The sequence below is a fragment of the Vigna unguiculata genome, chromosome 9 (assembly GCF_004118075.2).
Source record: "Vigna unguiculata cultivar IT97K-499-35 chromosome 9, ASM411807v1, whole genome shotgun sequence".
Taxonomy (NCBI): domain Eukaryota; kingdom Viridiplantae; phylum Streptophyta; class Magnoliopsida; order Fabales; family Fabaceae; genus Vigna; species Vigna unguiculata.
The window spans coordinates 5,739,513-5,811,601 of record NC_040287.1 but is presented as its reverse complement, the minus strand read 5'-3'; the positions used below and the strand labels follow the sequence as shown (position 1 = coordinate 5,811,601).

The following is a 72,089-nucleotide window of genomic DNA, read 5'->3' as shown; positions in this document are numbered from 1 at the left end:
GTGTTGATTCTAATTTCTAATGTACATTTAGTTCATTTTCGATTTTCATTCCCTAAGGTATACTATTGCAGACAAGAACACTTTATACTGTAAATCGTTATCAAGATGGTTTGATAGACTTTTCTTCCTTTCCACTATGTAAAATCTACAAAACTTGTGGGGTCACAATACGATGCTTTCTGGTTTTCTGATCTTTCTATCCATTTAGCCAACCCCTGTTAAACTATGAAAGTTCGTCCTTATTTCCCTTGCAGTTTACAATAGGCATACAAACAAGACCCCAAGAAGCCAAGAACTTGTCCAAGAATATTGAACTGTGAACAAATAAAGCATAAGAAGAAAAAGTTTAGTGAAATGGGACACCGATAAAGAAATTCAAGAATCCAAAGGAATTTGTTCTTACCAAATCATATGGAAGTCCTCCGAATAGTAACCAACCAAGGCCACTTGTGAAAACATCCTGGACCAGAGGTACAGATCAGGAAACAACACCAAACTTAGGAATCATGAGAAGCACCGATATGGATTTTTCAAAACTAAATTGGTATATATATACATAGCATCTACAATGCATGCATTACATCAAACATTTTGTGTACCTTGTTATGAACTAATGCTGCTTGTGTAAGCAGAAAAACAAACAGCTCATATGCTTAAACAGTGAATATTTTTAAAAGCAAATTTTCTTATTAATCAACCTCCCATCAGAGATAGAACAAGAGTCCCTGGCTATGAAAAGAAAGAAAAATGATTTTCATGTTTAAACTAACGATTTGTGCTGACAGAAAAATCTTAAGGTAATTTTGATACATAATTTAAGCATGGAAAATGGGTAACGACAAAACTACACATAACTGACCTTTAAATTACCACAAATTGCCTGTGTAAGTGCCGAGTTGATAGTTGTATTCAACACTACGATGTAGTTTATAAAGAAAGTGAAAGCACAAGAAAGAAGCATCACAACCTGCACAGATTCAAATTTCATATAATGCCTCCAAAAACTATCATAGAAAGACATAATGACAGTGACATTAAATAACAGGAAATGCATGACACAAACACAAGCTGTAGTTCTAATAAAAACCTATGAAAATCAGATTACAAAGAAGTTTGTAATGGAAGTATCAGAATTCAATTTGTAGAGGAAGTTGAGAAAAGAAAGAAGCACCTGAAATCCAGGGTAGAAGAAGTATGGGAAATTTAATGTTGTTTGGAGGTCTCCTCTGAGTAAGGACCAGAGAAACAAAATTGGTCCACAAATCACCACTAAATAGAAAATAAGAATCGAGAAAACAGCAATGGTTATGCTAAGAACAAAAAGGCATTGAAGATTAAAGAACAAGATCAATAAATGTTACCGTTGCACCATACAATGCCAAAAATGTTAAGACCGCTGGATTTACCTATGAAAAATTGTGAATTTGTCAATATTCAATGAAGAAATTGGTAAAATAACAAAGAGAATTGGGTAAAAGAAGAAAATGATGAAATCTTACCAAGACGAGAAACAGAAGCAAGGTACACTGCCTTACACATGTTTTCTATGAATACAACTGAATAGGAATAAGAATCAAATGTGAAGTCGCGAGCGCCGGCAACAAAAGCCCCAGCTATGATTATCCCAACGCTGATAAATTCCTTAGTTCGTTAGGCAAAGTAACCCAAAATTCTAAGTATGTTATGTGATTGCAACTAGTCTTATCTTTTCACTTTAGAAAAAGATTAATATTGTTACTGGATATAGAGTGTTGTAGTGTGAAAGAGCATACCACTCTTTCGCGGAGACCAACTTGGTGCATAGGTTCATGGTCTATCGTTATTGTTCTAATAAACAATATTTTTCATAGCGAAAAGTGCATAAGCTAGTTTTGAAGACATGACAACAAAATAGAAAATAGAAAAGTTCAATGTGAAATAATTTATAAGAGTAAAACTAAAGATATTGTTTTCCTTCATGGAGAGCTTGAAGAGGAAATATATATGCTCCAACCGTAAGGCTTTAAACAACAACAAAATTTGGTTTGCATGTTGATCCAACAAAGCTCGAATCCAATAATTGAAGGCACGAGAACTTCTTCTTTTATGTGGATGACATAAAAGGTGGTAGGCCCCGAAAGTTCAAAATTGTTTTATGCTTAACATCAAGGATTTGGGACCAACAAAAAAGATTTTGGGATGTAAATTCATTGAAACAAAAAAGATAGAAATATTTGGCTTTCTCAAAAAGAATTACTTAGTGAAAATCTTACAATGCTTTAACATGAAAGATTAGAAAGCAATTTTTATCCCATTTCGTCCTCAATTATGAACCCTAACCATTGTGACATACCTTCCAACAACAACTCTTGAATGTATATGCCCTGACAGAAAATACTCCATAACCATTGTGAAGGCCACTACAGTTCGCCTCAGGGTCGTGTACATCGGAATGTTTATACCTCGCACTGCTTCCATTGTCACTACCTATTATCACAACACAAACCCTATAAACAATGCTTGAAAAAAACTCCTGCTTCAAAACTTTGAAAAACTTCTTACCATAAAAAGCAAATAAGTTAAAGCAAGAGGAAGTGTTTGGGCCAATGTCCTAAAGGAAACAAATACTGCTGAATTGCTACAACCGCTCAGCGACTCACTGGTTGTGAAAGAAATCATCTTCAAGGATTTCATCACATACAGAATCATAAATGCGAAAACCATCTGAAACCAACAAGTACCATAACTTTTCAACAGGGTTAACAGTAACAAGATAATAAAAAAAAAAGCTCAAAGAAATTGTTAAAAATCGTCTTGAAAAAAGAGCAACCTGAGAAAGTGTGATGACATTTGCGAATGGGAAATTGTAAGAGGAGAGGGCTGCTTTGTTGAACATGACCAAGAGAACTGTTGAAGAATCAATCGTTACAATTGCACATTATATCTATGCAGCAAAATTCTAATTTTATTCCAGGGTTAAATTTCTTTTCCTACAACTAATTTTACTTTACTCACTTTATTCTAAAAATATAAATACCAAAAATCATTAATAATGGATAGTGATATCTGCAAGTTAAATATATGCATTCCACTAACAAGTACATGAACTTTTAATATTGTCATGTATTGTGTTTGAATAATATAATTCATCACAATAAAAACATTAAATTAACTTATAAATAATAGCACTGGCCAAAATACAACATTCTTATCAGTTATCAGTTATTTTTAAATCATGTAAAATGTCTTTGTCATTTAAGTCGATTATTCACTAAAAAAAAATAGATTAGTTTAGTTATCTCTAAGTCTGTGCTAACATAATAAATAAAAGTTAAGTAATCGTGTTAGTATTAGATCAAGGAAAATGATTTGTTAACAACTTTTTCTTTATAACCAGAAGTAGTATTTATTAATTAACTTTTCATTTTTTATTTTTTATTTCTTTATTTTTTTTATTTTAAAATTATTTAAAAGATGTTACTTTATATTATAAAAAAAATCAAAATATATTCTTTATTAAATTAATATTCAATTGTTGATGTTAATATTTGAGCTCACTTATTAGTCGATTATGTGTTAGTGACATTATATTAATATCGACTTACCTTATATTAACGTAAAGCAATATTAAAAATGAATAAAATTAATATTAGGAAAGTCAACAATAATATTATTTATTTTAATAATTAATTTTATTTAAGTTAATGTTTACAAAACTAACACTTACTTTATTTATTATATTATTTATTTAAGTTAATATTTATATCTTTAATATTTGTTTAAGTTATCATATGTTCAGTTGACATTAATTTATACACGAGAATGATAAGGAATCAGTAGTCGTAATTTTATGATTTGTTAACTAGTTAACTTGTTAAAATTCGCTTTTAACCAACGCCAAATATATATTATATTTTTAGTAATTATCGTGGGAATTAGTTTTTAATTGAAGTTACATATTTTTGGAAGTACTTTTTCATAAGTCATAATTTGTGTAAGAGGACATGTTTAAAAAGAGTTTCTATACTACGCTTTTAGAAAAAGATAAAAAAAAGGAAATAAGAAAAATAAATATAATGAATGGAAAAACTTGGTCAAAAGAGACAACAAAGAAACACCTGAACCTGCAATTGGGTCACTTAACAACCAACACAGCGTAGCACTGCCTCAGAATCATTTCATCCTTACAAAAGCCAAAACTATATATATTCCAAGTAATAGGTCCCACGTCGTCCGAAAATTTCCATAAAATATAAAAATGAATCAAACATAAGTTTTACGTAGCCGAAGTAAAATTTGGAATTAGTCTCTCTTCAAAAAATTTTACTAATTTAGTTCTTTATTTTTAAGAATACGTAAATTTAGTCATTTTTATTAAATTTTGTTAAGTTTATTTAACATTTCAAGTGCATTTCATGATAGTATTTGAATTGTTTATACTATTTGACACATTTTCACTTTAATGTTAACTCAAATATTATCATAAAATGCGTTTAAAATGTCAAATAAACTTAACAAAATTTGGTAAGAAGGACTAAATCTACACATTTCTAAAGATGAATGACTAAATTAGTATAAAGTTTTGAAAAGAGACTAATTCCAAAATTTACTAAAACTTAAAAGACAAAAAACATATTTAATCATATAAAAATTAATTACAGTAGGTTTGAATTTTACTAAGAAAATTCAGATGAAATGAATTTAACTGAAGTGAAAAGAAAATTAACTTATTAGTTCTAAAAATTTATGTTAAAAATATTAATGAAAACTGAAAATTGATTTGAATATTCTAATTAAAATTCAATCACACAAATAAATTTGATCAGAGTAGAACAAATTATTCTGGGGTTGAGAGACAGAGCAGTGAGATGATATTAAAAATATATAAATTTGAGCTCAGTGGGAACATTTGGCTTCGAAACAAATTTATCTCTAATAATGTGAAGTGTGTATTCAATAATGGCTTCAATTTTACGTTCCTGAAGTTGACACATGTAAGTTTTATTTAATGGAGCACTGATACCATGATATGGACCTCATTCCTCTCACTCATAACAACAACTACCACCATTGCTTCATTTGTCAATCCTACAATGTTTCACATGAAATATGTCCCCACCCACCACCTTAATTTCAATGAGTTAATATTTGGAAAATAATATTTTAATAATTAAATTTTGATAATTTTACAATTTGACATGACATTTTTTAAATAATTTTTCATCTTCTCATTTTATTATTTTTTTATATTCTAAAATTACTTAAAGAATATTATCTCAGGTTCATGTTATAAAAAAAAATGTCAAAATTTAGTTGTGAATATATATTTTTTTAATATTTACTTGATCCTCAGAAAATAACAACTTATTATTTGCTTCTTAAAAATATACATGTTAATTTTGAAATTTAGATTTTTATTTTAATAAATTTTACTATGGTGATTATCTGTTGTATTTTTAAGATGACCAATGATTTTTTAAAAATTTAAAACATATTAAAAAAATCAAAATATAGATATAATATATTTTTAATGTTAAATATAGGGTTAAATATATTTTTGTTTCCTTCTCGGTGGAAATTAGTAATAGTCCCTCCTAAAAATTTTAGACTAATTTAATTCCTCAACTTTGAAATGAGTGTATTTAATCTTTTTAGCCAATTTTTTTTAAGTTTTTTTTTATGTTTTAAACGCATTTGATGATAATATTTGAGTTGTTTACATCATTTAACTCATTTTCGTTTCGATGTTTACTTAGAAATACATTTTAAACGTCAAATAAATTTAATAAAATTTAGTTAAAATGACTAAATTCACCCATTTATTAAATATGAGAGACTAAATTAGTCTAAAATTTTAAAAAATGGACTAATTTTAATTTTTATTAAAAATTAAAGAAAAAAACATATTTAACCCTGAATATAAACTACCCTACAAAATCTAATAAAAAATTTGAACTTGTATTAGTTGAACAGAGAAATCGAAAAGATTAAACACCATCTCAATGTGAATAAAGTGTATAAAAAACGTTGAGTTTTAGAGTCAGTCAAAATTATCTGGCTATCACATTAAATAAAAATAAAAAGATTAAACCCTTATAAGATTGTCCTCCACAAGTTCAACTGATAGAATTTATCAAATTTAACTCAAGATAAAAACCTATGAAATTTGAATTCTGAGTCACTTGAAACTGAAACTATTTTGAATAACTTATATTTTTCACGTTCAAAACATGAAAAGATTACAAAGTCTAAAACAAACATGAACATGATCATTATCTTCATTCTCTGTCATCTCATCTCGCATGTTCAGCTATTTTAGAAACAAAGAACATGCCCAGACGATGAGAACGCAGTTAAAAAAGTAAAAGATTTGTGCAATATACGCTGAAAAATAGTAGATAGTAATGTAAATAATGAAGAATATATAGTTAGTTTAAAAGTGGTAAGAAAAAGAAACACAAACCAGAAGAGGCCATATAAGATAGAGCAACGAAGACTCCTTTTTTTGTCATGGCTGAAACTTTTCGCTGTCTCTCTTCATTTTGTTTAGAATCTTCATGAGAGAGTGGCAACATCAAATTCTTCTCAGACTCCATTGATGCTGCCACTAATTCCTTTTTATCTGTTTTTGTATGAGAAACTTATTTTGTAAAGAGTGGATATAGAGAGAAAGAAAGAGAGGGGAGAGGGTGATGGAGCGAAGTGAGGGGAGATGAATTTATATACAATGACATGATCTTCGGTTCAGATTTTTTACTGCTTTTTTAATATTATTTTTTACTTAACATAAAAAGTATACTGTCATTTTAAATATATTTTAAAATGTCAAAATTAAAAATTAATAATAAACGGTATATTATAAGGAGGTATAATAAAAAAAATAGTACAAAAAAACTTCAGCAAAAATTTAAAAATCTCTATTTTTTTATCCTTATTCTGTGACAAACAAAATTTTTCTCATAAATGGCTTCTTGGTCAAGGTTGGGTCCAAAACGTTAATTTTTAAATTACATTACATAAGATTTTCTCCTCTCTTTTCATATTTTCTTTAAGCATCCTCTGGAACAACAAAAGAATCTTGCTTATAAAACAACAGTGAAAATATATTAATTGTTTTGTAGACATTAATTAGCTCTTTTGACGGTGTTTTTTATTTTCGGAAGGGGTCTTGTTTCAACATGATAAAACCTAAAATGTTTTTTTGAAAATTTACAATAACCATATATTTAGTAATATTATAAGGTGTCATCAGCATGAATCTTGGTTAATATTTTTTCGAAAAAAAATAATATATTTAAAATTTATATATTTAATCATCGTTATTAAAATAATAAAATAAACTCATAATTTAACATAATTAATTATGAAAAAAAAATCATGAACATTGTCTTTCGTTTATTCAAATTTTTTAACCTATTATTAGTTAAATTAAAATTAAAATTTTAACTATTTCTTTTTATATGTTTTTTATTAGAAAAAAATAATCTTTGATATGAATTATATTTTAAATAAATTATTTTAATTTCATCTACTTATTTAATATTCCATATTTAAGAATATTTTTTTTCATCACTTTCTAAAAAATTAATATGAAATTTCTCACTTGTAATTCATTAAATATAAAGAAGTGACTCATCTAATTGAACAATCTCATTATGTTCCAAAATAGATGAAAAAGTTAAATTTGTTATGTTTTTATTTTCACATGTAACTTCCTTTTTATTGCTGTTAGAAAATAGGTTTAATTATTCATTTTGTCATTGTTTTTGTTGAAAAGTGTCAAGTTTATCTTCCAAATATTTTTTCCTTTCATTTTGGTACTAACTTTTTTAAAAGTGATTCAATTTGGTATTTTTGGTAGTACAATACAAATAATATTAAAGTTAATATCATATGTCAATTTGTGATTTTTTTTGAATTTTTTTGCCATGTGTCACTCAAAGTTGTGCCATATGATATTGTTAAGGTTACGTGGGAGAGTTCTAAATTAATCTTAATTTTTGTAAAAATTGAACAATGTTGTTACCATTCAAATCGAGGCCAATTTTATTTTTATATAAATATTATATTGATAATTTTATTAAAATTAACATTTTTATTAAATATTTCTAAAAAAAATAACTTTAAAATCTATACTGAAATTGAAAAAAAAAATTTGAATGGGACAAAAATTAAAAAATCATATTATATATATATATATATATATATATAAACATATAAATAAGTATGTGGAGTTAAAATTTGAATTTTAAGAAATTATACTGTTCAACTTATTAATTTATTTTTTTCATATTGGTTACCCAATTTATGTTTCATTTCACATTAAATAAATTTATATAAATTTTAAAGTTAGTTTAAAAATATTTTCAAAAACATTTGACAAAAATTTAGCTTTAATAAAAATAGCAGTATAAGATTTATAAAAAAGAAATTGTCCCTATTTGGAAAGTATAACATTATTTAATTTTTACAAAATTTGTGATTAATAAATTGAATAAAAAAATAAATATATAAACTAAATTTAGACCCTATCACATAACACTATCATGTCACATTAATTCTATCATATCATACTAACAGTGCCATGCGGTACAATTTTGACACATAAAAAAAGTTTTCAAAATATTAATTCAAAACTTTTTTAAAAATCACAAATTAACATGTGATATTGACTTGAACACTTTTTTTCTTTCTCTACTTTTTAATATATTCAAATATCTCATCCAATGAAACAGGTTTTCCCATATTTATGTTAAGCTTAGAAGCAACCTAAAAAAATTCATAGATAAATAATGACCAAGAAATAAATCTTTGACCCTTAAAAAAAATAAAAATATATCGTGAGAATAAATATTAAAATATAGAAAATCAATACACTATTTATACAATAAAATGTTCTCGTGAGAGACAGCAAATAACAAATTTCGTTAAGATAAACTCTTATATAATTCTAGTATCATATTATAAAATAGATTTTTGATATCTTATATAATTCTAGTATCATATTAGCGTTACTTATATACTACAATTTAATATTATCTCTATACATTATGAGATATCTAACATAATACAAAAGTAAGTATGAGAGAGTAAAATGGAAGGAAATTTAGGATAAGTATTTAGGGTTGATAGATTAAAGATATGTTTGTTGTGAGGAAGTGAAGCATGTGATATAGCAGTGCATGTCGACCCATGCCTGTGAAGGAAAAACAAAGGCACAGTGGTGACTTACCCAATTATGCACGCGCGACAACAATAGACCCGTGTGGGGTCATTTCAAAAAGGGAAAGCATGGAAGCAAGCAATATGAAATTTTGCATTCCTGAAGTTGACACTTGTAAATTTTATTCAATGGAGCACTACTTACCATGATATCGACTTCATTCCTTCCACTCTTAACTTTTTCTCCTGTTATCACAACAACACTGTTTCATACCAATGTTTCGAGTTTTTTTTTATTCAGGGTTCTTTTATATTTAAATTTGTAAAAATAGATATGTTGAATTTTTTTTGCAAAATAGAGTTAAGTCATAAGGTGAAGTCGTCTTCCACCATGCCAGTTTCCTTATTTTTTTTCAAAAAGCAAAACCGTGCTTTAAGAAGCCGGTTTCCATTCATTTTAAAAATGAAGTCGTCCTTGACCATGACGACTTGACTTCACTTTTTGTTTTTTTTTTAACGTTCATCTTTATGTACATTTTTTAAATATATATATTATTAGTTTTTTTTAAAATATTTGTCTACAGTAAAAGTTAAAAAAAATAGTTTTAAAAAATTTGAAAATACTTAATCTTTAAATCTTAATACAAAATTAAAAAAATAAAATGATACAAATTAAAAAATATTAAAAAATCCTTCAATAATTATATTTGAATATTTAATTTGTTTAGGTTTATTTTATTTGTGTTTTAGTTAGTCTACTGACTATCAAATAAAAAGTATCATTTAATAAAATACTAAATTTGTAAAATCAAACGGAGAAGCATGGCGTTTTGACCAAATCGGAAGAAACTGGTGGAAAAATCGCCATTAGATGAAAGGAGGATGTCACTTTGTTTCTCTACTATAAACAAATATTTAAAAAAAAACTAAATAATATATATTTAAAAAAAGTTACATAAAGCTGAACGTAAAAAAAAAAAAAAAAAAGTGAAGTTGTCCTGCCCAAGGACGACTTCACTTCTAAAGTGAATGAAAATCGGCTTCCTAGAGCACGATTTTGCTTTTTGAAAAAAAAAAGGAAATCGGCGCGGTGGAGGACAACTTCACCTGTAATGTCGTCCTCCACCATGACGACTTGACCCTATTTTGCAAAAGAAATTTCAAGGGACCCATTTTTACAAATTTGAATTTAAAAGAACCCCTAAATACAAAAAAGCCCAATGTTTCACATGAGATGTGGTCTCCACCCACAATAAGATTTTTCAATATTTAGTATAGATACAATAAGATGGAATAGGTTAACGTGTTTGATATGATTAAAATGATATTTTAACTGATTTTGATTAACTTGGATCGATCTTTAATCAGGATTGACTGATTTTCAGACCTGATCGACTAAGGTCGACGTTTGGTTGGGACTGACAATGGTTGATCGATCAAGATCGACTTGAACCAATCTTTGATTAGGGCCACTCAAGTTAATTTTTGGTCAAGATCGACTCAAACCGATCTTCGATCGGGACTGACTTGATTAACCTTGGATCTGGGACTTGACTCATGGTGACCTTTGACTTGGTTTTTAGTTTGTCTTGACTCGACTTTAACACACCTTAATTTTAAATTTTCAAAATCCAATCCAATTTAAATCAAATCCAAATTTAATAAAATAGATTAAGGTTTGAATTTTCAAAATAAAAAAAAATTCAAATCCAATTAAATAAATTGAATTTTAAATTTAAATATATGAACTTAATTAAAACCAATACGAATTTAAATTATTATAAATTAAATCTCTTAAATTTTTTATCCACCCTTAACCCACCACCTTATTTTCAACCGGTTCATCCTTCAATAGCTGACAATTTTATTTTATCCCATTTCATCTTTTACGATCAAAGTGCTATGTTAATTAGTTCTATTTGAGTCATTGATCAGTTTAAACTGAAACTATTTTGAATAATTTCTAATTTTTACCTTCAAAACAAGAAAAGATTCTCTAAAATAAACATGAACATAATATTTTCATTCTATGCCCAAATGATCAAACATGTTTAGCAAATTTAGAAACAAAGAAAAAATTAGAAAAAAATATGATATAAACATCAAGTTAAATTAAAATAGAGCGGGGAATTATGTTTCAGAGGATGAGGGAGAATACTTACAAAACTAAAAGATTTATGTGATATACGCCAAAAGTACTAAATAGTAATAATGCATATAAACGAAGAAAACTTAGTTAAAGTGGTAAAAAACGAACCTGAAGATGCCATGTAAGATAAAGAGACGAAGACTCCTTTTCTTGTCATGGTAGATATTTTAAGTTAAGAAAATAATATTTTAACCCACTTTTCTTTGACTCACTTTTAACCTATTACTTCAATTACCATTAGATTATTATTTTAATTTTTTTAATGATGTGATGTGATTATCTAATGTTGATTGAAGGTGTAGGTTAAAAGTGGGTAAAATAAAGATTAAAATATCATTCTCTAGTTCGGGTTAAAGGGTTATCTCTCTTTATTTTGTTTGGGTCATCATTATTCATGAGAGAGTGCAACCTCAATTTCTTCTCCAACTCCCTTGTTCTTTCTGTACTTCGTATTAATTATCGTATTTTTGAGAAGTGAATAGAGAGAGATGAATTTATATAATATGATCTTAGCTTAATTGTTACCTTATGCTTTGACAACTAAAATCGCCAACATGTGAATGACTAAAATGACTTTTGGTCAAGGTTGAGTTCAAAATGTTAATTGCTAATTAAAATACATACATTTTTCCTTTTATATATATTGTTGAAAAAAAGACATGACGAGTCCCTTAAAATACATGTATAGAGTAATGCATTTATAATAAAAATCATATAGAAAATATAGGTTAAGCAAATTTCATGATGAATCCCTTAAAATACATGTATAGAGTAATGTATTTATAATAAAAAACATATAGATAATATAGGTTAAGCAAATTTCATGATTAATAGAAATGACATTATATTTAGTATATATCTCATAATCTAATAATATTTAGCATTCTTCCTTATGTTGGTGCATATTAATTGCATGTATCAAGTGTTTAACCCCAAGTTTATTAAGATAACATCCTACCGTCAATCACTACATCTCAGGTATTGTCTATTTTGAAGTCTAAAACTCTTGTCAAGGTTTTGTCCTTAAAAGATATCTTAGAGGGTTGAGGAAGAAATGTGTATTTAAACTGTCCTTGGTCTCGATTCCTAAGTTATGCGGGACTATTTGGCGTATCCAAATAAGCATCATAGTCGAAGGTTACGGAGAATGTGGTTTTGAAACCTCATTTTAATTCCTACAAATAACACCAATGTTCTGATCTCAAGTTTATTGAATTAACATTGTTAGAGTCAATCATCACATCTAAGGTATTGTATGCTTTGGAGACTACAACTTTTGTCATTGTTTTGTCCTTAAAAGATGTCTTATAGGGTTGAAGGAGGAATGCCATTTAAATTGTCCCTAGCCTCGAATTGTAAGCAATGCAAAACTATTGGCAAGAACAACTTCTTTAGTTAAGGGCTAAGAAGAATAAGGATTTTGGAACCTCATTTTCAATTCTATAGACAATATCAATGTTCCAAACTCAATTTTGATGAGATAAAATTAGTAGGGATCAACCAATTGTTGACTTGATGAAAATAATACTAATACATCTTGAAAAGTCTCACATTGCCGAAGATAAGCAATGGAGAGGATGATAATGGCTATATAATGGACTCTAATTTATGGATTTAGAGGCCCTAGTCAAAAGCAATTTAAGCTTGTATTTGATTTTTCTTAATTTTCTTATACTCTTGTAACAGAGTGTTACGTAGGGATGGTAAGGGGACAAGACGTGAACAAGTCTCAATATCCTATACCCATTTCCAATAAAATTTAAAAATATTTTAAAAAACAAAAGAAAAGTAATCGGATTAAAATTAATTTAAATTTCTCTTTACTTCCATTATTTAAATTCTAATGAAATATTTTTTTATGCATTAGTAAGATTTAAAATACACCACTTGAACAAAATCATATAAAAAACAAAGGTTATACTAATAATAATTTAAATTTAAAATATAACTATCATCTTTTGAACATCAATATATGTTAGATAGTGATAAAAAGATTTATGATAATCACATTAAATTATTATATTATAGTAAAACTTTATCTATACAATTACAGTTATAAAGATATATTTATGATAATGAATTAGAAAATAAAAATAATTATATAAAAAATACAAATATAATATTCTACATGATAAAAATAGATAAAAAGTAAAAATATTAAAAATAATCAAATATGTGTCTTATAAACAATTCGATAGAGTATAAATGAAATCGCACAAAGAAAAGTTAATGTATAATTGAAGGTATAATAAAATGAAAAATAAGAAACTTTTCAAATATAAAATTAGTTGAATTATTGAGGGATAATGAATTTTTTTAGTAAAAACAAAAGAGTTACCCATAAAATGAAATGTCTATCAAATATTAGTTATGATATATAATATTTTAATTATATTTTTTAAATTATATTAAATATTTCTAACAATCCTCACATAATTTAAAAAATAAAATAAAACAAAATATATCATCTTTTAAAACAAAATATTATAAATAGTAAGAAACCTTACAAGTTTGAGCATTACACATGGTACTTATAAACTTTCACATGAGAAAATGTAGAGACTTAATTGTATTGAGCTACATTCTCTATGACCGAGTTTTAGTATATTATACAATATCAGTGTTCATTTCAGGTTCTAATCAATGGTTGCACATTAGGCTTTCTGCACGTATCTTGTTTCATGAATGTCATTTAGAGACTTACCCATGTCACAATTTATAGTACACCTTCCCATTGAATGAGACATAACATTTATTGAAATAAGTTGGTATACTTTAGTCAACAACAACTTCTTTATTATCCATTGAACTACTTTCCATGGGACCACCATTCACTTGGACATAGATATCCATTCATCCAACTAATTTATGGGCTTAACTCTCATTCTCTTCGACAACTCAAATACTTGTTGATACATCAACCCTTTGTAAGACACCTCACATTTTTAAATATTTTAGACGTGGTTCTCCTTTTTTTATAACTCGTAAGAATTTACAACCTTTGTAAGTAACTTTATTTGAGAATATAACAAACAAAATATAAAGTTCCACCCTATATAATTTAAGACAAGTTAGAACTTGTAGAATATCATTTACCATATAAAACCATTTTATTTTATTTTTCTTTTGCTACACCACTAGATTAGCACTATATGAAGATATTACTTAATGAATAATACCATGATTTTCACACAAAACACTCATCTATAAAGACATGTATCATCACTTCCCTATTTAATTCATTTTGTACCTCAAAATCTTATAATTTGAGTGGTCTCTAACCAAACTTCTCAACAATTACAATAATAGCATGTCATATACCACAACTTTCAATATTGTAATAATGAAAGAAAAACTACTAAATATTTTATTACAAGATAAAGTACTTAACTCAAACAAACCATCACAAATATATCATTTATTAACCAAAATACATGTCTAGAAATAATAATCTTATTGCACTGAAAAACCACTTCATAACCTTGTTAAGCAGCAAGGAAGTTTATAAATCTATAAACATGAAAAAAATCCTTTTAAAAATAAGATAATTTATAGAAGACAAGTTTAATTTTACTTGACCATCTTCTCAATTTTTGATTTATGATGAGGATTTTTTTTATCAGCACACACATGATCAAAAGCATAATGTTAAATAAAATAATTCATTTTAATTTCATGTCATAAACAATATTTTTAAATTCATAAATATGATAAAAAAATAGATTTATTATTAGTATTTTTTTTCATATAAATATCAAGATAAAACTTTTTCTTGTAAATGCATAGTTTAGTTCAAGTGGTTTTCATAACTCAATAGTAATTTTAGTATGACAAATTATTTTATAATTCTTTTCATATAAAACACTTAAAATATATACATGATATATAACATCTTTATGCTATTAGAATAGAAGATGTTAGAACGTAAATTAATATAATAGAAAAAACATTAGCTTTAGAAATCACACAAAAATATTAAGCGAACCAAAAGTTTCGTTTATCTATAATTTCATTTATTGTTAGTAATAGAAAGAAAAAAACAATTATACTCATAAATTTTTAGGCTTAGGTTTAATAATTATAACCATAACAAACACATTGATTCATGAAAAATGTTTTCAGTCTTCTATTCTTTAATGTTAGAAATGAATAACAGATGAGTAATGTAAAAGCTTTGTCTCTCTAAAAAGTTTAGATTATGATTAATCAAATAATACAACTATTAATAAAAATATAAATAATATAATAATAATTATTAGAGCAATAATAATACTAAGACATAGATGTGAACCAAAAAATATTAATCAGACCTAACAATTCATATAACAATAAGAGATACAAAGTAAATAAGAAAAATAGTAAAAATATCCTAGGTTGAGGCACTGTCCTTATAGAGAAAACACTTGTACTGCATAGACAAAACAAAATCATATGCGCTTCTCTTCTAAGATACAACAACCCGTAATATTAATCGAGTGCAACAAAGTATTTCTGTAACTTTTAAACACCACTTCTTTAAAAGGTAGAGTATAGAAAAGAACACAAAACACTTCTATATGAGCTATAACGTTTGTTGTCTATTCTCACACAGAGAGAAGATATTGATAAAAAATAAAGAGAGATTTAAGAGTTTAATTATACTTTTTTAAAATTATATTAAATATTAGGAAACATTTATATATCACTTTGTTATAATATAATTTTTTTATTTGTTTGTGAAAAAATATAAATCTCCTTAAAATCATTTTCGATTTTATACCTTAGTTTTGTAATATCACCTACTTATTACGATAAATAAGAAGATTTTTGCCTTGAGAAGATTTAGAGTCATAAAGCATATCACTTTGGTAAAAATAATACTTTACACCTAGTAAAAAAAATGTTTTTACATCTTTGAGCAAAAAGTTACTTAACAATTTATTTTAATGATAAATTATATATATTAATACTTTAACTTAAAAGATAAAAGAAATTAACATATTAAAATTAGGTTATCAAATAATTTTTTTGTCAATATCAATCCTCTCATTAAAAATATACAATACCAATACTCTTAAAAAAATATTGCTTCTGTTTAGGGATGACAACGGGGTGGGGCGGGCACGGGTTCCGCTATCACATACCCATCCCCGTAAAAAAAATTCATCTTCATCCCCATACTCAAACCTAACGGGTATTAAACTTTTGACCCATTCCCATCCCCACCGGGTAACAGGTATAATCTCGTACCCATACCCATATCCATTTTCTTACTACTTCAATATTAATTTTAATTAATTTTTATAAAATAATAAATTTTTTATGATAAAGGAAACATAATATTATAAAATATTCAATATTAGAATGATGATTGTTTCTTCCATATTAAATACTTTAAAATAAATTATAATTGTTTACATTTTATATAATAATACCAAATAAAATTTCATGAGAACTAAAACAATTATTAAATTTGCAAATATTAATGAAACATAATTGATAAAATTTAAAAATATTTTTTTAAAAATATAAAAGAAAAACAAATATTCAAATTAAAATATATTTTAAATGTTTGTTTACTTCAATCTTTTAAATTCTAATAAATCTTTTTTATAAACTAATAAAAGTTATAATACATCATTTGATCAAAATGATACAAAGAACATAATTGATATTTTAAATGTTTGTTTACTTCAATATTTTAAATTCTAATAAATATCTTTTTTATACACTAATAAAAGTTATAATACATCATTTGATCAAAATGATACAAAGAACAAATAATAATCATAATAAAAGTTTAAAATAAATTATAATTATTTACATTTTAGATTATAATACCAAATAAAGTTTCATGAGAGCCAACACATTTATTAAATTTACAAACATTAATGAAACCTAGTTGATAATATTTAAAAAGATTTTTTAAAAAGTATAAGCGAAAAACAAATATTCAAATTAAAATATATTTTAAATGTTTGTTGACTTCAATATTTTAAATTCTAATGAATCTTTTTTTTATACACTAATAAAAGTTATAATACATTACTTAATCAAAATGATACAAAGAACAAATAATAATCATAATAATAAAATTTTAACATAGATCTTGTATCTTTTGAACTTCAATTATGTTGGATGGTGATAAAAAAATATTAATGACAATTACATTAAATTTGTATATTGTAGTAAATAAAAGTTATTTATTAATTATAGTGAAAAAATTACAGTATGATTGATAATAAGTTAAAAAGTAAAAAATAATTAAATAAAATATATTGAAATAGTATTATACATAATGAAAATAAACAAGAAATAAAAATATTAAAAAATTAACAAATGTTTACAAACAATTTGAGAGAGACTATTGAAAGAAATCGCATAAAAGAAAACAAATGTATAATTAAGGGTATGATAAGTTGAAAAATATCTTAGAGATCTAAGAAAACTTTTCAAATATTAACATATATACTCAGTAGTTGAAACATAACAAAAAATGTTTTAGTGAAATAAAAAAGTTATTCAAATGAAACAAAAACTAATAATAAGAATAATAAGTAAATGATTTTTTTCATATTACCTAGTAAACGAAATGTTTGTGCTATTAAATACTTAAATTGAGAGTATTAAACATTTTGATGTGAAAGAAAAATATACATTAAATAAAAATATTAAAAAATAATAGAAATATTCAAATGTGAGACATAAATTTTTTTAATTAACATACATATTTTGAACATAATTACATAAAAATTATGATAAGATGAAAAATATAATTGAAATGCAAATGAGTTTCATGACAAACCAAATAATTAGAATAAAAAAAACAATAATATATATATATATATATATGGTTATTTAATTAATTAGGAATATTTTAATAATTTAAATGGAAACGGGTAATATGGCGGGGATATGTACATCTCCATACCCATCCCCATACCCAATTGAAAAAGTCGGAGATTCCCCATACCCATACCCATACCCAGTCAATACGGGGATTCCCCGTCAAAACGGAAACAGATTCGGACAATACCCACGAAGACGGATTTATTTGCCATCTCTACTTCTGTTAGCGTATGAGTATAAAAAAGGAAAACAAGAAACGTATGAATTAATCCTATTATAGGAAAGAGATAAAAAAAAAACTCTTTAATTACAAAATAATCTATTTCCACCAGATTATTTATAATAAAATAAAAATATTTACGATAAATGGAGAGATAAAAAGGAGACTTTCAACATTACGATATATATTTTGAGTGTTAATCTATCGGCCGTAATCTATTCAAAAATTAAGCAATACAATTTGAACGGTTTTAAAAAATTACCTTGAGTTTTAAATAAAAATTACTTTCTCAATAAAACGAAGTAATTAACCATAAGTTTTTACAATTATTGGGCTAGAGAACTAATATTTTTGAGTCTCACGTGTTTGAAAAACGATAATTAAATAATATTTATAATAATTAAAAGAGGTATAATAATAATTATTATTATTTATTATATTTATTATTTAGTAGAGAAAAGCAAATAAGCACGCTATCCACAAATGCAGTGGGCCATCATTAGAACCATTCAGTGGGCTATTTCACGAATGCTGGCCCACTACTTCTAAAGTTCTAAAAATATAATTAAATAAAATAAGGGACAATGACTCTCTCTGGGGTGGGCTAAGACTTAGAAAAAAGGAATCGCAAACATAGACCTAAAAATCAACCTTAATATTTCTTAGAAATAAAATAAATTGAAATAATAAGAAAATAATAAGAATGGACCTGGGAGTCCAAATACCAATCCAAAATTGAAAACCCTACTTTAAAATCTTTCAGAACCCTATTTCGCAAAGCAGTCCCAACCGAACCCTCGTCTCGCTCAAAAATCTTATCCAAGGTCCAATTACCTTCTCGGGTTGGTTCCCAAGCCCAAATCTCTCTCCCTCTCTCTGCAAAACCCAAGATCTCACTCCTTCCAGCCCTGAAGCTCGGTTTCCGGGCTTCCGCTTCCAACGCCGTCCATCGGCGTCATCACCGTTAGTTTCCCACTCTAAAACCTGGTAAATTTCCTTTCTCCGAATCTTTTTCTTTGGATTTACATGGTTCCGTTGTTGCTGTTATACACAGGCTATGAGAATTTTGGGATCATCGCTAGATCGATCCTGGTGTTGCGCTTATTGATATATAATTTATGTTTGTTATATTTTTATTTTTATTTTGAGTTTTGTGCTATCGCTTCAAGTGAATTGTTGGGTGAATAACGTCGCTGGCAATTCGCATTCTTCGTACTTCATTATTCGTTTAATTTGATATTTCAAAAGTAAAAACATAGGGTAGGGAGAAAAGACAAGTGAAAATAGGTTTTAATGTAATAATAGGGAAAAAAAATATTAATTCATTGTTTGTATAGAAATCATATGTGTAAGTGTTTTTTTTTTCTAATTTATAGTAATGTTATTGGATATCTGGAAAATTATGCTTGATTTGTAATTCACCGTGAATTAGTATCTTTATCTTCCAGGTGTTAGGCATGATGGTTGGTACCCTAGAAGAAGACCAAGTGGTGATTCCTCATATTAAAGCTGATCCAGTTGTTGGTGCTGATTCTCTGCCCAACAATGATCTAGCAGAGTCTGAAACACTGCTAGATAGTAGTGTGGAAAAGTCTGATTGTGAGCCGAACAAAGATCTGTCCAATTTGGAAACACAGCCTCACACTGCTTCTGAAACACTGACTGCTAATGATGGAGCAGTGGCATTGCCCAATCAGCATTTGGGTAACTCTGAAGAACCTGTGGTTGACCATTCCAACAATGAGGCCTCACATAACAGTCAGACAGTTAACTCTGAGGTGCCACCAACCAACGCGAACTCCGAAGTTTTATTTGACTGCCAGTTGGTTAGTTCTGAAGAACGAGCAGCGCTTGATAAGAAGGCTTCGCAATGCAGTAACCAGCAGGTGCATTCTGAGGCATTGCTAAACCATAATGTGGGTAATTCTGAAACATATACTAGTAATAGTAATGGTGAGCTTGTATATGAAATACAGCACAGTGATGAGGTGGTTATGTCTGAAACAGTGCAAGCCCACGAGGGGATCATGCCCGAGACTCAGCAAAGCAATGAGGTGATCATGTTTGAGACACAGTTCAACGATGATACCAACATGCCTAAAAGTCAGACAGGCAATGATGTGGTCATGTTGGAAGCTCTGCCTGAAAATGAGTTGGCTTCTGCAGCAGATCCAATCAATCAGCCCTCCCATTCTGAAACTAGTCCTGATAATCAGTTCACGAATCTCCATATGATTCCTGAAGATCAGCTGCCTCAACCTGAATCGCTGCCTCACTCACAACTGCTACCCAATTCTGAACCACTGGTAGATGATCATCTCACAGACATCAAAGTATTATATCACAATCATCTGACCCATTATGAAACACTGCCTAACCATCATTCTAACCATTCTGAGGATTTATCCCACCATCAACTATCTAACAATGATGTATTCTCCCATGATCAGCTGGTCAATTCCCAAATGCTGTCTCATTATGAGCTGGAAAATAGTGAGGCAATGCACCACAATCAGTTAGTCAATTCTCAAGAAAACTATGAAATAGCCATTTCTGATGCCATACCGAGCTATGAGATAATAAGTGCCGAGACACCACTGAACAGTGAGGTTTATATCTCAGAAACCCAGCCTACTAAGCGGAGGAAAAAAAAGTCTATAGTCTGGGAGCACTTCACAATAGAAACAGTAAATCCTGGATGTAGAAGGGCACGGTGCAAGCAATGCGCTCAAACTTTTGCGTATAGTACAGGTTCAAAAGTTGCTGGCACCAGCCATCTCAAACGCCACATTGCCAAGGGGACCTGCTCAGCTCTTCTACGCAACCATGACCATAATCAATTGACCCCATATACTGTACGAAATAGGGGAAGTGGGGCTGGAAATGCTAGCAATACACCTAAAAAACGATATAGATCCCCCAGTACCCCTTATGTCATTTTTGATCAAGATAAATGCCGCCATGAAATTGCTAGAATGATTATTATGCATGATTACCCTCTTCACATGGTTGAGCATCCAGGATTTGTTGCATTTGTTCAAAACCTGCAGCCACAGTTCAACATGGTGACCTTTAACTCTATTCAAGGAGATTGTGTAGCAACTTACCTGATTGAAAAGCATCATCTTTTGAAGTATATTATGGGATTACCTGGACGTGTTTGCTTGACACTGGACGTCTGGACATCAAGTCAATCATTAGGTTATGTATTTATCACAGGGCATTTTGTGGATCATGATTGGAAGTTGCAAAGGCGAATTCTCAATGTTGTATTGGAACCATATCCTTATTCAGATTCTGCACTTACCCATGCTGTTTCTGTTTGCCTTTCTGATTGGGGTTTGGAGGGTAGGCTATTTTCTGTCACTTGTAATCAGGCTCTGAGTAATGTTGCCCTAGAAAATCTCAGACCATTACTCTCTGTGAAGAATCCACACATCCTCAATGGTCAGTTACTAGTTGGTAATTGCATTGCTCAGACTTTAAGTAGTGTTGCGAAGGATTTGTTGGGTTCAGCTCAAGACTTGATCAATAAAATCCGTGATAGTGTTAAGTATGTGAAGACCTCAGAATCACATGAAGAAAAATTCTTGGAGCTGAAACAGCATCTTCAGGTTCCTAGCGAAAGGAGCCTTTTTATTGATGACCAAATTCATTGGAATACATCATATCAAATGCTTGTGGCAGCTTCTGAGCTAAAAGAAGTTTTTTCTTGTTTGGACACTTCTGATCCCGATTACAAGGGAGCCCCATCAATGCTGGACTGGAAGCTGGTTGAAACCCTCTGTAGCTACCTGAAGCCACTTTTTGATGCAGCAAACATTCTTACTTCAACAACTCATCCCACTGTTATCACCTTTTTTCACGAAGTTTGGAAATTGCAATTAGACGCAGCTCGTGCAGTTACGAGTGAAGATCCCTTCATTAGCAGCCTTAATAAAATTATGCATGAAAAGATTGATATTTACTGGAGAGAGTGTAGTCTGGTTTTGGCGCTTGCAGTAGTTTTGGATCCCCGTTTTAAGATGAAGCTTGTTGAGTTCAGTTTCACAAAAATCTATGGCGATGATGCTCATTTATATATCAAGACTGTGGAAGATGGGATTCATGAGATGTTTCATGAGTATGTAGCCCTTCCATTGCCACTAACACCTGCTTATACTGAAGATGGAAGTTCGGGAAACCGTAGTAAGATGGAGGAATGCCCAGGAGATGCTATGTTGTCTGATAATGGTCTGACAGATTTCGATGCCTACATCATGGAAACTACTAGCCAACAGACGAAATCTGAGCTAGATCAGTACCTTGAAGAATCACTGTTACCGCGTGTTCCAGACTTTGATGTATTAGGTTGGTGGAAGCTAAACAAACTCAAGTACCCTACTCTTTCCAAGATGGCCCGGGATATATTATCTGTTCCGGTTTGTACTGTTGCTCCCGATTCTGTGTTCTATTCAAAAAGCAAAGAGATGGATCAGTATCGGAGTTCCTTGAGGCCAGAGACAGTGGAGGCCATTGTATGTTCTAAGGACTGGATGCAGTATGGAACAGCTGAAGCTTCTAATGCGCTTGTGAAAATGGTATTCTAGTATTCTAGAGTTTTTTAGTAGGTTATACCCCGTACTATATGTAGTATCTGGTGAAATTTTTATGAGTTCATAATTCTACATTATTAAATGTTAATTTGGATAATTGGACGCAAATATGCAGTTTCTAGCATAGCTTCAGTTTTAGACTATAACTCTAGTGACTGCCCATTTGGTTAATACATGTATCTATAATTTTAGTCTCTTAAGTTGTAGCAACAATTTCTTCCTTCGTAGATCGTGCCTTTTGGTGCTCAACTTGACATTAAACTGTGAAGATCTATATCAGGTGAATTGATTTGAAATTTTAGTTTAATGAAATCTAATTTGGATGAAACTATTTTTGATTGATTCAGTTATTAGATCTGTAATTTATATATTTTTAATGAACAGAACAGAATTATGTATTGTTTTTTTTTTATAATATTCTTCTAATTATTTAATTTATTTGAATGTTGTTTGGTTAAATATTATTTTTTTCAAATCTTGTACACTTGAGAAGCAGCCATATCCTAATATACTAAATACTAAATATATTACAATTGTAGTCATTTATCCATCTAATTTATCCATAACCATATCTAAATTTATTCATCCTTCGCAATTACTTTTGTTTTCATCCATTGGGGTGTTGAAAAGGTATATAATGTCCATGTTTTAGATTCTTGGATTTTGGAATTTGAAGACATGTTTCTAAAATCTAGAATGTATTTTGCTAGTTCTTAATGTTGGTAATCGAGAATGTAATTTAAGTGATCCGAAATGTATTTTGTATTTGTATATACGGATTGGTAATTTTGAAATGTATTATGAACTGTATACTTTGAAATGTTTCTCGATTTTTTTTAATAAACCAGATTTAAAATGTTACATGGATTATATAATGGATTATATGATTGAGAATGTATTTTTTTATTAAGTAATTTGGAGATTGAGATTATGAAATTTGAAATGTATTTTTAGATTTTACAATCATTTTGGATTATATAACCTACAAATATATTTCCAATTTTACAATTTTAAATATATTTTTAGATTTAAAAAATCTAAATATATATTTCGGATAGTATAATTTAAAATTAACACATTTTTATGTAATTTAGAATAGATTTTAAAATTCATAGATGATTTTGTATTGTATTTTGCAAGTCAAAATATATTTTAAAATTGAATAATCTAAAATGTTTCGATAATTTGAACTTTTTTCAGACATTATGAACATAGAAGATATTTTTGACAAAAGAAAAAGATTGACATATTGTTTTAATAACAAGTTTAGTTGTTGAAGGTTTTGTAATGTGTGTATCTTATTTAAAATAGTTAAATTAGTAAGTTATAAGTTGAAAATGCAAAACCCAAATCGAGAGAGTTTTATTCTTTTGCAAAACTCACTAGAATAGTCGTGAGTACTTAAGAACTCTATGTGTAAAAACTTTGAAAAATTTAGTGTGCATAGAACGATAACTTTCATAAAGTGAGTTTTGTGTTATTGAGTATTGTTGCTCTTGTTAGGATAAATTGTTCGTCATTTGTGTAATTCAAATAAGGTGTTCATTTCTTGTGAATTCAAAAAAGGTGTTCCTTCATCTCTCTTGTATGATTCAAAAGAGGTGTCTTTATCCTTTGTGAGTTTCAAATAAGGTGTTCACCCTTTGTAGATTTCAAGAGAGGTGTCTTCACCTTATAAAGATTGACAATTGAACATAGGGTCTTATAATCTTAATCAGTATAAAATATCTTATGCAATCTTTTCTTTCGTTCCTCTTACTTTATTGTGATTATTAAAATAAAGGAAAATGATTATTAAAAGAAAAAAAATTAAAAACACATTTTTTATTAATAAATCAATTCACTTCACTCTCTTGGATTTTGTTCAAATATTAACATTTCGCTTCACCCTCTGAAATAAAATTTTTAATATAAAATTTTCACTAAAACATTCTAGAACTAATTTTCTAAATTAGGATTTTCATAACAAACTTTTTATAAATATATATATATATATATATATATATATATATATATATATATATATATATATTATACTTTTTAAAACGGGTCTTTCTAGAATTTTTCTAGAACAAGACCTAAATACATATTTTAAAACGAGTTTTCTTCAATATCAAGATATTTTTTTTTGCTCTTCTTCTTTGAAATAGAGATTAGCACCAAGGTATTTTAGTATTTGCATAGTGGTATAGTGAGTAACAATGAAGGGGTAGGAAGAAAAACTCCATAAATATAAAGTATAAACAAACCACTTCTTTTTTATCCAAGCCCAGCTTCCTCTTTTTGCACTCGATCTTACTTTTGAATAAAATATATTAAAATTATAATTTGTTTCCTCTTTCTTCACACAAACGTTCCTCTTACCCTTCAGATTGTCATTTCTATCATCTTTCTCACCCATCACCAATTTCATCTTCACATAACTATTTATGAATTGGCCAATCCGGAATGCTCTCCGAAATCTGGTAATGCATACCGAATTGACAAATCTGATATGTAAATATACATACCACATTGGATAATTCGATATACACTTCCAAATCTGGTAATCCATGCCAGATTGACCAATATGAGAGTGCATGCTTTTTTGCAACGTCACTTCCTTTCCTTCTTCCTTGCAATGTCCTGCTCAACCACCAAATTTAGGAGAAGGGTCTGTGCTACTTCGTGCTTAAGTACCTAATTATTGTGCTGATGGAGACAAACCATTCAAAGTTTCAAACTTTAAATGAATTTGTAACTCCACGCCATCATCCACATGAGTTTGTCAATTTATGTTTTTTTTTGGAGTTTGAAATTATATTCTAAGTTCCCTATCATGCTAAAATGGTTGTATTGTTATTCCATTATATTATGTGCAATGAACAACAATCGCTCGACGATTGAGCGGACACGTTGTAGTGCTAGCAATTGGATTGTCCCCAGGATTCCAACTTGGTGTCCTTTATACAAATTATGAGCGAAGTCGTTTGGATAGTTGTGCCAAACGACGTTTGAATAAACTAACTAATTTTGTAATTAGCGTAAAAAGGTCAGTAACTAGGATTATAAAACAATTGGGCCATGATTAGGTTGATCCTAATCATTGGTCCATGTAAGAAACTATAAATACATGTCAAATGTATGATTGTTGTGAATTTTCTCTAACATTAATTACAATATTTATTACTTTCACCGATCGAACCATCGCTGACTTTAGCATCAGAGTCCCTTTAGCAAATATCCCCGACCAACAGACGAAGAGGAGCATCGAACAGACAACTAGAGTGGAGGTTTCAAAACCTGACTATTTGTTTAAGTGAACATTTGACCCTGCACCGGAAACAAATTTCTTCAAAATTTTTATCCCTTTTGAAAACATATGCTCCTTAGAAAATATTACTTAGAATATTCTTTGTCAATCTTTGGAATCCTTTCATATTTATTTCTATTTTTATCTTTCTTACCATACATTAACTATTTGTTATAATTACACTATTTGACATGATTTGTAGTTCTCATAAATCAACTTTTGATATTTTTTAAAATCATAGATAAAAACAACTCTAATTAAAGAAATATATATTTTATTTAAACAAGTTAAGATATTATATTATGGTATCAATCCCTTATTTTTCACCATATTTGCTGCTTACATAAACTTATACATATATTTAAGATAATAACTCTTTCACCAGACTTCTTTATTGAGTATTGTTCTTTTCTCTCTTGCATTCTTATGCCTTCAAGTTTTTGCTATTAATTGTGTTTGTATTTGTAGGATTCATTACCTACCAATGGCTACTCCTGCCCTCAATAATATTGTTCCCCTCCCTAATTGCTAAGACAAAACTACTGGACTTTGAATGAATTTTTCCCACTCTTAGGCTAGAATTTTTATATCCTAGTCTTGGATTCAAGCTTAGGGAAGAACACTTAAAGTTAATTAGTTGTACTTTTGATTTGTTTGTTTTTGCATTGAAAATGTAACAGAACAGGCTATAAAGTCTAGTTACAAGATTAAAGTTATTTTTGTCTTTTCAAACACTCTATAATATGTACTTAATTGATTAAAGATCATTTCTTGATGATATGATCCGAATAATGAAAATTTAGTGACATTGAAAAGTTTGACAACCCATCAAACTTTGTGATATTTCATCCGAAAGTTTGTTGGTGTAAAAAATATTTATAAAAACATGATATATTGTTGTCTCTTTATGAAAATCTCATGCTTATACTTTAATCTTTTAAACATTATAAAAAAGCGAGAAATTTTTATAGCAAAAAGTCAAACATTACCATGATTTCAATTAAGCGCTTGTTATAACAAAGTGAAAAACATGAAGAATCGTGGTTTAGAAAACATTGAATTATGAAATTGAGCATATCATGTAAGATACAAGTGCTTCTTATGACAAATAATACAATACTTTTCAATTTTGACTTTCTCTTGTAAGTGAAATATTCATAAGATGTAATGAGTGCATGTATATTTTAATTTTACATACCCAACAAAAATAATTTGTAAGCTTATTATCGTATTGCAAGGAATGTCTTCATTTTCTATTTACTAAGATAATCTACACAAAGCAAAAGTTTGTATCAAGATTATTCAGGATACAAGCTAAAGCTATTTTGTTTCAATAGCTTCCTTGAAACAAGCTTATTTTAACTTTGGTCTAACTATGTATTTTGTACCATCTTTGTTTTTACTTCATTTTAAGTAAAAATATATTTATTCTAACATTAATAGATAAATATTGCTTCTCGTCATAATGTTGCTCAGAAGGAGATTGATTTTTAATTATGCATGAAGCATATTTAATTCACCCTTATCCATGCTTCAGAGGCAAAAGTACACAATGTTATTTGAGTTCAAAAACTTCTCACAGTCAAAAAGTGATTTGCAATACCAAACTCTATATAAAGTTATCCTTTAATGAAGAAGATGGAGAAATACTTGATTAAGTGTAAAAACACTATCAAAATCTTTATGTAACCTTATAAATTTTATAAAAGAACATTGTTGTGTTGATATAACAAATTAAGAAAGAATGTATATATTTGTATACTTCTTAAGACGCGACACTTTTTAATGAACAAACTCTTCTAATCTTTGTGGTCACATCTTTATACAATTTTTTTTTTTATTTAGTAAGGAGTTATTATTTTTCGAAAAATACTTAGTTTCTTAGACATGATTGGTTGGTAGCCAAACAATAATCTTTATTGGTTAAGAGTGGATGTAGTTCAATTAATACTCAGTGAGTTAATCAAGAGTGACTGATGTTCAAATAATATTTAATACTTAACTAGAAATGATAGTGTTCGAAACAATATTTTAAGTTTTGAGTAAAATGCTAATATTCAAATAATAATTAAATTTTTAGTCAAAAATATTAAATGTGTTTTAAATAATACTTAATCTACAGTAATATGCTGAATAAAATATAATCGGTTAATTGAGGACCGATGATAATCTATACCATCAACTTAAACAATATAAAAAATAAAAGTAATTTTTTTTCTTATCCTTATTCATTACATACTATTACAATATAAAAATAAAATGTAATTTTTTTCCTTATCCTTATTTATTACATACTATTACACCGAAGTATCCTTGTTATTTAGAAAATACTTTTTGTATAGATCTGTCAAACTAATACTACCATCTTTTTACTTAATATTAGACAATATATTACAAAAAGGAATATTGCACACCACTGTCCATACACAACTGCCACTCATCAATTCAAATGATGGGTTATGTAACATCCCTAAGGAATATTATTTCGAAAAGAACATAAATAATTCAATAAAATAAATTAAAACGCGTTAATATTGATAATACTTCATTTATAATCACATGTTCCCAAAATACGGGAAAATTAAAATCGCAAAGTTGCATACATTATAAATGTTCGCAATCCAAAGTTATTACAACCATAAAAGTCCAAAATAGCTAATGTTCAAAACATAAACATAAAAAAAATATCAAAAACTCAAGTCTTCAAAAGCTCATGTAATCCCGCTCTCCAATCTCAAGCGTCTCCTGGCTCACCTGTCAAAACATCCGCTCCCGGATAATAAATTATCCGATCATCGCCACACACAAATAGATAGGGTGAGCTATGCACACATGAATATAAAATAAGTATGACACCCATCCCAAGATATAAATTTTACTGACATGTGTTATCTGCAAATTTCTCATCCCTGATCTCATATTTCTTCATGAGTCATATGCATGAAACTAGGTCTTGGGACTTTACTGTGCCCCCACGAACTATCCCTTTCGTGGTCCAACCCTACGAGCCAATCCTGCTCATAGTCCAACACCACAGACTCCTCGTCTGTGGTAAAACATCCAAGCCTTCCTAGCTTGGACCCTGGCACACACGCAATCACCATACTATGGACTCCTCGCCCAACAGCAGCCGACGAGAATAAAACTATTCCTTGCCCATCGTGCGTCCGACACATGTAATCACCATACTAAGGACTCCTCACCCAATAGTAGCCGACGGGAACTAACCAGTTCCATGCCCACCATGCGTCCCATTACCAAGCACATCCCAGACCCCTATTGGACTTAGTCCATCAAGCCCAAGCATAAAAGTAAGTGAACTTAGTCCTTCAAGTCCATTAATCAACGGACAACCAATTTCACAGCAACCAAAATCGCTTGATGCTGCCTAGACACCGCTAGGCGAAAACTAGCAGTACACCGCCCGACGACCAACACCCTACCGCCAGGCGCCAGAGGCCAAACGTAAGCCACCCAGCTTCGTCACCGCCTGTCGGACACAACCCTACCGCCAGGCGCCTCCTGCAAACAGTGGCCACTGCCACTGATTTAGAACTCTACCGCCTGGCGGCTCGCCCCGCACCGCCAGGCACCATACCAGTAGCGCACTGCTACTGGTTTTTGGCACTGTTTACAAATCTTAAGGCCTCCCGCTTCCAATACCAATTTCACACATTAATCCTAGTAATTAATATGTATACAATCAATTCATGTCCAACACAAAAATTTATCATGTTCCCATACTTCCCCAAAACCTGTCATGATCATGCAACACTCGGTCATAGTGATATCATCAATGGTAGCATTTTTCACACACTTATAACATCATACATTTGAGCTAACATATATAAGTTTATATATTCATCATGTCTTAGCAAGCACTACCAAAAACATACTCATCAATCACACATCTATATATTTATATATATACATTCACCAATCAAGGCCATACCAGCACTTGAGAACACTTAATCATCCATTAGTAATCATACTATTAGAGAATTCAAACAACTAATCATGCGTCACGTATATCTCTAGCTATTGTCCTCCAAATCAAATCTCCACCGTTCACAGTGAAGAAATACATGTTATAGATCTCCTGTCAAAATTTCATCCAAATCGGACGGTTAACGAACCGGGAAATGCAGTTTTACGAAAACTGCGCAAACTAGAAAAAGTGGTGGCGCCTGGCGCCCAGAAGTGGAAGGTGGCGCTTGGCGGGACTGTACTACCGCCAAGCGGTTCCTGTTGCGCGAAAAGTATGAAAAATAGCATTTTTTCGTGAATCATAGCACCCCTCACATCTCTGGTATGGCGCCTGGCGGTAACCAATGTCCGGCCAGGCGGTTCTTGTTGTTCCAGGAACCCTAACCTTCTTCTTTGCACCCGCGAGCTTTAACCAATCCCCAACTACTCTGTTTTCCATTGATTTTTTGATTCAAAGGCTACACTCACAAGTTTAAGATCATGGTTCGTTCCTATGGCTCCCAATATACGAAAACCCCTTACCTTATTCCGCTTAACTTAGTGTCACAAAAATATTCTCAACCCCAAATAATATTAATTCGATTTTCGTCCAATTTGACCGTCACTCACATGTAATTAAATTATGTATGATGCCCAAACACTTAGAACCAATAAGAACTTCCCATTTCCTCAATCAGACTCACTCCAGAACGCGTAAAAATATCAAAATCAAATGAACAGGTTCACGTCGCCTGGCGGGTGTTCATCACCGCCAGGCACTTCATAAAAAAAACCCAGAGAATGGATTACGAGCTTGCATCGCCTTACGGTCCGCAACATGCCGCCAAGTGATTCCTATCAGGAACCCAAAAACAACCCATAAAAGTATGTGGCGCCTGGCGGCTACGAATAGCCCGCCAGGCGGTTTCTAAAAAATTTCCAGAAACGCGAATTTTAATAGAACAGATGGAGGTTCATGCATAATCATCACATACTTATTATACAATTCGTGCGTAAATATAAAAACTAACGTGTAGAACTCCCCTAACCTGGATTCCTTAGCTTATTTTTGGACTTGTTGTGAGTTCCCTCTTGATCACCAACGATGTTCCTTTGACTTTATCTCAATGCAGCTCCTTGCTTCCCTCACTTCTCACCTTACACTCTCCATTTCATATACCTAAGGCTATGCAACAATAACATTCCCTAAACCACTCTTTCTTTCTCTTAATTGGTCCCTAATAATGGTCTTAATGAGAGGTAAATGGTATAAAATGAAAATACCATTAAACTTGAGTTTAATTGCTAATCATTGGCAATTCTATAACGGTTATTTCATCAAGGTTCAAACCTATACCATGCCAAATGTCAAATTAATGCATAACCATTCAACTAATTCATGTTTCATGATAATTTATATAATTCTATAATTATATTATCACTCATCATGATCTCGCACATATTTAAAATAATAATAAATTAAATAGCACATAAATGGCGTATATAGGACTTAACTCAAGTCCTCTCATACAATCAAGTACTCTTAATTATTTGAACTAATACTTTTTCATATCACAACATTCTGCATTAAATGTTTTAAAGACTCCTACTATCCGCATTTATTAAATAATTATTTAATTAATTATTTAAATTTCTCGGGTGTTATAGGTTATATTGTTCATCACTATCTAACAAATAGTTTTCAAAAGAGTTTTTATGGAAATCGTTATCTACATCTTTCAATTTTTGTACTTCTTTCTAACACCTAATAAAAAAAAATATTTTTATCACTTCTTTAGTCGATTAATTTTAAATTGTTTTAAAGAAAAAAATATTAATTTGTAGGTGTTGAACATATATTGAATAAAAAATAAAATGTGTATGCATCATCATCCTTGTATTATATGAGTCACTATTATGTTATTTTCAACACATTTCACCACCCAGTTATGTCATCGTAAAATAACACCTATAAATGATTTTCATAATATATATATATATATATATATATATATATATATATTATTTGATTCCTAAAAAAGTTCAATCATTTTATTTTTGATAATATAAAATTTTAACATGATATATGAACATATCACATATTTTAACATCAAAATTGATATTTTGATAACTAAATTTTAAAGTAGCATATGAAAAGAAGATAATTAGGGTAAATAATTTTTGATATATTTGACTGTATATTATCTAGAGAGAGAGAGAGAGTTGAAATGGTCATGTAATAATTTATGCACATGTGGAGGGTTGAAGTTGCAATAAAAGAATGCTGTCAACATTGACCAATGAAGCAGAAGGTGAGGTGAAGAGAGGGAACCATTCAACTAACTGCTGAAGGTCCCTTCAAGCTCAAGCCAAAGCCATAGCCACAGAGCACCATCAAATCATTTCTCAACTAACTTTGTGTTTCTTGCGGCACTCACGCAACCAACATTAAACCTCTTTCATGCTGGCCTCAGACTCCGGCTCTGTGCTCCGACCCAAACCCCCCATACCCACTCCCTACCCGACCCGCTCACTCTTCCGCCCTTTCTGCTTCGATCCAGGATCCAGACCCGCCGCCCCCAATCTCACCCTTAAAATGGAACTGCTCCGCCGAATGGGCCGCGGTTGCTTCAAGCCTGACGCCGCCGATGCTGGAGCCCGTGACTTATTCGAAGACACTCGCAGACGTGACTTATTCGATGCCACCGTGGCAGCCTCGCCCAACTCCGCCCCTCATCACCTTGTTATTATGGTTAACGGAATCATTGGGAGGTAACGAACTTTTATCTCTTCCTCTGAAATTTCATAATTTCATTTCCACTATAACATGCTTGCTTACAATTTAGCATGGGAATGTTTTTTTTTTTGAATTATGAAAAAACGTGAGTGAGTGAGTGAGGGACCCAAGTTACTAATTAGGTTCTGTTATAGTCAGTCAGTTCTAAGAGCATAACAGCAGTGGTGGACATTAACCAAGTTTTAAATTTAAGACCTATGTCTTGTTAAGGAAGTGCCAAAAGTCTAAAATTTGGTTCTTGTATAAGAATATTAACTTTAGGAATAAAAGATTTAATTGTGTAATTAAATTAATTTTTTAGTTGGTAAAAAAATTGAAATATAAATAAAATAGTATGAAAGTATAAGTTTTGTGAGGTCTAACAGTTGGGACATGATTTTAAGGAGTGTTCAAATGATATAACATGCTTGTATTTTTTTTTTTTGTTTGGCAAATAGTTTCTAGTATTTCCATTGGAATGAACTCAAAGTCAAACTTGAGGATGACTGAATCTATTTAGCCGGGCTTAGGAAAATATTTCTGAAACTTGTAACAAACCTTTCCAACTTCTTATAGTCAAAGTTTGAAATACATACACCTTATACTTAATTGAATATTTTCATCTGTGTTGCCCTGTGTTTAATTTTTCTACTTTCAGACTTGCTATGTTATGTGTCCCATATTTTTATATGCTAACAAGGCTATAGAGATGAATGGAAAGTAAGTGTAATTAGTCTATAGAGTATGATAGAAGTATAGTTAAAGCTGAAAGGTCAATGCGCTGTTTTCTTTTTCTTTTCCAAAATAGGAATCCATAATAATTGTTGTATTTTTTAGTCTCAAACTTCACTCTTAGATCAGTAATTGATTGATCCAGCAGATTTCTATCTCTCTACTTATTGTGAGTTAATTGGATTCTGTGCCTATTAGATATAATTCAATTCAGTTTCATTGTTTGTTTTCTGTGCATGGACGTTCTTTATCCTTGATATTTCAGTGCCGCTGATTGGAGATATGCAGCAGAGCAGTTCGTGAAGAAGCTTCCAGATAAAGTAATTGTACACCGTAAGCATTCAGTCTCCTGTCAAAATTTAACCCTTCTTTTTTCAGAGAACATCTGAAGATTTAACTTGGAAATTGAAATGCTACTGGATTGCAAATCTTCTAGTTAGGTTTTTGATCAATTTGAAAATCACTGGTTGTTGGACGACAAATGAATGGTTTCCCTTTGATCTAGGTCTAAAACATCTTTCCAAAAAAAGATGCTTGGTTGAGGAAATTTGTCAACTTCTTTTTCTTATTTTCTTAAACTTTAAAACATCATGCTTATTCTTTTGATTCTATCCCCGACGTTGCCAAGCTCCCCAATCGTTTACTTTTATTATGTTTTGCATTGTTTATAAAGAAAAACATTAATCGCATTTACTTAATAATTTGTGGACAGGCAGTGAATGCAATTCTTCAAAATTGACATTTGATGGTGTTGATACAATGGGTGAGAGGCTAGCTGAAGAGGTACTTTGGTAATAATAAAATGATGATTTTTGCTGTCTTTACACAATTTAATCTCACATTTTCATACTTCACTCAATTTTCATCTGCAGTGATGGCTTTGCAATGAATCAGTCATTTATAAACTTTTGGTCTTAATTCATATTTTTGCAGGTATTATCTGTTGTTAGACGTTGGCCAGAGGTGCAGAAAATATCTTTTGTGGCACATTCTCTAGGAGGCTTGGTGGCAAGATATGCTATTGGGAGACTTTATGATTATTCTTCAACATTGACACTTGTTGGTAACAGCAAAGACTGTTTCAGTGAAGAGAAGTCAGAATATTCAAAGCAATGCCTTGAACAGAGTTATGAAGCCAAAATTGCTGGTTTAGAGCCCATGAATTTTATAACATTTGCAACACCACATCTTGGTTCAAGAGGAAACAAACAGGTAGCTTAAGTTTGTTCTGAAACTGTAGCTGTAATGTTCGATGTATCTTGCTTTACGTAGGTACTTAAAATCTTTTGGCATTTCAAAATAGAAATTGTCAAAGTTAAAGGCAGTTCAACTTTCTTACAAAATAGGTGTACGTAGATGGTATTTGAGTACAATTAGTGAAATCACTGCACTAAGTTTCTTCTTATTTCGTGAAAGCCACATAATTTAAACTCCTAAAGTGACTTGGTCCATGTGATTTCAGTGCTTCAAACTGGAGATTAGTATTAATTATCCTAGGTATGCAATTTGCATTTATTGTCAGTTTATAACTGATGTGTGGCAAGAAAAATATTTTTCCACTGAATTTTTATTGGTTGTAATTGGATATATTTTCCATTAGAAATTGATGAGCACTCAAGCATTCATGGACCCTCCCTTAAAAGCCAGCTGTCAAGAAGGGAGAACCATGCAAACCACTTAAATATTCAATTGAACATCCTTTACTACTCTATATGGGATTTAATACCTTGAAGTACCCAAGTTTCTATCATAGCATCGCTACTAAGAGCCAACATCCTGGCGGCTTCACTCTGCAACACTGTACTCAACCTTTGAGTCAACACCTTTGTAGGTAACTCTTTATTAAACACCAGCAACCATTTATGATACCAATTGATGAGCTCCCAAGCACTTAGAGAGCACTCCTTCAAGTGTTCTACTAATGAAGGAGAGCCAAGCCATTTAACTATTTTACTGAGCAACCTCTTATTTTTTTGATGAGGGACCACCCGATAATATCCATTTCCTTATTAACTATCTTCAAATATCTATGTGGAAGGGTGTTGAATATGGATATTTGGACACATACTAAAGGCCAATTACTTGCTTTTGGCAATTGATGTAGAATCTTGTGCAAACCAGTGTGTTTTTTTATTTTGTTTATTGCCTTTTCCATATAGGAGTGTTCAAAATGTAAAAATATTGAACTAGCAATGTAAGAGAAAAAAAGGTTTTCATATTTTTCCATAACGCACTTGCCTTAGATTACTGGTGCTATAAATTGTCCTGAATATTTGTGTGTGAACAATCATAAAACATTGAGTTGCATTGGATCTTTTTAATTTTCTGTGGACTATAGCTTTTGTAAAACACAAATTTTGTTGTTATTGGTTTTGTTAGTTATATTATATCATTGATTCAATGTTGGACATGAAGTGCTTACTGGGCTTGCAATATGGTCTCTTACTGCTTTATCGTTTATTCTTGTAGCTTCCTTTTCTTTGCGGTCTTTCTTTCCTTGAGAGAAGAGCATCCGAAACTGCACATTTAGTTGCTGGGAGATCTGGGAAACATCTCTTCCTAATGGACAATGATGATGGAAAACGACCTCTGCTCCTGCGAATGGTTAATGACTCTGGCGATCTAAAGTTTATGTTAGTATTAAAGTATTGATTAAACTTATCAAAATGCTAATATTTGTTTCTATGTTATTTACAATCTAATTGTTTGTGATGGTGTAGGTCAGCTTTACGTGCCTTTAAGCGTCGAGTGGCATATGCAAATGCAAACTATGACCGTATCCTCTTTAAAATTTAGGTTTTGACTAACAATTCATCTTTGACAATAGATGATTATGCCTAATGGATCTATAGTCAGCCCTTATGAAGAAGTTAGCAGTCTGCATGCTGTTATAAAGAACTTGTAGACAGCGACTCTCCATTAATTAGTAATTTACCTGAAACTGTATATTGGCACAATGTTGCAGATAATTGTCTAGGATAAAGAAATGGTTTTCTTGTTCAGTTATTTCTTGACTTGTCTTTAAGATATGGTAGGATGGCGTACCTCATCAATTCGCCGTCAACATGAACTTCCAAAGGTATAGAAAAACCATTTGATAATAGTTTACTTTAATACTTTAACTGGTGTCAGAGACTAATTCTTGTTCCTTGTGTTGTGCTAGTCTAATCTTCTTGTCATTGATGAGAGATACCCACACATTGTTTATGTTGAAGGAGAGACTGCTGATGACATTGGCAATAAAATATCTTCTAATATTGGAAGCCAAATAATTGACTTAGAAGGTTATTCCTCCATCTTAAAAAGGCTTTATCAATTTCATAATATAGCGTTGATGTTGATTTATGTTGTCTTTCTATATTGCTCCTAATATCATATAGTTAGGAAGATAATGATATTTTTCCTTAAAGTTGATGTTTAGGATGGTATGTGTTGTTCTGATTTATATATAGTAATAGTGTTGATAAAAAACTTTGGAAGAACCACACCACAAAAGCTAGCATTTGTGGTTGGAACTTGGAAAGTGTTACTCGTGACAAATCCCACACTTAAATCCCATACTTCCACATGGGACCCAAGTCTTATACATTTCAATTGAATCCTAACATTCACCCATATGCTCTATTGCCCTAGTGCTCACCCAGGATGGGTGTGCAATTAGCCCTTTCATTAGTCCCGGACAAATACTGCCATGCTAGTGTCACTATCAGAGCTGCTCATTAGCAGTTGAGAAACATTGGGAAAAAGGCTCTAATATCAGTTGATAATAAATAACCTTGGAAAACTACATGATAAAGTTAGCCAATGAAGTTGAGAGCCAAAACACTCAAACCCCACACTAGAATGCCATGACTGAAGTCATGTATCTTGAAATTAATGTTTTCATTCTACATTTGTCTCGGTTGTTACACTCGTTTTAGTTGCACCAATTATGCCATAGTAATAAATGTTGTTGGGCCGTCAACCCACATGAATACGAGGCCCAACCGTGGTCATATTTTCGGCCTAACCGGCACTACCCTTATTGATACTGAAGCTCCCATAACATCCTTCAATTGCCACCCATCTCTACCTTTCCACCATACCCGCTAAATCCTTCTCCGTGATGGTTGGTAAATGGTGCCCGCATTATGTGCTCTGTGTTCTGTCCCAAAGTGCACCCCCAACCTACAACAAAGCTCGCTATCCCTTGTTTCCACTACCTATTGAAGGTGTTGGCAGTGTGTTGGGATTGGAGTGTTGCTCGAAGGGTTGTCCTTATTTCTTATTCTTTAGCTTATCATTGGCGGTGCTTTGTTGTAACTCCCAAGTTCTGAAAGTAGAAAATGTTCTTTCTTAGAGTTTCTTGTCTTGTGAGCTAGGTTACAAGTGGTGATTCTCCATACTTGTTTATCTCATGGGGTTGAGTTCGGTCACAAGGTTCTTCGTATTACAAAGTAATGATGAACGAATAGGCAAGTATATAATCATCTAACTAGAGTTCTTGCATTATTAGTGCACTTTGTTGGAATGCTAACATCTCACCCATATATACAGTACAGAGAACTTGGGGACAAAGAGTTAGTTAGAATAGAAACAAAAGATTAACTAACAAACTAAACAATGATTGTGGCGCTAGGCAATGTACTGGTTTGTCAAACCTTCTACATATAGACACTCCTCCTCCAGATGGTCTACACTGCCCACATAACAGATGCTACAAGGGTGGTCAATCGGATCATGCATGATCGAAGAGACCGCACTTACAAGTTATGAATACTTCTAAAATTTAAGAAAAGTCTATGAAGGGGTTGTTGTTCTAGAAGTATGGAAATTAAATACGGAGATGTATACTGATACAAAATATGTAGGGCTTAAGTGATAGGAGGTCCACCTCCAAATTTGCATGTTCATGAGTGAAAACTTTGTGACTTGAAGAACTAAAACAATATTATTGCAAAGTCCAATACTAAGGCTGAGTTTCGAGCTATGGATCAAGGAATGTGTGAATTGTTATAGACGAAAATTATTTTGAGTGATATTTAAAGTGAGGCTTGAAGAACCTATAACCCTTTATTGTGATGATAAATTAGTTATTAGTATTACTTGCAATATACTTAAGCATGATATGGCTAAACACACTAACACTATATTTGTTCACAAAGGATCTTTCCACATAATGGTTTCACGATACATGCAAGCTAGGAGTGATAGATATTAACTCATTTATCAGTTTGAAGGGGAGTGATGAGTTATGAAAAGATATTATTGACTTACAAGGAGATGTTATCAATCATTGTAATTATGACAATTAAGATACGGTAATCATTTTTCCAGGGCGGTTAGAACTCCATATGTACCCTTTGCTAATTTACTATCAATTCAAATTGAATGAGATCTTTCCTCTTCAAATATCTAAGTATTATTTTTTCAAGTCTTAGATTCAGTGCCTGTTATATTTAATCCTTAGGCTACTGTGTAATTCCTATTGTTCTGACTTTGTTTTATACTTTCCTTATATAGAGGAGATGATAAGGGGGCTCACTCAAGTATCTTGGGAGCGTGTGGATGTTAGCTTTCAAAAAAGTAAACAGCGCTACATTGCTCACAGTACAATTCAGGTAACACTGATGGTTACTCGTTACATCCAAATATACATGCTTACTTAAACTTATTGAAATTATCATGTCTTGAGCATATTTCAATTTTATTTTTGTTTTAAATAATAAACAAAACACATAAAATAGAATATGAAAAACTTGATTGCATAAAACTAAAGCAGAAAACTAGCAACACATCCTCTACTATGAATTGAAACTTATTGAGACTTAAATCATGTAGGTCTAATCCCTATTTAATGAGTCTCGTATGTGATTTATGCGTTATTAATTTCAGCAAGTAGTTAAAAGTGTCTTCTCAATTTCAAATATAAATCATGAGGGCATATGAACTGGGAAAGCAAATGATTTGATCTCTGGACCAAAACTGAATCTTAAATAATAATGGTTTGGTTAAGCCCATGGAATTCTTGTTTGGTAAAGCCTATGAAATATGGAAATAGCACTCTGGTTTTTATGATATCACTGCTTTCCTTGCGAGGGGAGTTTCTCAGTTTCTGGACTCTTGCCTGTGCCACCTGTTCACATGCCAGAGGCATGGGGAACAATTGTTGGTTACGAAAATGTTAACCATTGCATTAATAATCTGATCATAACAAGACTCCAGTTTTATGAGTCTGCACGGTTGTGTATATCATTGATATTTTTCTTCTTGAAACATGTAAATCACTTTTGGCTTTACATATTAGTTTTTCTGTAACAGATTTTAAAATCTTCTGTCACAGCAATTCGTTTTGAGAACAGTCCTTTGGACCTAGAAGTCATTATGTATGACGATTCCTGGAGCTTGATGTTCCTTGTTTCTTTTTCTAACTTTTCTAGTGTTTTTGCCTTGGTCCCAGGTGAAAACATATTGGTTGAATTCTGATGGTGCTGATGTGGTTTACCATATGATAGATAACTTCCTTCTTTAGCCTTTTTGGTGAGTAAATCAATGTTGTGAGCAATAGTTGTAATCTAATCATATATCCCCTATATTATGTCTTGCAACGTAATGGATGAAAATTTTCTGTACATCGTATTGTGGTGTTGGAAGTCGATAGCTTCGTTTGAGAGCACCATTATGTACATGAGGACTCTTCTTATTAAGTAATTTTTGTTTATATATTGAAGTTATTGATAATGTTTTATCAACACGATACTATATTCTGTTCTCTTCATAGTCTATAATTTCTGTTTGATATCTAAACCCATAACTGTGATTTCATTTTAAAAACTCTAACAGCAGGCTTGGAGTTTGTAACTTGAACAAGCTGTTAGATTTCGTAACTGTTGCTTTTAAATTCTGGGATGGTATTTTCAACTCATTAAACTTGTACACATTAATGTACCACATGCCTGTATTTATATATTTTTAAATTTATTTTTATAACGATATGATTAAGATTAAAATTAAAATCACTCACAATATTTCATTTAACTAATAATTAAATATATAAGTTAGTCTTAAATTCATTTTTGGTACCTATTGTTTTGGGAATGTGTACCTTGGTTCCAATAAAAAAAAAAATGGTCCTTTAGCCTTTTTAAATTATGCAGTTCTACTATACTATTGTTACCATTTCCAATTTATATTAAAAAATGCCGAAATTTCTTTAAGTGATGATAAGTGATGACAATATCAATCGTGCTTTTAAATTCCATGTTAATAATGAAGAATTTCAATATTGTTATCACATGTAACATTCTTTTAGCAATTAGATTAATTGTTTAAGAAAATGGTAGATTATGCTTGTTGGAAACATATTGCTTAAAGAGTACCCAAATCTATATCATTAAATGGTTATGGGATGACGAAAGTTACCTAAATTTGAACTTCCTATGTAAGGTATAAATATGATGAGTTTATGGGAGAAAGACATTTCTTAGAATGTTTAAGCTCAATATTAAACTAACAAGGCAAAACATTAAAAGTTTAAAAGATTTTGGAGAGAAACACACACTATTATTTTATGACTGAAAATCAGTTATTTACTTTCAATTGAAACATTTTTTTTTATTACTTTGAAACACTAAGTTATGAACCGTTAGTCACTAGCTAAATTAATCTCTCAGAATTATATATTTAAGAAAAATCGATCTAGAAGTAATTTATGCAATTTAAAATAAAAAATAAATTGTAAAATTTTAATATAACTTTTTAAATTAGTTGGTTTTCTTTTGAAATTTGATGTAAATAGAGTAAAACAATTGCAAATGTCTCTTTGTAAACCTTACTATTCAATGTATCACTTAAAAAAATAATTACATGATTGGTGATGAGCATGGTTTTAAAATCCACCCAAACCATGAGTGTTGAAATCTTCATTTGTTCCATGATTTTGCTCTGAAACCTAAAACACTTATGTGGGTATATTGTTTGTGGTTACTAATGTACAGAAACCTAATTATTATGAAAAAGAAAAAAGAGAGGAAGGTTTAGTCTCCACTAAGCATGAGTGATTGAAAAGGTTCTCTCTTAATTTCTACAAATGTTGAGAAGTCTTTGCTCATAGGTTGTTTCCATGGCTCTCCATCCATTTGCATGAATGCATCTTTCCATTCTCCTCCTCTCACTTCCAACCGAATTGCTGAAGCCTAAAACTCTCAATTTTAAATTTATTGAAATTATAGGTTGAGTTTATGACAAGTTAAGATGATAAAGTAGAAATACCTGTGCTATATGCTTTGCAGAAATCAATTCAACCATCACAAATGATGCATGCCATCCTTGTTTCAGACCAAATATTTCTAGAAGTCCATCATCAACTTTTGCTTCTACGAAACCTCTCTGCAACACACACATTCAAAACTGCTAAATATTTGTAGCTTTAATGTATTTTTTAAGTATATTTATTATAATTCAACCTTATTCTTAGTAAATATAATACTTTCAACAAAGTTATCCAGTAAATAAATTAGCAGGGAATATCAAATGAAATTAAAACTTAAGCATGAGAACAAAGAAGGCAGAGTAGAGTTTGGAGTGCAAAGAGGTGACATGTTTTTAAGAGTTATAATTAACAAATAATTCGTTTGTGAGATAATTATTTCTCATAAAATTTGTAATTATTTTTACAAAATTTTCTTTCAAATTTTTTTTTATACAAAATATTTTGAAAAAAAATTTAGTAACAATTTTTTACAAATTATTTTTAATAATAAAATTTATAAGTATGTTTTACAAAAAAAAAAATTCAAAATAAAATTGACATATTATTAACAATATTAACATCACAGTACAGGAAAAAAAAACGTTTACTTGTTTAGTATCTCTTTGTTAAAATAGGATAAACAATTATTTAGTTATATCTAGGAATAAAAAGATGGTACTTAATTTAATTTCCCTTTTATCCCTCTCTAAGATAAAGCAATTATAGTTTCAACATGAAATTCAACATTATCAAAGGAAAGTGCAGTTCAATACCTTTTCTAAATACTCTGGTGTGAGATTACCCCATGGATTTCTCCCACTTCCATAACTATGGAGATTTAGAGCAACTATTGCCCTTACACTGAAACCAAATGAGATAAATATCCAAAATAAAACAGTAAATAGATTATTATCACACTAAAAATAAACTAGAAGACCTTTGAATTCAAAAAACAGAAAAGAAAATAAGTTTGAAGTCTTGAATGTGGAAAGCTTAAGTGTTTATATATATATATATATATATATATATATATATATATATATATATATATATATATATATATATATTATTCAGGCTCATTTTAATTAAATGAAATCAAACTAACATTTGAAATCTTAACAAAAAACTTTTTTTATACTAATTAATATGCAATAGTAAAATTTATTTAATGAGATATACCTTGTTGGAACTAGAACCTGCTCCCACTCTGAGCTATTGATCTTTTTGACATGCATCCGCAAAATGTTTTTTAGTCCCCTATTGTAAGATATTGTTGAACAATTTATTATTAGGAAATTCATAAATAGTTATTTTTGGTAATTTCACTACTATAAAAAAAAATTTTAGTCACTAAGAAAATCGATCGTTAAATGGGTAAAATCGATGGCAAACATTTTTAGCCACCAAAATTAAATAGTGACGAAAATCCTAGTCACAAAATAATTAACCACCAATTTTTAAATTGGTGACTAAATAACCATCAAAATTGTGGTCGATAATAAATTAGTTAAATGGTCACCTTGAAGTCTTAGCACTAAAAACAATTCAAGACTTTAATACTTTAACCTAAACTTGAAATAAAAAACTATCAAGTAAACATTATAAATACAAATGAACTCTAGGTTAAGCAAGAAAGTGGATGTTAATGATTATATAATGAACTCTAAGTTGATGATTATTAGTTGTCTTAAATCAGAGACACTTTAAATTTATATTTAACTTTTCTTATACTTTTGTAATATAATGTTGTTAGGTTTGAGTTAAATTCTTACTTTGGAGTGTTTGGAGAGAAATAAAAACATAAAAGAGTTGTCTACATATTGTAAAATATTCTTTATGATGATTTTTTTTTTCATATTTTATATATATATATATATATATATATATATATATATATATATATATAATGAAAAAGTAACGACTATTTAACTAAAATAATGTAAATATTAGTATGACTTTTACCTTTTTTACCTTTAGTATAACTTTTACTTTTAGTATTAAACTAATTATTATTAATAGTAAGAACTAAGTAGTGATAACAATAATAAGAAGAAGAAAATGTTGGAAATATATAAGTAACAACAAATTTTGTTGAGAACTAAAGATAGATGAAAACATTGCAAATACTCATTTAAGAAAACTATCCACCTAAATCTTAAAGGACGTATAGACGAAATATTTTAAACTTTCTAATTCTTTTATATGAATACAAAATTGTTGTGAATTTTCTGTTACATATATGTCATATAATGTTTCTCTTATAAAAAAAATGCATTTTAGATAATATTATATATAAAAAGAAGATGATAAGCAACAAAAGCTATAAGTTGTTAATTTTTTCTAACTTACCTAATGAAAAGAGTAAATTAGGTGAGATATATCTGACCTTAATTTTGGATCACTAGTGCATGGTGTGAAGAACCATCCTTGAGTACATGAGTAACCAGAGTATATAATCTACAACCAAAACAAAACAAAACACATTTGTTGTAATCCATATTTATTACTATTATTCAATCCATTTTATCAAAATACAAATTAATGGTGAAAGTTGGACAGGGAAACATGAATGCATCATATAAAAGGATTTTTAAACTGTGTTTATAAAAAAAAAAAAAAACTAAAACACATAGTCCCTAAACAATGGTGCCACAAAATTATGAAAGTTATTGAAAAATAATATAAATAAAAAACTAAATCACATGAGTTCAACATTTTGAATATGTAATATTCTTCGAGTTAATTGCATAAACTTTATATAATAGAGTTTCCTTTGTACTAAGACTCATTTCTTCTCATTTTCCTTTCTCACGACATATGTGCAACATACATATGTACAAAATCTTTATTTGGGTTATATTATAATGCGTAAACTAAAAGTGATTTATTAGTTTATTTATAATCATTAAAATTCCATTAAAAATGTTTAATCCATTCATGATCTATTAATTATATTCATTTACTAAATATTTTTATATGGAGAGACATATGGATGTTCAATCCATCCATAGAGACTATTCTAATATTTTTTTTTTTAAATTTTCCACAAGAATACTTTTAATTCAATATTAGTTAATGTATTTTAAGTAAAACTACAATTAGAGTATTTAAATTTATTTTGGTGAAGATATCTTTAACTCAATCACAATCAAGATATTTATTTTTGGATTAAGATTGAGTCTTTTTCAACAAGTTTTCCACACTCAATCTTAACTAATAGATCTTTACCTAATCTATACTTGATTGAGTCTTTTTCAATATCTTTTGCTTAATAAATTTTGACTAATAGATCTTTCACCCAATCTAAACTAGAGTGTTATGTTTATCTTCCACAAAAATAAATTCAACTACTTTAATATGATAACGGATTTTCGATTTAGTCATAACTTATGTTATCTTAAACTTGATTAATTTCAAAGCTAATACGAAATAACTCAAATCCATTTGGGCACATCAGAAAGACATTATTTCTATGGCAAATGTGATTAATAGGAGGAAGAAGATCCTAATCATGATACCTTATAAAGGGTGTTTGTGACATTTCAAAAGAAAAAGATTTGTGTTGATATACCTAAAGAAATGTTAAGTATGAAGCATGACATTTAGAGGAAATTAAAAAGGGAGATAATTAGTATTGGGAGGATAGGTATGGATCCTATTCTTTATATTGATAATGTTCTTCAACAAGAAAATGAGGATGAGAAGAAGGAACAAAGAAAAAAGAGTCTGTTTAAGAAACAAACAAAATCCACAACACTAAATAAAGTTTTAACAATAAGGAACTTAATATATTTGCAAATTCCTATCATTTTAGATTGGTGTTTCATTATTTTTCCTTTCATTTAGATTTGAAGAATTTTTGGAGAAAATTTGGAATGGAGATTGATCTACCAAAACAAGGAATCAAAGTACCTCATGGCTTCTTGAACTCTCCATGACATAATTGATGCAAGGATTGGAAGAGCTTCATGAAATATATAGTCTTCAAACAAAAGAATAATTCTTTGTCACTTAAGCTTTCCAAAAATTACTTACCATATTTGATAAACCATGTGATTCAATTACTTCTAAGTGTATACTTCATATTTACAATTATTCCATTAGTCATTTTATGCAAATTTTGAAATAAAATTTTATGAAACATAATTTGTAAAATATTTTAAATCTAGAAACTTGAGATTTGAGCATTAATTTCATATATGATAAAGACATCATAAGTAAATTAAGTTTGAATGTGACTATAACTTATTAATGGTTAGAAAATTCATATTTGATCTTTGAAAATGGATAAATAAAATTAATTTAATGCTTCTTTTTATACGTGTGTAGACATGTATGTGAATTTGTGGTCGAATTTTCATCATGAGAGAAAGATGATGAGGACCTCAAAAGAATTCTAGTCGTAATAGAATCTTTGATGACAAAAGAAGAACAAGACAATAAGATTTATCAATAAAGGATGCCAAGAGAAATATTAAAAGAATTAGAGAATGAATTTGGAAAGTAAAGAATATAAAATAAATATATTATTTGTAAAATGGAAACTTTTCTTTGTTTTAAAATATACTAGACTTAATTCTTAAAAACATTCTTAAACATTATAAATAAATTATTTTATAGAAATATTGCTTTCAAGAAGTTCTTGATTCTTCTAGTATATTTTATAATAATGTAACTAAATGTCATTAACTAAGTCCAACTATTTGGTAGCTAGAACTTGTTCTTCTATCTATTTACCTTAGAATTAATATTTATGAAGTAGTTAATTCTCATAAGTTAATTGTTATCTTCTTTTGTATACTTGGCTAATTTCTTCTAATTTGAGTGTGTTGTCTGCACACTTTGTGTAATCAATGTATTTTGTTCTTGTATGTTTTCGCTCTATCTTTAAATCTTTTTTTACATATTTTGTTTAATGTTCACCGGTCCATTTATTGTTCTTACATGTTTTTGTGTGAATTTTTTGATTGGATACTCAAAAAATTGGTATTAGAGCTTAGGTTCTAATATGTTCTATATTTATAGGTGATTGATCCTTGATTAAGCTCAAACCCCTTTGTTTACATTACAACATAAAGAAATATCTTCAAAAAGATGTTCAAGAAGATGGCTAGCTTGGTCAAGATTGAGAAGTTTATTAGAAAGAACTATTTCAATTTGTAGTGCATTAAGATGTGTGATTAAGATGTGTGATGTGTGATAACCCTAAACATTTTGAAATATGAACAAATATGAATGAATGATATAATAATTACACCCCTTACAATAATAAATAAACAATTAAAGTAAAATAAATATGAGGGTTCCAATAAAAGAGTTAAGATACACTACAATACTGTCTTAAAATGTTAGCTTAGAATCTCACATAACTCAAAGAAAAATTGACTTCTACAAGGAGGATTTTTAAATCTTATCAAAACTACATTGATTAAATATTGTTTAAGTAGAATCACAACAATAAGCTAGCTGCACACAATTATACATTTAGATTTCATGATATGTCTCTTTTTTTTTTTAATCTTGTATATTTTTAAAAAGAAACTTTATCCATTAAACATAGTTTTAATAGTCAATACCTTATTTGCAATTGGACCTTGTGCAAGGTAAGGTTTTTCATTTCGTAAATTATGAAAACCATAAGCCACTTGGGCATCCATTCCTAAAAATAGAAAAGACTATAATTAATATTCATAAATACAAATTAGAGATATTAAAAAATTACATAAAAATAGTACTCATTCTCAATCAATATTGAAGTCATGAATAGTTGAATTTGTTTGTAGGAATATAAGAATTTTTTCTTGTAATAGATATTTTCTTGTTTATTATTCACTATTTTATTTATTAGTAACATAAAAATTAATTTGGATGAAGTTTTTTTGTTATAGAATATCTATCTATCTCTCTATCTTTTCTCTCTCTCTATATATAACCTTTTTTTTCATATTGTCGCAGTCACTCTTATCCATTCATTTCATTTCTTGCTTTTATTATCTTTTATTATTAATATGTTTTCATCTCCTTTATTGACCACCACCTAAGCTAGCCAAGTCACACCAAAATCCAAGAGAAACATTAGGCCAAACCTACCCTAGTAACCATCAAGAAAAACCAAAAACTCCCTCTAGAAAACACCAAGAAAAAAAAATTAACCACCATCATATATAACCTTCTAAGATTCTACAAGATCCCTTACCTACCCATCTAGGATAATTTTTCTACTATTTGCGAGCCATAGTTGAACCATACCCTACCTAAAGGCAACCTATATCCACCCAAGAAACCAGGTGTAGGAAGCATAGTTTGTCATTTATCTCTTTTCGCTTATTTTGGATGATCCTTGAAATTCTTATGAACCTCTAAACAACCTCAAAAAAATATTATCCATAAGAAAAGTAATATCATTAAAACAACAACAAATTTGAAAAACACACACATATATATTGAAACACTATTACAAATTCTCATATTACATGGGAATTTTCTTGCAAATTTGTTAAAAAAATTTGTAAAAAAATGTTTTTTCCTGCTATTTTTTCTAAGAATTTTAATTGGCAGGTAATTCCTTCGTGGGTAATTATTTCTTACAAAATTATAAAATTCACAAGTATTTCTTACAAAATTTGTTGCGAAAAGTGTTTTATACAAAATATTTTACAAAAAAAATGGCAGCAATTATTTGCAAATCTTTTTTTCATAACAAAATTTATAAGTATTTCCTACAAAAAATTTTAAAACAAAATTGGTAGGAAATATGAGTTTTTTAAGTAGTGAAAAGTACGCTGAACATGTTTAAAAATATATTGAAATATGTTCGCAAAGAAAAAGTATAGTTTAAACTATCAAATACAAATGGCCATATTGCAATTAGAAGATAGGAAATGTGATCTAAAACATTATACTCCAGATGTAATAGAAAAGATAAAAAAATTAGTCAAACACAATTGTGTGAAACATAACTATTCTTTAATCGTTTAAACTTAGAGAGGGTATTTAAGTATTTATATTTAATTATTTATTCATTCATTGTTACAAATAGAAAAAGGTCATGTGTTGTTATTGAGAGAAAAGAAATCTAGTGATTCATCAAACGAATTGATTTAAAGGTTTTAAAAGGTGATTTTACAACTTAGTTTTGGTTGGAACAACTACTTAGTAGTGTTGCACAGAGGTTTGAGGAACGATATGTTTGTAAATACTTGTGAAAGAAAACTAAGGTAAGAATGGCATGCAACCCACGAATTTAAGGGTGAATTGATGTAAAAAACAAAACTACAATCATGAATGACAATTGTTACATGTACATTTTAGGATCTCATAATGGATTTTCATGACACAAGGGACAGGCTAATAATAGAGTTTCTAAAATCGTCTAGCTTCCATTTTGCATTTGTTGCTATGTCTACTTTTTCTGACAAAATTAACCTACGGTGTATAGGGTAATTGTCATGCCATTTTTGTTAATCAGAGTTGAATTTCTTATCTATTTGAGAGTGTTCTTTCTTTTTTTAAGACTTTTGAGCCATTTAGGTATTCAAAACTTGGTTCTGAATTTTCACGGAGTTTCAGTGAAAAGGGTGTCAAAATTCGGTCTCAATAGAAACTTTTCAAGACGGTCATTGCAACAATCCTCCAAAACTCAACCTAATTCGCTATATTTTTCAGAATTACATATTTACTACAAAATTATGTCTTGACTCCTATATTTTTGAAAATTAATATTTTACGCCGTAAATATTTCAAAATTATGAAAACAATTTAAAAATATTTTCTCAATTTTATTAAGAAATATGTAGGCATATATTCTCGTAGAACATGCACAAGGACTGAAACGATTTAGTTATTTATAAAAGTCCATTTGGGTATAGTCACATACTACAAACATAAAAGGCGAAAGTACCTATACTGAAGTAATTGTAGAACACGCCTTCGTAATATATAATATTTTCGGACAATTCTCCCTCAATTTCTAAATCCTTCAATCAAAAGAAACTTTATATATTAGACAACCAAATTATATCGATATATTATGTTGATAAAATTTGAAATACGAATTTGCTTAGTTGATATAAAAAAATGACATACAAAAATCCAAACCTCATCAAATGTGAACTCTGTTGTATGCTTCAAACAATGTGGTGGTTCTATCACTGTGCCTTCTGGCATTGAAATAGAAAATCGCCAGCTGCACAAAAGAAATTTTATGGCAAAGCTATTCGATCGTGTAAATTATATTCGTTGTTTTAAATTATCATATTTCAACTATAGTTAGGCTGAAATAACAATTTAAAAACACAATTCACGTATGCGATATTTAGAGAAAACAAATTATTAAAATATGCAAAAAATATTGAGGATAATTAAACATTATAAAAGTCACCAATGTTATCATTCGTGATGGAATATGAACTTTTAATTTATTTTCGTCATGCTTACCACAAGCATGAAGGTCAAATACTCATAAACCAGTGATACTAACAAAATTAAGTTGGTATACATAAAACAGGAGAATTTGGAGAATTTTCTAAGAAAACAAGTTTGATCATCTAACATCAAATCACTAAACAATTCAATATTTATAATCAACAAATTAGATTTTGATTTTGAAAAGAACTACTAATTTGCAAAGATCCACTTGAAGGAGTATCAGACACTTGAAAATGAAAAATTGAGAGTTATATATACCTATCCAAAAGACAAAGTGGAGCAACAGTAGCTTTGTTAAGACTTCTCTTAATAGCTGCCTTCCATGAAAAAGGAAAGGAACCACCCTGGTAATCATAATAGATTAAAAGCAAACATTACTCAGCACAGTAATTAATCAAAACTTTTAGCAAACAGTTTGAAGGCATAGGAATTTACCCAACCAAAACTCCTAGACAGGTCATTCCCGGTACCAAGAGGTATGATCCCTACCGGAGGAACCGGCACCCGACCTTGTGCGTGAAGTTCTGAGAGACATCCTAATACCCACCCAACACTACCATCTCCTCCGGCTACCTATCAAATCAAAACACATATTTCAGAGATATAAGGTGGGTTGATGAGTTTAAAAGGGAGAGTAAAAGAAATTGTGGGTTCAACTTTATCGATAACTTACTCATTATTTTTAAATTTTGTGTTGGGAGTGATTTGGATCCATGTAATGTGTTCCTAATGTTTTAATGTTTTAGAGTACTTATGATGAGAATAAAACATACCATAATCCTCAATCTTTCACGAGTTTCGTCAGCACATGAATCTCCAAGGGCAGCCAGCATCTCCAGGCAACCTAACCCATACCGGATAAACTCATGAGGCTTCACTTCTAAGATGTCTAAAACCTGCGGTCAACTTCAATTCACATCAATCATAATAACATCATTGCGTAAAATAAAGCAACACGATAGATATATTGATGCATTGTTTCAACTTGTGATACTGTGATCTTAAATACATCTAATCCAAAATATTATGTTTGTTTAACTTTTGATATTTACTGAAAAATAAAATACGCCCAGAGATATTTTTTGACAACATCTTAACAAGCACCTAATTAGACATTCTCACTTTCATATTCATAAGAATACAAAAAAGATTTCATGAAACTAATATGTATATAAATTTGTTTAAACTTCAATGGCACTTATAAGTGGGTCAATAAAACATTCACGTATTCACTTCTAACATTCCGAACCAAAGTTATATAAATTCCCAATAACTTTTTGCTCTAGAATGCAAAGTTTATATATAAAATATATGATCAAGATAGAGGCTTTTCTAAGTAGATTTTCTAATAACATATATTTACAAAAGAAGAGTATATTTTCAAAGTTAGTCGTAAAGATAGGAGACATTCTTAAGAAGTGAGACTACTATGACTTTAAGGTAGTGCTTACAAATATGATGTTAACTCTAAATTAAAAATAAGAAAAGTGAATTAATTTCTTAGTCTCTATGTCCAAATCATCAAAAACTTATTGCAATTGAAGATTTTTTTGACTAGATATTATATATGTGGGTAGATTAAGTAGGTGCTCTTAAAAAAAGTCTAACTCAATCTTGAGTTAAATAACTCGTTACACAATAAATTTAACAAACTCGACTAAGATAACTCTAGATAGATATGATATTATCTAAAAAAGACACCATATTATTCAAGTATATAAGATCAAAATAACATAATATAAGATAGAATGATCACGAGCATCCCTTAACTAAAATTGTACATTGTTGGGAAAGTAGTTATCAATTATATATATATATATATATATATATATATATATATATATATATATATATATATATATATATATATATATATATATATATATATATATATATATATATATAAAAGCTACCAAAGGATTCGTTCTTCCTGAATTGTTTTGGAATGTATTAACTTTCTCACTTCCAAAATAGTGGAAACTTATCTAGGATTGAAATTTTTAACATAAATAAAAAAAGGCATATATATTACATAATTGTATTAAAATAGTGTAATACTTTTAATAAATATATTAAAAAGTTAAATAATTATAATTATAATGGTTAAAGAATTAACATAACAATTTAGGTGAGAATAGATTAAAAATAATAATATGTTATAAAATAACAATAACAATATTATTAATTTTGACACAAATTTAAAAGATTAAAACTGCAGATAACTAAGAACTATAATTAATAAATAAATAAATAAAAAACACTTAATCCTGCTTGAATTTTATGCAAACAATGTCAGAAATCAATAACCTGCTCTTCACTGATGAGATGTTGGAGTCTCTCCTTGAGTAAGGGGCCGCAGCGACCACCACTGCGAGGGTTGATGAAAACCACGATCGGCACCAACGGTGCCGCTTCGTCGGAGTCATCGTCGCCACCAACGCGACGACTCTCCCCGGCGGCTGCGTCGTTGTACCTGATGGAATCCCGCATCGCCAACCGAAGGTATTGTGGCATCGTAAACTTTTTCCTCAGCTCCTCTTTACCCAAGCGAGCGCTACTCGAAATGCCACAGCCCCGCAAGGACTCCACAATTGCCGATGACGATGACGATAGTGAATCCATCGTTTTCGCTTCGATCCAATGTCAGAAGAAACAAACAAACTATTGGATCTGCTGCATTCGCTAATTTATTTCCTGCATTTGATGAATAATGTTGCATATGATCTTGAGATCTTCTAACGGCAAGAAATGGAAACGTTTCGTGATGGTGTGGTGATCGTCATCGCCCTATGCCAAAAAGAACGTAAAATGAAGCTTTTTCTTGTTAGAAATGTTGTCGTTCTTTTTGTCTTTGCGGTTTTCATACAACCGTTTCTACAAACAGAAGAAACAAAATAAACATAATCTCTCTCTTATCATGTCAACAAAAGAAAAAGAAAATAGAATGAAAAAACAAATTTTAAACCAATATCCACGTCAATACCAAAAGTAGATTTTTAAGAAACAAATCCTTTTTGCAGGCTCGGAGAAAAGTATAATTGTCAAAATGGGTGGAACTCGTGAGTCAATTTGGTTCATTACGAGTTTGGTTGGATTGAAATTTTTTTGTAAATTTTAATACGGGTTAATTTTTGACTGGACTCATTTAGAACCCGGCTCATCCGGGTTGAATTCGTGGTGAACCGGGTTGACTCACCAACCCGCAGATAGAAGAGTCACACAAGTGTTTTATATTATTTTTATTAAATTGAGTTTTATATTTGGATTATGTTAGGTTATTTTTTTATCTAACACATAAATAATTTGTATTTTTTTTATTTTGATTTTTATTTAGATTGTATTGAAATTTATTTAAATTTTAATTAGAATTACAATTTAGTTTTGACCGAAAAAAAAGAAAAAAATAATATTTTTTTTAATTAAGTGAACCCGCAAGTCAACTCGTTTAACCCGCCAACCCGTGGTGGATCGGACTAGATTCGAATTTTGTTGGCTCGCTAACAAGTGAATCGGATTGGATTGGCTCACTAAATCATCAACTCGTAATGGATAAGCCGGATTAGACCGGATTATCTGTTTTAAAAAAGTATCAAAATGCAAAAATAAATATATAACAATTGATAATAAAATTGAATCTGTAACTTTATTTAGGTGTATAGTTTTGTTTTCCTTTTTTTAATCTTTTATATATTTTTATATTTATCGATCAATTTTTTTCTATAATCTAAAAAATTACCGACAAAAGTTAAAATTATTTTTATTCTGTAATTATAATCATGAAATTTTAAATAAAAATAAAAATATTTTCAAATTATTTTTTTACATATATTTTATTATAATTTCACTTTTGTTTTGATAAAATTTACAAGTATTCTTATTATATAATCATAACATTAAAAATTAATAATTTCTTATAATTCTCTGTTATGGTCAGTTTTGTATGGATAGTAAAGTTAATAAAATAAAGTTAATTTTTTTTAAAGAGAAAAACAAAAAGGTACATAAATGATAATTCTAATAATATAAAAGTAAAATTATATTGAATTATGTATTAAGAAAGCAGTTATAAACACCTTTATTCAATATATATATATATATAGGTAATTAAATTTTTAATTATAATTTGTTTTATCATAAAAAAAGGTTTAGACCAACGTCATTATACTGGTAACTAGTGTAAACACAGGCGCTATCGCGCCTGTGTGTACGCATTTTTTGAATTATATTAATAATTGATGATATTGTAATGTTATTAATTTAATAAACAAAATAAAAGTATATTTATAAAAAATAAAATAAAATGTACGGAGAAAATAAGAGAAAAATAACTGTTGATGAATAGTAAGAGAAAAAAGAAAAAGGAGATAAGTAAATAATTTTATAAAAACTTGTAAAAGTAACCGTTAATTTTTAAAAATTTAATAAATAATTAAATTATAAAGGGTAAAGTTGGAATTATGAAATGTGGACACAAAAGAGGGAATCCCCTTTATATATAGTTATAGATGATATAAATAAATAAATCCCCTTTAGGTCATGAAACCTAATCTATTTTGTTTCTCTTTTAATTCTTTTCGTTTTCTTGTGGAAAGAACGAAGAACATAGATTCTTACCAATTGCAGAAGAACAGAAGAACGGAGAACATGGAAGAAGAAAGTTTCAGTTGCCACATCCGCAAGTAGAAATAGGGACTCGCACAAAAGTAAACCACCTGATTCATCGATTTTAGAAGGGACTTTCAACAATGTAATACTGAGTTCACACCTTCAACATGGTTCTTCCTAGTCTCTCGTCACAACAACTATTTTCAAATTTTCGTTTCATTTCTCTCTCTACCTTCAATTCTCATCATAGGTGCATTTCTTGAAACTCTTGTCTTTTCTTGTATTGTGCCTCCTTCTTGTGTTTTCTTTTTCTTGCGTAACAGATTCTTTAAATTCAGATACATTTGTTCTCACCACCCAGAATCTGAGAAAGCAAGACTCAGATCACGAAATGCAAGTAAAACGGCCAAAACCATGGCCGATCTTATCAATTCCCAACCATGGTCAAATACGTTGGTCTCTCTTCTGCCCACCCCTCTCTCCAAAACGACGGTGCTCCGAACCCTTCGCCTCATCAAGGACCCTTCCAAAGCTCTTCGCTTTTTCAAGTGGGCTCAGCAAAGTGGGTTTCCCCACACAGCTCAGTCCTACTTCATCATGCTACAAATTCTGGGTCGCGATAGGAACCTCAACGTGGCCCGAAACTTGCTTTTTTCCATCGAGAAAAAGTCTAACGGAACGGTCAAGCTTGAGGACAGGTTCTTCAATACCCTCATCAGAAGCTACGCCGAAGCAGGCCTCTTCAAAGAGTCCTTGAAGCTTTTTCAGACCATGAAGTCCGTTGCTGTGTCCCCCTCCGTGGTTACCTTCAACTCTGTTTTGTCTATTTTGCTTAAAAGGGGTCGCACCAATATGGCCAAAGAGGTGTATGATGAAATGCTTCACACGTATGGTGTTAGTCCAGACACTTGTACATACAATGTTTTGATCAGAGGGTTTTGCAAAAACTCAATGGTCGATGAAGGGTTTCGGTTCTTTAAAGAGATGGCTAGTTTTAATTGTGATCCGGATGTTGTCACATATAACACTCTTGTTGATGGTTTATGTAGAGCGGGGAAGGTTAGAATTGCTCGGAATTTAGTAAATGCTATGAGCAGGAAATGTGAGGGTTTGAATCCTAATGTTGTTACTTATACAACTTTGATCCGAGGGTATTGTATGAAGCAAGAAGTTGACGAGGCATTGGTTGTTCTTGAAGAGATGAGTGGCCGAGGCATTGAACCGAACATGGTTACCTATAATACTTTGATAAAAGGGCTTTGTGAGGTACACAAGTTGGACAAGATGAAAGATGTTTTGGAATGGATGAAAGATAATGGGGGCTTTAGCCCTGATACATTTACCTTTAATACAATTATTCATTCACATTGTTGTGCAGGAAATCTGGATGAAGCATTGAAGGTGTTTGAAAGCATGAAGAAATTTCAGGTCCGCATGGATTCAGCCTCGTACAGCACTATGATACGTAGTTTGTGTCAGAAAGGGGACTATGATATGGCAGAGGTGCTATTTGATGAGTTATTGGAGAAGGAAATCCTATTGAGTAATTTTGGCTCCAAGCCACTTGCTGCTGCTTATAGTCCTCTTATTCAGTATTTGTGTGAACATGGGAAGAGTAAGAAGGCCGAGAGGGTGATGAGACAGTTAATGAAAAGGGGCACACAAGATGGCCAATTATACAACACATTGATTATGGGGCACTGTAAAGAAGGTGCATATGAAAGTGGATATGAGCTTTTAGTGTGGATGCTGAGAAGAGACTTTCTTCCTGATGTTGATATATATGATTACTTGATTGAGGGTTTTCTTTTAAAGAATAAGCCTCTGCTTGCAAAGGAGACACTAGAGAAAATGCTTAAGAGCTCCTATCAACCTAAAACAGTCACCTGGCATTCGATTCTGGCAAAACTTTTGGAAAAGGGTTGTGCTCATGAGTCTGCCGGTGTTATTTTGATGATGCTGGAGAAAAATGTTAGACAGAATATAAACCTGTCAACTGAGAGTTTAAAGCTACTTTTCAGATGTGGACAGCAAGAAAGAGCATTTGAGATTATTGATTTGGTTTATAAGAATGGATACCGTGTTACAGTAGAAGAAGTGATTCAATTTCTTTTTGAGAGAGGAAAGCTATCAGAAGCATGCAAAATGTTGCTTTTTAGTTTGAAAAATCATCAGAATGTCAATATTAATTTGTGTAATGCAATTATTCTGAATCTTTGTAAAATTAACAAGGTCTCAGAAGCATTTAAATTATGCTATGAATTGGTGGAGATCGGTTTATGTCAGGAATTGACATGTCTAAATGATCTACTGGCTGCTTTAGAGGAAGGGGGAAGAAGAGAGGAAGCTATATTTATATCAAAGAGATTACCAAGACTGGAGAATTTAGATGAATCTAAGGGAAATCGTAGCTCTAAGAAGTTCAGGCCTATTAAAGTGTGAATCGTGTTTCCTGCTGTTTCAATGTTATGTTTTCATCTTTTCTGCTTTGACGGTTGAAAGTTAAAATCATTAGCTTCTACTGCTTGAAGATGATCTTTATTTGATGAAGTTAAAATCATCAGCTTCTGCAGCTTGAAGATTATCTTTATTTGATAAAGTAAATAGTTTGATGTCATATGGTGGTATTAAGATGACCGACCTTTTGCTGCAGTAGCCAGTGAGCAAACCAGAAGGTGATACAATAAGCCAATCCTTCCCGGTTAACAGGTATGCCCCCTTGAAAGCCATCCTTGAAAATATGGCCAGCCTTTTACCTTAAAGACTCATTGCCACTGATTCACAGTTTCTCCACTCTCAGTCTACAAGAAGAGACAGAATGCAAACAATATTACCTAGATGAAGGACCCAGAGATAACTACTAAGGTGTACAAAGTAAAAAGAAAAAAATAAGAATGCTTATGAGTCTTGACTAGAAATGCACGCTACATTCTTTGTCAAGAGCCTATTCGTTAGTTTTCAAAAGCTGTTTCAGAGTTTTTCGGGTGTCTTTGACTCTTTTTTTTTTGTGGTATAATTACTAATTTGGTATTCCAACTTTTTGGGATTGTTCAATTTGGTATCCGAACTTTAGGAACGTTCAATTTGGTACCCAAATTTTTTAAACAGGTTTATCTTAGTACCTTCTGTTAAACACTACTTAATGTCGTTGGGCTTTTATTGAGGTGGCACTGTGCAACAAAGACGTGACGGAAATAAGGGTTGTGCACGTGAATTTACTGTTAAAAAAATTGCAAAGTAAATAATAAAAACGAAAATGCGTTATTATCGAAATTGGGGAAAAAAATTAGGGTGGAGTGATCCACGTGCAGAAGGAAAAATTAGGGCAGAATTGTGTAAAATCTGAAAGGTGGATTTGGAAATTAGGGTTTGTGTCGGACATGGGTGATATGCGTTTTTGTTTTTATTATTTACTTTGCAATTTTTTTAATAGTAAATTCACGTGCACAACCCTTATAAATGGCGTTAAGTAGTGCTTAACGGAAGGTATTAAAATAAACTTGTTTAAAAAATTTAGGTATCAAATTGAACGTTCCTAAAGTTTGGATACCAAATTGAACAATCCCAAAAAGTTGAGATACCAAATCAGTAATTATACTTTTTATTTTTATAAAGTTGATGTTAAGCATCATTGCCCATCACATGAAAGTATATTAATTAAAAAGAAAAACGAAATCGGTGAGTTTTCAATAATACTGGTTATTTTGACTAGGTCACTTGTCTACATTCAATAATACTGGTGCAGGAAAAAAATTCTCGAAATAACAAAAACTATTATTCCTTCGTTCAGAGCATGTTGATATCAAGTATTAGTTAGTTATAGATGAAATTCAAAATTCTCACTTGGATTTAGTACATCAACGCCAAGGAGATGTTTGCATAAGGTCCTAACCTGAAGCTTTTCTAAACATGCAGGTGATGAGTTTGGCTATGAATTTTGGAATGCTTAGTTAGTGGAAGTCTGACTTTGTACATATTTTAGGAGATATTTTTTAGATGATGTCAATTTCACCATGTTTCTTATTATCATTTTCAAATGCTTGGACCATTTTAGTGTTGCATTTTTCATTGTAAGAAATAAGATTAGCTATTGCACAAGATATATATCCATCGCGAATGTTATTTGTTGCTCAAAATTATCATTGTTGTTTGACACGTGATTTGGTTGTTATTGTGATTCTAGCTTAATGATCCATATTTTGATTGTTAACAAATGCTATCTAAATGGGAGAATGGTAAATTGATTATGGATTAGTATTAATTAATAGTTAAATTATTATCTTTGCTGTTATCTGACAATTGGAGATATGATCTATGTATTATGTCTTTTGCAAATTCATCACTTCCATTAAACAAATTTACACAAATAATCTCTCAATAATTTCCTAGAAGGTGGGTGAAAACCCCTTATAAGAAAGAAAGGTTGAGTGGTGCTGATAATGATAATACTCTATCCTTCACAGGCATGCACTACCAGTTATTCTGTAATTGCATTGTTTTCACATACTATATATGCTCGGTATCTATGAATATTGATTTCTAAAATTCCATCGCACAGTGCATTAGAATATTCTAAAATTGTCCCTGAAAAACCAGAATGCGTACAAATAGTGTTACAAACCGTAAACCGGAAGCAAAGAGAAGAATGTAAACCTCAAAATATAGATCCACTTTCACAAGAAACCAAACCAGGTAAATGTATTACTAGTCACTGATGTGATATTTATCAGTCTTGTGAGCTAAAAGAATCCAAACATGTGTTACCAAACCTCCACCTCTCCTTATTTGTTCAGAATGATAATCTGTTGAGCAATTAGCTGCAGCATAACACAACATCTCCACCCACACACTGCATATGATCTGCCATCTGTTCTCCCTTAGCATCAAATTCCTACCCAGTCTCTGAGCATCCCTAAGCATGTTCCATTTTGATGTCACAACAGTTTCTGATTTCCTCTCAGAATTTAAATCCTGGGGAACTCTTTCCGTTCTCAAAATCCTACATGCTTCTTTTTCATCTTTCACACATTGTTCTTTGTCTACCGTCAAACCCTTCAATTTATCACAGGCGTGTTGAAATATTATCTTAGCAGTGGTGGTGGACAGCATGTGAGGGCGCATAGCTAGGAGGTACATCATGTAATTGGACAATAATCTGGCCATTTTGATTTTGGGGCTTGAGGCATTGGCATGAGCATCTGAATAGTAGCATATGTCTGTTGCAATGTGCCATATAGCAATGCTCTTGTCGAAGTCTCGTTTAACACTCCATTTGATGTCGTTGAGCGAGCCATACCTGCCGAGTGACCATTCTCCCCGTTGGTTGAAGTGCTTCAGTCTTCTGACTCCATCAATCTCTTTCATTTCTTGAACCATCAGAGCTTTCAGTTCTGGGGGAAATTCTATGCGTGTCCTGCACCTGTTCTTTTTCAACTCCATGTCAATGCCACGGAATTTTAGAATTTTTCCACACCTTATTGGTTTGTCATGAATGCAAAAGCTTAACAAGTTGAACTGTGGCAATGAGTTTGACCACCTTTTCCAACTCCTGGCTCTCGGTCCGAGAATTCTCAGGCATGGAATCATGAATGGAAGATCTTTGTGCTTGATCATTTGAATTATGGCCCAATCTGAGAAGGGTAATTGTGCAATCTGGTATGCCTCCATGAGAACTGCTCCACCTAACACCCCAACTATAAAACATGCTTTCCAATGGCGTGAAAATTCTTGCCTAAATAAGACTGAGAATCCACACAACGTTAGAACTAAATTGAAAAAGCTTAGGACACGAAGAATACAACCTGCTTTGGTATAGATTATAGGTGACTTGGTGTACAACACATCGTACATGAAGCTCAGTTCTGCATCTGTGATGTGGAAGATGTCTTCTGGAGCATATTCATCTATAGACATATGGGGTAGTGATTCGTATAGAGGCTGGTAGAGCCAGTGCTCACGATGAGGCTTCAATGAGATAAAGCGGTAATAAGCCTTTAGAATCAACTCTATGTTTGGAATATCCTCAGGAAGGCATCTGAATAAAGCAGGCATGTTGGCTTCTTGGTCAATCTCTTGAATGGTGATTATGCCTGATCCTTTAGTAAGTGCTGACTTTAGAGCCCAAACAACTTCTCCATGCTTGATTAGTCCAGATACAAGTAATGGCAAGTACAGAAAAGAGAGTTGTGAATGTGTCCAACTCTTTATGATTATCCAAATCACCACAGCTACTTGGAGAACAAGGGTGAGCAACTGCCTCAGCCCCAATCTGTTATCTTCAATTGAGTATGCAGTTATGGCATCTGGATTTCCAATTTGCACCAGAAGCAATGGTGCAAACAGTGCCTTCACTTCACGTCCTATGTTGCGTTCGTTTGGATCACTTTCAGGTATTACTGTAAGCTTGCCTGTGATGATTTTTTGAAGGGAAGCAGACAGCAAATAGGTGAACCAAACTGTGAACCTTGTCCTCAAACCTGGGATGTCCTTTCTGCGGCTTCCATACACTGTGAGGATCACTTGCATGGTGAAACTCAATAGCACAAGCATTTCCAGACCCCAATTATCCCATAAATCTTGTATTTCTCCTGGAACGAAAGTTACGTGCATGTTTTCTTCTTCAGTTTCTATCAATCGATCAAATGCTGCAAAAGAAGAGATTTATCCCCAGTTAACTTTTCTGCAACGATCAGAAAACAATTAAATGAGAGAGCCAAAATGCACAAAACATGTAAGGAGTTAAAGTTGCACGACCTGATCAACTCCTCATAGATTGAATTCAAAGAGATCAAAGAAATATATAGTTTGGTGTTTCGCTAACCATGAGAAGATGAAGTCACAGAAGGGTGAAATGAACTCATCCAACGTTTATAACATTATGCCACAGGGAATTTTTGAACGTGAGTTTTACTACAGAATTAGTTTTAGTTTAATGTTAATTCTTCAACCAATGCACTCAGTGTCAAAAGAATGAGCAGACAACAAACAGGAGACCAAATTTGATGCTCAGCTAAATTGTCGGAACCCTTTTCTTAAATTGTAAGATTATGTGTCTCTGTGTGCATAGTTACTTGCATAAAACACCTAGGATATAGCACCTGGATGATCCTTAACTTGCCTTGTTTCTGCTCTTTCATGTGCTGCAATTGTGGATGCTTGCCTTAGTTGTTGGCTAATAGCGCATTACCAATCATTCTGGGTTTGCGTTCTTCTAGCTGAATGATTTTTTCTTACTCTATATTTCACACGGATCATGAGAAGCTGAGCACTTTTTTAAAGAAAAAAACTGATGGACTGTGTTACTCAAAGAAACTTTTACAGTATTGTAGATCAGAACCAAAGTAAGGTATTCTTGTAGTGAAGGTTCTATAATACAAATATTTTCTTATTATGTTGCTTAGTCATAACAGGGACAGAAGTAATCACAATTAAGAAACAGATTAAGAAAAACCATGAAGCTGAAAATTGTTTGCCTGTTGCATAAGGCATGTCTGCTTTTAATCTTTTATTGATAGAAACCACTGATAAAACTGCAGCCGCTGGAGTCACGTGATCATGGCATAAAAACAAGTGGTTCTTGAGGTTGTGTTTGTCGCACCAGTCATGAGGAGTTGAGATTAAAGTATGATGTGTAATTCACTCAATTTCAGCAATTATAAAAGAAAATTCCTTCTTAGCCACATTAAGTTATTAGCTTTTATATTTATTTTTAACTTTGTATATTTTTAATTTTCTGTCTCATTTAATTCATCAATCATCTTTTAATTTGATCTCAAAAAAGTGTAATAACCTAAATTCTCCACATTGAGTTTACAATTAACTTTTTTTTAATATATTTTTTAATCAATTTAAAGGCTAAAGAACGGTCAAACGTTTGGGTGCTGGAAGAAGCCCCCATTAGAGGAGTAATTCAACAAAACCCTTCAAGGCTAAAAGAACTGACAAACGAGCCCTCAAAAGATGTAGACTTGGGCAAAGAAAAAGAGATATCCTTCGTCTCGAGAAAAATCTGTTGGATATTGAGCTTCCTTCTTATATGGAGAAAAGACACAAAACTTGAGAAGTTCATATCTTACTTAACCTAATGGAGAGGGGGCTACAAAATAAATAGAGAGAGGCATATAGTCAGAATACACTGAAAACCCTAGCACATAGAAGGAGAGACAGAGGAAAAATTTTGTTCACGTTTTTCACATAGCTGCCACCGTAAAATCGGCACTGCAGATTCGTTCATCGTTGGATTGGGCGGAAATTTTTACAGCAGGTTCGAAACTCATTGTTCTTCATTCTGACCAGCGGATCGTTGATATGAGGTCTGAGTTGGGAGATATTAATTTCGCACTGCAGTAGTGATTTTATAGGTTTTCTTTCTTGTTCTTCTCTATTTGAAAGCTTTGTTGCTTTGCTATTTGGTTGGGTGTTGACACTAATTTGTGCAATTGATTGAGACTCTTTTGTACTCTTGTTGATCATAGTGGAGCTATTTCTTTGGTCTGGACGACTCGTAATTTTTACCTTTGATTTAAGGGGTTTTCCATGTTAAAAATCTAAGTGCCTTTATTTGTGATTGTGGTGATTTATTATTGCTTCTCTTTGATTGTTTCTCCTCATAGATTCTTGTAAGTTAGGGGAAATTATATTCGCTGCATTTTCTGGTATATTGTTTGTGTTGTTGTTTTTCCCATCAGAGTGACATCAGAGCTCTTGGTTGGGCTATATTTACTTGCTTGAATGATGGAGGCAAATGCAAAGATGGTTGCATTGAATGGTTCAAATTATCACTTGTGGAAGGGCAAGATGAAAGACTTGTTATTTGTGAAGAAGTTGCATCTTCCCATATTTGCTACACAAAAGCCAGATTCTATGTCTAATGAAGAATGGGACTTTGAGCACCAACATGTATGTGATTTTATTCGGCAATATGTTAAAGATAATGTTTATAATCACATTGTTAATAAGATACATGCTAGAACTTTGTGAGAGAAGATTGAATCTTTGTATGCTTCTAAGTCAGGCAATAATAAACTATATTTGTTAAATTGCTTGATGAATTTGAGGTACATGGAGAATTCTTCAATTTCTGATCATTTAAACGAGTTTCAAGGGCTCCTAGATCAACTATCAAGAATGAGTATAAACTTTGATGATGAAGTCTTGGGACTATGGCTATTGAATACTCTACCAGAGTCTTGGGAGATATTTCGGGTTTCAATTACAAACTCTGCCCCAAATGACATTGTTTCTTTACATATGACAAAGAGCGGTGCTCTTGACGAAGAGATGAGAAGGAAGGCACATGGTTCTTCATCTCAATCTGATATGTTTGTTACAAAAATTAGGGGGAGAAGTCAGAAAAAGGAACCGAAAGGTGGTAAAGAGAAAAGCAGGAGCAACTCCAAGTCAAGATACAAGAATATAAAGTGTCATTATTGTAATAAAACAGGGCACATTCAAAAATACTGTTTTAAGTGGAAAAAAGACAATGCAAACAAGAAGGGCAAGTAGAAAGAGAATGATCGTGTCACTACTACAAGTGGTGATCTTGTTCTTCTTCGTGACTTTGAGTCCGTTAATCTTGTATTTGATGAGAGTATGTGGATTATTGATAGTGGTGCTACATTGCATGTTACACCTAGGAAGGAGTTCTTCACATCTTACACTTCTGGTGATTTTGGAGTGTTGAAGATGGGTAATGATGGTGAGTCTAAAGTGATTGGTGTTGGTGATGTTTGCCTGCAAACCAACATGGGAGTGCAGTTGTTGCTTAAAGGAGTCAAACATGCTCTAGATGTCTGTTTTAATTTAATCTCTGTGCAGATGCTTGATGATGCTGGTTATGATAGTCACTTTGGTTCTGGAAAGTGGAAACTCACTAAAGGTAACTTGGTTGTGGCTAAAGGAGAAAAATCAATCAAACTATATTGGACAAAAGCTTTGGTTGCTAAAAACACTATGAATGCCATGGATATGGAGGCATCTTTGTGGTATCAAAGGCTTAGTCATATAAATGAAAAATGGTTTAACTGTTTAGCTAAAAAGATGTTCTTCAAGGGCTAAAAAGTTTAGAATTGGAGAGATGTTCTCATTGCATGGATGACAAGCAAACCAGAGTTTCCTTCAAGAAGCATCCTACCTCAAGGAAGTCAGAGTTGTTACAATAGGTGCATTCTGATGTTTGTGGCCCGTTGAAGGTAAAGTCATTTAGTGGTGCACTTTACTTTGTTACCTTTATTGATGATTGTTCTAGGAAGCTATGGGTTTATGCACTTCAGCGAAAGGATCAAGTACTTGATAAGTTCAAGGAATTTCATGCCTTGGTTGAGAGGCAATCAGGGAAGAAGCTGAAATGTATTCGTTCTGACAATGGTGGTGAGTACCATGGACCTTTCGATGCTTATTGCAAACAACATGGTATTGCACATGAGAAGACTCCTCCTAAAACTCCTCATTTGAATGGTTTAGTTGAGAGGATGAATAGGACATTACTTGAGGAGGTGAGATGTATGCTCTTAGATGCTAAATTACCCAAGCATTTTTGGGGTGAGGCATTATACAAAAAAATGCACGTTATTAATCTCACTCCTACTGTGATTTTGGACAGTGAAGTGCCAAATAAAATTTGGTTTGGCAAGAATGTAAGTTATGATCATTTGCATGTCTTCGGTTGCAAGGCATTTGTTCATATTCCAAGGGATGATAGATCCAAGTTAGATGCGAAGACAAGGCAATGCATCTTTATTGGCTATGGTGAGGATGAATTTGGCTACAAGTTTTATGATCCTGTTGAGAAAAAGCTTGTCAGAAGCCGTGATGTACAATTCATGAAAGACCAGACCATTGAAGACATTGATGAGGTGGAGAAGACCACACCCGAGAAAGATAGTAATCTCACTGATGGTAATCCGATGAGGTTGCTCGCTCACAATGTGGAGAATGCTGAAACATGGTGATGTTGATGATCAACAGGTTGGAAGTGGAGTAGAGGTTCCAATTGATGATGCTCAAGAGGAACATGATGATGATAATCTTGGTGATATACCTGAATCACCTAAATTCCAACTCAGGAGGTCTAATAGACAGAAACAACCTTCTACAATGTATTCTTGTGATGAGTACATAAGTGGTTGGATGCAATGCAAGATGAAATGAAATCTTTGCATGATAATCACACTTGGTGACATTGCCTAAGGGAAAAAGGGCTTTAGAAAACAGGTGGATCTTCAAGATGAAACAAGATGCTAATTCTACATTTCCAAAGTACAAGGCCAGATTGGTGGTGAAAGGTTTCAGACAGAAAAAGGGTGTTGATTTCAATGAGATTTTCTCACCTCGGGTGAAAATGTCATCCATCAGAACTGTGTTAAGTTTAGCTGTTACTCTGAACTTGGAGGTTGAGCAGATGGATGTGAAGACAACTTTCCTTCATGGTAAATTGGAGGAAGAGATATACATGAAGCAACCTGATGATTTTCTTGTTGAAGACAAGGAAGATTATGTGTGTAGGCTAAGGAAAAGTTTATACAATTTGAAGCAGGCTCCAAGGTAGTGGTATAAGAAGTTTGAGTCTTTTATGTGTGAGCAAGGTTACAAGAAGATTACTTTTGATCATTGTGTCTTTGTTAAAAGTTTTTCTAAGGATGACTTTATTATCCTGTTATTATATGTTAATGACATGCTTATTGTTGGGAAAGATGTTTCCAAAATTATCAGGTTGAAGAAGCAATTGGACGAGTCATTTGTTATGAAGGACTTAAGAGCTGCTAAACAGATTCTTGGAATAAGAATCATTCGAGAAAGAAAAGAAAGGAAGCTTTGGCTGTCACAGGAACACTATATTAAAAGGGTTTTGCAGAGATTCCAGATGGAAAATGTGAAAGCCGTAAGCACTCCTCTTGCTACTCATTTTAAATTGAGTGTTAAATAGAGTCCTTCAAATGAAGCTGAGAAGGCATACATGAGCAGAGTTCCTTATGCATCTGTGGTGGGCAATTTGATGTATGCAATGGTGTGCACGAGACCAAATATTGCATATATTGTTGGTACAGTTAGTCGATTTTTTTCAAACCCAGGTAGAGAGCATTGGAATGCTATGAAATAGATTTTAAGATATATTCATGGTATTGTTGATATGAAGCTTTGTTTTAGAGGTGATAAGCCTAATTTGTGGGATACTCAGATTCAGATATGGCTGGAGACATTAATTCCAGGAAATCCACCTCGGGCTCTTTGATTAATTTTGTAGGGGGAGTTGTGGCTTGGCAATCAAGATTACAAAGGTGCGTAACATTGTCTACTACAGAGGCAGAGTTCATTGTCATTACTGAAGCATGCAAGGAGTTGTTATGGTTGAAGAAATTCTTGCAAGAGCTTAGTTTTAGGCAAGATAACTATTCATTGTTCGTTGATAGCCAGAGTGTTATCCATCTTGGTAAAAATCCAACTTTCCATTATAGATCCAAACATGTTGATGTGAGGTATCGTTGGATACATGATGCTTTGGATGCTAAGCTGTTGGCGTTGGAAAAAGTTCATACATATGATAATGGTGCTGATATGATGACAAAAGCATTGCCAAGAGGGAAGTTTGAAGTTTATTGTGAGATTGTTAGTTTGGTGGTTATCTCCACATAATTATGAAGGGGATATTTGTTGGGTATTGGGTTCCCTTCCTATGTGAAGAAAAGGCCTAAAAATTGAGAAGCTCATATCCCACTTAACCTAATGCAGAGGGGGCTATAAAATAAATAGAGAGAGGGAGAACAATAGAGTCAAAACACACTAAAAACCCTAGCACATAGAGGGAGAGGTAGAGGGAAAATTCTATTCACGTTTTTCACAGAGCTGCCACCGTAAAATTGGCATTGCGGATTTGTTCACCGTTGGATCAGGCTGAAATTTTTACAGCGGGTTCGGAACTCATTGTTCTTCATTCTGATAGGTAGAATCGTTGATACGAGGTCTGAGTTGGGAGATATTAATTTTGCACTGTAGCAGTGATTTTATAGGTTTTCTTCTCTTGTTTTTCTCTATTTGAAAGCTTTGTTGCTTTGCTATTTGGTTGGGTGTTGTCACTAATTTGTGTTGTTAAGAGGAGTTTTCCACGTTAAAAATCTTGGTGCCTTTATTTGTGATTGTGGTGATTTATTATTGTTGCTCTTTGATTGCTGCTCCTCATAGATTCTTTACATCTGATTCGACCAAGCTGATCACATATGTTTATCGACAACTTGGGTTGGTATCTAACAATCGACCACGGACAACAGACAACCCTCCAACCCTTAGTCGGAAATAGCACGACCAAAGGTTGCAACTTGCTGTCAATCTCATTGGAATTATCACCAACCACACTACACCATTTGGCCACGTGTCAAACTTTCATTCAACGATTTGAAAGGGCAGTCTACGTGGGTCATCATTACTTTCTACCTACTTCTCCACGTGTCCAACATCGAGTGTGGCAGTTTGTTTGATCCTATGACCTTGATTAAAACCCTTGATAATCGTTTTTCATCCTTTGCTCAGAAAATTGTTTAATCGCAAATTGCTCAGAAACATAATTTCTTACTACCATCACTACCTTCTGTAGGACTCTTCGTGTTCTTCAGCTTCATGTATGTTTCCCCTTTAGTTTTCCATTTGTTGTATTAGTGTTTGTCTAGTTCGTTCAGATTCGCTTGGATTGTATTTCTTGTATGCTTTCTTTTGTTTTGCACCTACAATTGCGAAGTGACCAATTTAGGGGATTGAGGGTTCCTGGAATAACCAAAATGAGTGGGTTATAACATAGTGAACACGATGTTTGATTGCATGTAAGGTGTTTGGAAGAATTTCTAGGGAAGGGAAGAAATGGTGTTTTGCTAGGGATTTTAGTATCTGGCTTGGTAGCGATTTAGCTATTTCTTTGGTGTGTATGAATATCCTTGGCTGCTATGCTTAAGTTGAACGAAAGTTTAGACATTTTCCTTTTCTAGGTTTTTACAGATTTGCCATCCCGCCTGAATCTCGAGGTTTAGAAGTTCAAGATAGGAATACTAACTAGGATACGCTTGCTTTCCGACCATACTAGATTACTTCCTATGACCCTCACTACCCTTGGCTCCCCTTAACTTGAAGAGGGAGACTACATGCATGTGTATCGACAAGAGAGTGAAAGCCTTTAGAAGAGGGTGGGCCTTGTGTAGGAATGACTAAAAGGACGTGATCATTGGTACGTGTGAGTTAGACGAACATGTGTGTAGGGACGACACCCTTCTCCCTCTGCAAAAGTTCACCTACATGTATGCCACTATTTTTTAGAAACTTGGCTTCCGCCTTCCTTTCAACGTCTTTGAGGAAGAGTTGTTAACCATACTCAATGTGGCCACTGCCCAACTTCATCCCAACAATTGGGCCTTCATTCGGGCCTTCTACATATTATGCAGCCTTGGTATAAAACCCACTGCCAACATGTTTCTTTACTTTTTTGAGTTGAAGAATAGCTCTTCCAGACAACTTATGGCTTCCCTAAGTGGAGTTAGCGGTTGTGGCCTCTTTACCTTATACCAATTGTCATATAAGGGTTTCAAAGGTGTTTTTGTGAAGCTCTTAACACTTTCCTATAATTCGACTTTGCTGGAGGGATTCCCTTTATATTGGACGAGGTACTCGACTAATCAAAGTGCTCGGCAAATAGAAGACATGAGGCCTGGCGAGTAGAAAAGTTGTCAAGTACTAGAAGGTTTAGATGTTGTTTTTGTCGGATCAAACAAAAGGAGGATGCTAAAGTCGGGGCAAGACAAAAAACCCAGAAGTCGTCGTTAAAGGTGATCCTAGAGAGCGATCATGAGACCACTCAAAGCAATCCAAAGCTAAAGAAACGCAAGGTGGATCAAAAGAAAGGTAGTAGGGCCGCCTTGAAGGCATCAGAATCTAACAATTGACCCTCTTCTATAGAAGTGATTCATGCTTAGAGGAGTTTCTGGGACACGAGCTTCGGGCACTCAGCTCATGGTCGGGCAAACAACTACTCTGTTACAGATTCTGAGTCCCTAGCTAAGTAGAGTTATTCCTCTGTACATCAAGGGCTCTTGTGTTGCCTACACCAAGTGGAAGCCTCCTCATTTTGGCTCGCAAATCATCTAATGGCCTCAGATCAACAGGAGATCCTCCAACTCCGATCTAATTTGGCTAAGCTCCCCAAAGTTCGACAGTCATTGATGGATAAAGAGGAAGAGCTGATAAGAGCCAAAACTAAATTGGACGAGTTGATTCCCAAAGTTTAAGCTTACGAGGTCTAGGGGAAGGATATGACAGCTCAGTGCCTTCTACCGAAGAATGAGAAAGAAGAACTTGCAGACCAACTCTGCTCCACTCTTAAGTATTCCAACTGGCTTTGGGCCTACCTGACTAGTCGACTTGTCTGGTCAATTTAGGGAGAGTTAACTCAGCCACGAAATTGACCAGGACTTGGGCCTTGACGAGACCTCGGGGCTCGTATGTGATATCGTACTCTACGAGCTCCATCGCCCATTTCACTAAAGGTCCCCGCCATATCCAGATTCTTGAGGACCTGTTTCACTTGAGGTTAGTTTTTACTGTAATAATGAAGCTCTGAAAATATGACATGAGCTTTCAAGCCAAGGTAACTATCGCATGGGCTGCCTTTTCCAAAACAGGGTATCTCTTCCCAGTCCATGCAACAATTGACTCATGTAGTACATTGAATATTCTGTTTTGACCCTCTCTTGTACCAAAATCGAGCTTATAGCATGCTTTGTTACCATCATGTACAACTGTAAAGGATGACCTGCCTCTGTTTGTTATGCACGAGTGGTCGACATAGGTATTCCTTCAGCTGAAGGAAGACCTGTTCGCATGCACTTGTCGTGGTTCATTTCTATCTTTCTTTTAGTCAACATGAAGCCTAAGAATTTTTCGGCTCTGATACTGAAGACGCACTTTTCAGGGTTCAACCTTAATTGGTACTTATTGATAATATCAAATAACTCCTGAAGATCCTACGCGTTCCCTTTATTGCTAGCCTAGGTGACCACCATATCATCAACATAGGCTTCTACGTTCCAACCTAACATTGGTTGCAGTATCTTGTCCATCATCCTCTGATACGTAACCCCTGCATTTTTGAGACCAAAGGGCATCAATCGGTAACAAAAGTTAGCCTTTACCCCCATAAAAGCGGTTTTGTCCTCATCTTTTTAATGCATCCTGATATGGTTGTAACCAAAGTAGGTGTCCATGAAACTCAATAATTTGTACCTGAAAACTCTATCCACTAAAGTGTTTATGTTTGACAACGTGTAAGAATCTTTGGGGCATGTCACGTTCAGATCCGTGAAATCAACACACATCCTCCATTTTCCGCTAGCCTTACTCATCATAACCACATTGGCGAGCCACTCCAGGTACGATATCTCTCTGATATTACCTGTTTCACTCAATTTCCTTATTTCCTCGGTTGTGGCCCTCGCCTTCTTGTCATTGAGTCTCTTCTGCCTCTATATTTTTGCTTTGACCTAGGGGTTAACATTCAAACAATGACAGATCATGTCAAGATTAATTACCAACATGTCTTTCGTGGTCCAAGCGAAAGATACGGGATTAGACCGGAGTACTTGGCATAGCTCAAACTTTGGTTGTTCGTCGAGATTGGCCTCGATTTTTATCTTCCTTCCGAAGGCGATCTCTATCTCCTTCAACTCTCATAAGCTTCAGTCCTTGATGATCGTCAAGGGTCTTGGGATCTAGTTCGGCCTCTTTTGCTCCCTTGGTTGGAGAGTAAGTTTGAGCTATGTTGTTGGCACTTCTCCGCGTACGCAAACTGTTCGTGTAGCATTTGTTGGCATCCTCTTGGTCAAACTTCATGGTAATGACTGAGTCTTCCACTGGAAAATTCATTTTTAGGTGAATGGTGGAGACTACTGCTCTTATCTTGTTGAGGGACGACCTTCTAAAATGTAGGTTATATATAGGGTTGTGTTTACTACTATGTACCTGACCACGATTATTTTTGTTGCCTACTCGTCCGTGAAGGTAGTTCGCAGATCCACGTGGCCTCAGACTTCTACTTGTTCGCCTGAAAACCCTACAAGTACCTTGTTACATGGTTGAAATTGGTCCTTAGGAATTTGTA

At 31.7% G+C, this 72,089-nt stretch overlaps 6 protein-coding genes across 9 annotated transcripts in view; 3 read left to right on the top strand and 3 right to left on the bottom strand.

Moving 5' to 3' along the window:
- The window catches only part of LOC114162449 (UDP-N-acetylglucosamine transporter UGNT1-like), a 6,792-nt gene extending 134 nt beyond the window's left edge, over positions 1-6,658 (bottom strand). Inside the window, exons 1-10 of the mRNA XM_028046349.1 lie at positions 6,443-6,658; positions 2,810-2,886; positions 2,542-2,703; positions 2,333-2,466; positions 1,500-1,630; positions 1,362-1,406; positions 1,172-1,269; positions 860-967; positions 404-460; positions 1-314 (exon numbers count right to left, since the gene is read on the bottom strand). The exon at positions 1-314 is cut by the window's left edge and continues 134 nt beyond it. Coding sequence (XP_027902150.1) covers positions 240-314; positions 404-460; positions 860-967; positions 1,172-1,269; positions 1,362-1,406; positions 1,500-1,630; positions 2,333-2,466; positions 2,542-2,703; positions 2,810-2,886; positions 6,443-6,575 — 1,020 coding nt within the window. The 5' untranslated portion in view covers positions 6,576-6,658 and the 3' untranslated portion in view covers positions 1-239. The remainder of the gene's footprint in view (positions 315-403; positions 461-859; positions 968-1,171; positions 1,270-1,361; positions 1,407-1,499; positions 1,631-2,332; positions 2,467-2,541; positions 2,704-2,809; positions 2,887-6,442) is intronic.
- A 12,415-nt stretch (positions 6,659-19,073) lies between these two features.
- On the top strand, positions 19,074-23,240 carry LOC114162507 (zinc finger BED domain-containing protein DAYSLEEPER-like). 2 transcript variants are annotated; one of them, XM_028046424.1, is made up of 2 exons: positions 19,074-19,325; positions 19,787-23,240. In XM_028046424.1, exon 2 carries the CDS (start codon positions 19,796-19,798, stop codon positions 22,925-22,927), a length of 3,132 nt encoding a protein of 1,043 aa, XP_027902225.1. In that variant the 5' UTR covers positions 19,074-19,325; positions 19,787-19,795; the 3' UTR covers positions 22,928-23,240. The 2 variants fall into 2 exon arrangements, with proteins under 2 accessions (XP_027902225.1, XP_027902226.1); XM_028046425.1 differs by lacking the exon at positions 19,074-19,325 and having other exon boundaries at positions 19,992-20,254; positions 20,346-23,240.
- Positions 23,241-32,487: 9,247 nt separating this feature from the next.
- LOC114164785 lies at positions 32,488-40,401 on the top strand. The gene is made up of 10 exons (XM_028049547.1): positions 32,488-32,963; positions 33,965-34,032; positions 34,412-34,482; positions 34,633-34,911; positions 36,169-36,332; positions 36,420-36,475; positions 36,726-36,778; positions 36,863-36,983; positions 39,202-39,299; positions 40,139-40,401. The coding sequence occupies exons 1-10, from the start codon at positions 32,653-32,655 to the stop codon at positions 40,208-40,210; spliced, it is 1,293 nt and encodes a 430-aa protein (XP_027905348.1). The 5' UTR covers positions 32,488-32,652; the 3' UTR covers positions 40,211-40,401.
- A 1,128-nt stretch (positions 40,402-41,529) lies between these two features.
- On the bottom strand, positions 41,530-53,212 carry LOC114164617 (diacylglycerol kinase 4-like). The gene is made up of 12 exons (XM_028049347.1): positions 52,664-53,212; positions 51,130-51,252; positions 50,792-50,929; positions 50,615-50,700; positions 50,027-50,114; positions 49,830-49,905; positions 47,506-47,588; positions 44,316-44,386; positions 43,109-43,186; positions 42,703-42,790; positions 41,950-42,066; positions 41,530-41,873 (listed from the first exon to the last, which is right to left on the bottom strand). The coding sequence occupies exons 1-12, from the start codon at positions 52,976-52,978 to the stop codon at positions 41,715-41,717; spliced, it is 1,422 nt and encodes a 473-aa protein (XP_027905148.1). The 5' UTR covers positions 52,979-53,212; the 3' UTR covers positions 41,530-41,714.
- Positions 53,213-54,907: 1,695 nt separating this feature from the next.
- Positions 54,908-59,138, top strand: LOC114164538 (pentatricopeptide repeat-containing protein At1g02060, chloroplastic). Of its 3 annotated transcripts, none has more exons than XR_003599559.1 (3): positions 54,908-55,211; positions 55,300-57,826; positions 58,877-59,138. XR_003599559.1 is itself a non-coding variant. In XM_028049249.1 (2 exons), the coding sequence occupies exons 1-2, from the start codon at positions 55,129-55,131 to the stop codon at positions 57,401-57,403; spliced, it is 2,187 nt and encodes a 728-aa protein (XP_027905050.1). In that variant the 5' UTR covers positions 54,908-55,128; the 3' UTR covers positions 57,404-58,870. The 3 variants fall into 3 exon arrangements, 1 of the variants encoding a protein (XP_027905050.1); XR_003599560.1 differs by having other exon boundaries at positions 55,300-57,670; positions 58,877-59,136; XM_028049249.1 differs by lacking the exon at positions 58,877-59,138 and having other exon boundaries at positions 55,300-58,870.
- Positions 59,139-59,665: 527 nt separating this feature from the next.
- LOC114162831 lies at positions 59,666-61,570 on the bottom strand. The gene has a single exon (XM_028046809.1). It carries the CDS (start codon positions 61,568-61,570, stop codon positions 59,666-59,668), a length of 1,905 nt encoding a protein of 634 aa, XP_027902610.1.
- Positions 61,571-72,089: the final 10,519 nt, after the last annotated feature.

Coding starts and splice junctions, on each gene's coding strand:
- LOC114164785 (XM_028049547.1), top strand. CDS start 32,653: ATGCTGGCCTCAGACTCCGGCTCTGTGCTCCGACCCAAACCCCCCATA. Junction 32,964..33,964: donor GTTAACGGAATCATTGGGAG/GTAACGAACTTT, acceptor TTGATATTTCAG/TGCCGCTGATTGGAGATATG. Junction 34,912..36,168: donor GTTCAAGAGGAAACAAACAG/GTAGCTTAAGTT, acceptor TTATTCTTGTAG/CTTCCTTTTCTTTGCGGTCT.
- LOC114162831 (XM_028046809.1), bottom strand. CDS start 61,570: ATGCACGTAACTTTCGTTCCAGGAGAAATACAAGATTTATGGGATAAT.
- LOC114164617 (XM_028049347.1), bottom strand. CDS start 52,978: ATGGATTCACTATCGTCATCGTCATCGGCAATTGTGGAGTCCTTGCGG. Junction 50,701..50,791: donor TGTCTAGGAGTTTTGGTTGG/GTAAATTCCTAT, acceptor TATGATTACCAG/GGTGGTTCCTTTCCTTTTTC. Junction 44,387..47,505: donor AAGGTCCAATTGCAAATAAG/GTATTGACTATT, acceptor TTTTGGTTGTAG/ATTATATACTCTGGTTACTC.
- LOC114164538 (XM_028049249.1), top strand. CDS start 55,129: ATGGTTCTTCCTAGTCTCTCGTCACAACAACTATTTTCAAATTTTCGT. Junction 55,212..55,299: donor ACCTTCAATTCTCATCATAG/GTGCATTTCTTG, acceptor CTTTAAATTCAG/ATACATTTGTTCTCACCACC.
- LOC114162507 (XM_028046424.1), top strand. CDS start 19,796: ATGATGGTTGGTACCCTAGAAGAAGACCAAGTGGTGATTCCTCATATT.